Source organism: Lygodium microphyllum, chromosome 13, assembly GCF_053477565.2.
Source record: "Lygodium microphyllum isolate KBCC chromosome 13, Lygodium_microphyllum_v1.1.10, whole genome shotgun sequence".
Taxonomy (NCBI): Eukaryota; Viridiplantae; Streptophyta; class Polypodiopsida; order Schizaeales; family Lygodiaceae; genus Lygodium; species Lygodium microphyllum.
Window position 1 is genome coordinate 76,660,798 of NC_141147.1, and position 72,089 is coordinate 76,732,886.

A 72,089-nucleotide genomic window follows, 5' to 3' on the forward strand; every position below is an offset into this window, starting at 1 on the left:
TACTGCCAAGATTTTCCCCCACTATCTGGGTTATGTTGTCAGTCCTCTCTGCATTAGCCATGTTGTACCAGACACTATTTAGTCACTGCCTGACTTCCTGCAAGCCAACAAGTATGACTATCAATCCTCAACTGTTTATGACAGTTTTTTGCAATTAATTGCAATAAGAAACTAGGGTATTTCAGCCCAATGATAGCTCAAAACAGTCCACAAACCAGTGGTCTAACTCGTAAGTATAACAGTCAATAGATACGCTATGGAGTTGCTTCAGCTTAAACTCCTGCAACCTCACTGCTAGGGTAAATACATACAGTCTGAAAACTGTAAACTGTGAGTAACCAGCAGCAATTTCAAGGCCAAAATCAATGTGTATACATGTCATACATGTTCCAAACCCTCCAGAATATCTGCTGGTACATGTGGCAGTCCAATCATAAGCATACGGGTACAAAACAGTGCATATCCATCAAGTACAAGTGACATAAATCTACTCACACATTGTATACAGCCAATAGACTGTCAAACCAAAATGTATTTCAGCCCAAGAGAACCTCAAACCACTTCATACATATGCCACTGTGTGTACAGGTCAATACATGACCAAACAAGCATCCGTAGGCACTCTATCTATAAGAGGCAATGTCATATAATGCATTCACTGTTTATGACCAGCCAATACCCTGTGAATACATTTGTTTCTAGATTCAGACTTCAGTTTTTAAGAGCTTTCAATGCTCATATCAATGCTTATAACATTCAACAGTCATATCCTGTACCATACAACTCCCTATAGGTAACAAAAGGCATGTACTTCTTCAAGGCACTGACTATATGATGATGACAGTTTTATGACAGTTTTCAGTCTGTCATTGACTTCCCAAAACTGAGCATTTCAGTCAATAACTTCAGTCCTCAACCATGTCAGTCAATGAATATGGTTCCCAGAGCATGTATATGCTTCAACAAGTTCTCCTGAGCATGCCAAGAAGCTCAAAGCTCTTGAGTAGAATCAAGTGTATGCTGTATACACCTTGATTATAGCAGGTCTTCACTGTTTTCAGATCTGTGGTCAACTATCACAGCTCATAGATGAGCTCTACATCAAGGGTTAGCATTCTAGGACAATAAACCATCCTCCAATGATGATTTAGCAAGCATTTAAGTGCTCCATTCCCTTCCAATGTGCTTATCCAGCCAACATATGCATATCAACAACCTGGCGCAGTTTGTGTGGACAGATCTGGGCTTCTCCTTCTTCACGCTGATGATCACTTTGATGTATATCCACTCAATGATGATCAACCAAGCCTTTACAAGGCTCCAAACAAGTCACAGGTCCTCCTTCAAGCAATGACAAGCCACAATGATAATGCCTACCTTGTAGCATAGGAAAATGACAGTTAGTCCTTTGTTCTCTTCAACCCTATCAGTTCAATCTTCAGGTCTTCTTCGTGTATGCACTCCACAGAGCCCAGTCATGGATGCTCTGATACCATGTTACGATTCAAAGACAGAGACAAGAGTGAAGAGCAGAGTGCTCTCTCTTTTTTTCTTATCTAATAGACCACACACATAACATAAGTGTATACAATAGTACTAAGGTCCGTAGGACCATTCACACTGGGTCTAAGACCACTGACTTATTTAATGTCCCACATTTCTGATACAGCTGGACACAGCTAATGTCGGTCATACATACTGACAGAAGAATAATAGGAGCTTGATATTCTAACAGTCAGTTGAGCAAAGCTTTGGAGGACTTGGTATCTGAAAAAGCTACCCTCAATGATATCCATAGACACATGACTAATGCTACTGCTTTGATGGATTCGCAACAAGCCCAAATTAGAGAGCTAGAAACTAAACTAGCTACCTTGGAAGCTGAGAATGTGTCTTTAACTCAAGGAAAGAATGCATCTCTTGAGGACATGATAGAGTCAGCTCATAAGTTGGGTACTTGTGAGGGTCAATTGCAACATTTCCAAGACACTATTGAATCCTAGAAGAAGCTTATTGAAGAGCTTAACCAACAAATTACTGTTCTCTCTATTCCTTCTCTAGCTCCGATAGTTTCTTTTGTCTTATCTTCTAAAGAGGAGCTTGATCGGTTGCAGTAGAAGGCTAAGCTGTGTGATGGGTTTTGTGCTAAGGTGTAGATGCTTGAAGAGATGGATGAACAAGTCAAAACCATCAAGCAAGGTATACAAGCTGCCAAGGATCGATAGAAATCCTATGTTGACCTAGGGTAAAAAGAGCGAATCTTCCAAGAAGGGGACAAGCTTTTTATCCGTGTATGCCCAAAAAGGAATTCTTTATCCTTGGGAAAATTCAGGAAACTAAGCCCAAGATACAATGGACCTTACAAAGTCATAAAGGCTCTTATATCTAATGCTTATAGGTTGCAACTTCCTGAAACCCTAAATGTTTATGATGTATTCCATGTCAATCTCTTGAAGCCCTATGTACCTAATCCTGATCATATTCTTGATTATCAACAAGTTGTAATGCCGAGCCAAGATTTACTTGAACTTCAACCTGATAGAATCTTGGATGTAAAAGAAAGAATCCTTAGGAATAGGACCCTTAGAGAATATCTCATCCAGTGGAAGGATTATCGTGAAGAGGATGCCACTTGGGTTGATGAGGTAACCCTTATGAAAGAATACCACCAGTTTCTCTCGAGATGAAAACATCTCGATTTCTCTAAGGAAGAACGTAATGTCCCCATTACTTAGTTTATTTTAATGTGCATACACATTCCAAAGAAAATTGATTTATGAAACTGACTCTCATTATGAAGATAATTATTATTATTATTATTATTATTGAGGTATTATATGCTAGTTCATGGAAGAAAGAATTGGGAGACCCTTCCCAAGACTAGCGTATTAAAACTATATTTGTAGTATACAACAACAAAAAGAACTAGCCTAGTGGATAGTCACTTGGAAGTTAAGTGCACTTGGGTGATGGCACTATCGGGATGGGTAACCTCTTGGAAAGATTTTCCTACAAGCTAGTGGGAGCTTCTCGCATGTAGCCAACTGTGCCAACGAAGCCTTCATAGCCCTTGCCAAGTATGCCAAGGCCAAGATGCCATGGTCTATGCCTTGGTCACTACCTTGGTCGTAAGCCTTGGAGTGACGGCCGCCCGACAACACGCCATACGGTGCTCCACATAGATTCATAAATTTTTATCTTTGCGCTACAAAAATGGGGTTCCCTCTCTGACATCATCAATGATGTCATCAGAAACACTAAAAGAAAGCGTTCTCTCTTTGTCATCAATGATGTCATCAAAAAACGCTAAAAAGCAAGCAACCTCTCTTTTACCCCTCCCTACAAAACTATAAATTGAGGACTTGGGGATGACCAAGAAGGGCAATCTTGACGAGGACGAGACATTGATCACAAAGGAGGAGACTCTATTCTGCAAGACGAAGAGACATCATTCCATTCAACCCAAGGGGATACGCAAAAGGTCTCTCATCCTCTTCTGCTCTAATCCGAGAAGAGAAGACACTCAAGAACTTTATCATATTCTATCAATCTGATTAGAAGTCATACCTCTACTCTTGTCCCTGTTCTCTCTACTAGAGAGAGAGAAGTATTACTCTCTACGAGGCAAGAAGAACCATCCGCGAGGCCTACATCATTGAATTCTGCAATTACCATCATCATCATCGAGAGTCTTGCACCCTTGCCAACTGGTATTACTGTCGTGTTCTTCTTCTTCTACAAATCATATTTTCTGTCAGGGCCCCGAAGAAGAAGAATTCAAAATTGGAAATTGCAAATGACCCTACTAAGGTGGAAGCAACAGTTGGACTTGCCAGCACGGGAGTCACTAACGAATTCACAGGCACGGAGAATAACCCTTTACCAATTGCAATACCATAGGTTTTTCATATATAGATATATATATATATATATATATATATGAATTCAATAGAAATAAGATAAGTCTCTTAAGAAATACTACAATCTTAGAGTATTCACTTGGTAAATTATTAGAACATCTTATAGGCTAGAAACCGTTATGAAAACTACAAAATTCTAGAACTCGAGAGAAATCATGAGGAATTTTTCAAGATGGATTTATTAAGAATGAACCCCTAAGAAATTATTCAAGGATATATTTTAATTTAGAAGCTTTGATAGAAGACTTTAAGACCGAAAATATCTCTAAGTTAAAGAAATTGACTTAAGGCCAAGAAACTTGGTTACAAGAATAAGCCTTAAACTAGGAAGTTAGAGACCCCAAAATCTAGATACCCTTAGTTAAATTCCAAGGAGAAGAGTTCATTATGTGAAATTCAAGTATCGATTGCTACTAGATTAATCATCACTTGAAAGTTGCATGATTGATTGAAGTCAGAACTACTTTAAAACATCAATTTTGTTTGTGATTTTCTAGATTAAATCCTCATTGAATTAAGTATTGGAATAGATAAAATTTGAGGAGCCCTATACCTCCCCCAAGGATAGGTGATGAATCCCCATACCAAGAAGGGATTTTTTTTACTGCCGTAGAAGCATGGACCGACTCTGATGGTGAGAGGTCTCCCAGTAGTAGGGATCGCATTAAGTAGGAGGTGGTTAGGGTGCTAGGGGGCTCTGGCTAGTAAATCCTTTACGCACCTAGGAACTACTTGGTTCCCTGTATGGCCCAAGTTCTACTTGGGACACCTAAAAAAGCTAGCTATAGGTGGATTTGATCTTGGTGACGTGCAGATGCATCAAATAAGGTAGCACATGAAATTGTAATTTTTCTCTTGTATGGGCAGGAGAGCACACCTTATGGAACACAATCAATTCTGATTGTATGTCCGTGAGTAAATTATGCAAACGAACAATTGTGCATAAAAGGATTCTTTTTAATTAGTGAATTTATTTTTATATGTTTCACGTAATGTGGTAGGTAATTAGATAACTAAGAACTTTCATAGAGGGAAGCGGGTGGATGGATTCCTAATGAATACGGTCCTATGGCAAGGTGGCCTCGATTAGCCGAGAGGTTTCCCCAAAAACAAACTCTAGGAAGAAACGCTGGGAAGGGGCAATTCGCTAACTTACTTAGGGTTTGGTCTCAAAACCCGAACTATAAATTATCTTAGGGGAAAGATACAGCGGTTGTGCCAGAGCACTACGGGGGATTTCATAAATCCTTAGTCTGCTAATGGAGAAAAGCGTTGTACTCCATGAACCAAGGTAATGGCAATCACTCCTTCCGCACAAGAAGCCTCTCGAAGGACACCTTTGGATGTGAGCTAGTTGTTGATAAGTGACTGTTAGGTCAATTAGGAACCTTCAGGTTTGGTCCTCTATGGGTAACGGCAAGACACTTCCCCTGCGGGGCAGACTTAGGGTTACAGAGCCAGACAAAGTCATTCTAGTTAGAGTACGGATAGCGACAAATGGAAGATAAACTCTGAGTGACTACTAGAACGTTACTCATCACGTAATAAAGGCGGGTACATTACATTATTTGAGCATTCAATCTCATGTGAGGACTCATTGTGTGCCTTGTTATCGAATTCAGTATCCTACCCTTGTAGGATAATATCTTCTTGGGAATAATGGGAGCCGTGTAAACCAAAATGTGTGGTAAGACTCTCAAATCTCTCCTCAATTTTTTGGTGTCGTATATAAGTTGAAGGAGGGACCAAGCATCCACCACAGTATGTTCTACACCTACACCATAAAGCTCTATGCCTAGGTGGTAATGATTGAGGTGATACCTGACTTCCAATTAGGTTTCCATCACTCGTAGTATCATTACTAGTCAAAAACTCCTCATTCCTTTGATAAGCCATACCTAATGGAGGCACATTTGCATCCATGTTTTGATGACTATGTGCATAATAAGTTTGTCTTGTAGCATCTTGATAACCATGAAGTGAATGTCTACACTTATAATTGCACTAACATCTCATGATGTAATTCATTATATCTACCTAAAACATAGACATGACTCAATTATAAGCAGTCCATATAGCCATACTATTAAGAAAAGAAGCTAATGATCAAATATTGAAGATAGAAACACAATTTTCAACCTCTAACATAAAATCACATCCATTACTATTTGTCACATTCATTGACTTTAAATTCGAAAGTGAATCACAAGAAGAACACAAAGTGCTACTTAAATCTTGAGAAAAAGTGTTGTTTCTTAGGATAATCCTAGACCAGATCATAGGACTCCATCAACTATCTTGCCCCATCCCATTGTGGTGGTGGATGGGTTTCAAAAAGTGAGTAACTACGACACAAAGGTTGTGCGGGATGACATGACACCTTTCCCCACCTTCTACCCACGAACCATGAGTACTAGCCAAATGATGATTAGATTATGATATTATGCTTTGTCCTAGCCCATCGCCATTGAAGCTCACACTCAAGTGGCTGCTATGATTTCTCGAGATAGATCTACTTCTATACTCAATAGGGATATTTAGTAGCCATTTAGGACTTTGACTAGTTCAAGAGCTTTAGGAATATGACTCACCTCAATACATAGAGATGCGAAACCAAACGCAAATAAGAAGGTCGCATCCTTGGGACTCATCAATCCACCACGATAGTTATCCTCTATAAGTGGGTTTTTGATCTCCCAGTATGTTTTATTGAGGATGCACATGGAATCAAACTACACGACCATTTAAGACATGGACTAGCATAAGAGCAACATAAATATAATTCACCACAATAGGTCAAGATGCTAAACCAAATGCAAATAGGAAGATCATGTCCCTGGGACTTATTAGTCCGTCACAACGATTTTCCTTTTTGAGTGTGATCTAAAGTCTCCATGTATGTTTTATTGAGTATGCTATTAGAATCAAACTACCGATCCATTTAAGACCTAGACTCATATAAGAGCTACACAAATATAACTCACCTCAATACCTAGAGATGCCAAACCCAACGCAAATAGGAAGGCCATGGCCCTAGGACTTATCATTCCATCACAATAGTTATCCTTTCTGAGTGTAGTCTAATGCATCCATGTATGATCATAATATAATATGTATTGAATGATTAAAATTGCACATTAGCATGCACATGGAATCAAACTACATTGAACGATTCATTATATTTACTTAAAATATAGATATGACTCAATTATAAGAATCCCATATATCCATACCATTAATCGTATAGAGATTAAGAAAAGAAGACATGATGAAATATTAAAGATAGAGACACAATTTTCAACCTCTAACATAAAATCACATCCATTACTAATTGTCACAATCAGTGACTTTAAATTCAAAAGTGAGTCATAAGAAGAACACAAAGGGCTACTTAAATCTTGAGAAAAAGTGTTGTGTCCTAGGATAATCCTAGACCAGTTCGTAGGACTCCATCAATTGTCTTTCCCCATTCTGACATAATCAATGTGTTTCAACAATTGGGTAACTACAACACAAAGATCGCACAGCATGGCATGACACATTTCCCCACCTTCTACCCACAAACCATAAGCACTAGCCAAATGATGATTAGACTAGGACATTGTGTTTTGTCCTAGCCTGTCGGCATTGAAGCTCACACTCAAGTGGCTACTATGATTTCTCAAGATAGATCTACTTCTAGATTCAATAAGGATATTCAGTAGCCATTTCGGACGTAGACTAGTTCAAGATCTATAGGAATATAACTCATCTCAATACGTAGAGATGCCAAACCAAACGTAAATAAGAAGGTCGTGTCCCTAGGACTTATCACTTTATCACAATAGTTATCCTCTCTGAGTGTGGTTTATCATCTCCCCAATATGTTTTATTGAGGACACACATGGAATCAAACTACATTTCCCTTTAGGACCTAGACTAGTGTAAGAGCTACATAAATATAACTCATCTCAATATGTGGACATGCCAAACCCAATGCAAATAGGAAGGTTGTGTCCCTGGGACTTATTAGTTTGTCACAACAGTTTTCATTTCTGAGTGTAGCCTAACATCTCCCCTTATATTTTATTGAGTATGCTATGTGAATAAAACGACTTAGGCATTTAGGACCTAGACTAGTTTAAGAGCTACATAAATATGACTCAATAAAATTGTATTGCTAAGTTATATGGAATATTACACACACACACACATGCACATGTGTAGCTAGTGAGCTACTATGAGCATTTGATTGTACACAAGGTCCATATGTCGTCTAGTGTCCAAGGCCATAAAGGAAAGGTCACATGGTGATATCCACATAAGCATAGCCCATAAGCATCACAACCTATCCTAATGGTTCAAATTGTACACAAATTAATTGAAAAGTACAATAATGGATGTTTACATTTTGCAAATTTTCATAGAATAAAGATACATAAAGTAAGTACAAAAAATTTATGTTCTATTATATGTCAAAGCTATGGTCAAGTGGGTGGACTACTTGTAGATCTCCTCATCATCTAAGTTTCTCTCTTTCTCACTCTCAAATAGATTGTATCAAATAGCCTTCAGGGTTTTAAGTTAGGACATAGTAGATTGTAGAAACTAGTTTGTATTCAATGAATCGAGTTCATGTGAAGAAAATGTACTTACAAATGGTGGTGTGGAAGAATTCATGCTCTATATAGCACTATGACCGAAGTGCATGCTTATCTATATCTCCGAATAAGTGGGTGACCATAGCTTTAGTTTAGTTAAAAGAAAATAATTTACTTGTGTTGAAAATGTTACCCAATATGTTTGTTTTGGATACGGTAGCATTAAGGTTGGGGACGGCAGCTCTCACCCTAATTCAACTACTGCTCCACACCCGACCCAACATTGTATTGGCCATAGAGAAGTCAATCTTCAAATACATTAGATGTGTTTAGAGAGAGGCTAGAGCACTAGCTATTGTAACCATTGATTGGCATGCAACGATTGAAGACTATACTTACTATTATATCAGGCTAGATACTACAATGCCATATTATTGGGAATGTCGCCTATATTAAGTTGCATAATAGATAGGACTTAATATAAATTACACCTTAATGTGATAGAAAATTAGCCTTAGATTGGCACAAAAGCAATTCATCTTTGAATACTCCAAGCCCTCACCTTAGTGCAGTCCATGCACACCTGGCTTTGTATTGGCTTGGAGATGGATGGGGCAAAGCAATACTTAGCGGAGGTAGTCCGTGCACTACTGGTGTTATATTGGCACAGAGGCAGTCCATGCATGCCTGGTATTATATTGGCGCAAAGATAGTTGGTGCACTATCAGTGTTATATTGGCGCAGAGGCAGTCCATGCACACTTAGCATTATATTGGCGCAGAGAGAGACAGGCCAGAGCTGCAGTACCTAGCAGCTAACTGTGAATGATCAAAGCCCACTGAATATCAGGCCTGATACTCAATGTATCTTTACAATACCTACGGACGTACTCATGTTTCTAGATGGCAGTATGAGATATTTTAGTAGCCTTTAAAAAATCCAAATACCTTGAAGAAATCAAAAACCTTTCTTATTTATGCATCAAAGACAAAGAAGTGTAGTATGTACCTAAACAAATTGATTACACTTGCATCACTCAATCCATACTTCGCTTGTATACTTAGGAGCACAAGAAGCAACTTTAGGCGCAATACCTAGCACCCATCACATAATGATATGAATGGCTCCTCTCTCAATGGATTAAATGACTCAACATAATGCATCGATCATTGTCTCCATCTCAAGCTCCAAGATTTGAGGAAGGTCTGAAAGGTCCCCAATATCTTTTGGTATCGAGGGTGCACTAGATAGAGTGCCCTCCAATGGGTTTATGAACTTGCTAGGGTGCTGCTTCAATCGTAAGCCCGTGAACTCTTCTCACATGCCACAATAGATGTATTGCTTGGAATGGACTGGCACCTCTTTGTGGTTTTTTTTTGTACATTTAATATTAGTAAAATTTATTTCAATTAGAGTTTAATTTACAAAGCATGATCAATACACACTTTTCTTACCATTAACTCAAAACCTAAGACTGTTTGTCTAATGATTTTCAGTTGAAACTCACCAAAGCGTCGCACATAGCCTATAGATAAGCAACGTTTTCATCAAATTGCAAGCTTATATTGAGTGCAAGGACATGATATCATGGCCCTCATCATTTTCCATTTCTTCTAAGTCATAGTGGACAATACACTTCTTTCTCTCAATTCATCGCTCCCTCTCCCTCCTCCCCTTCCTTTGTATTTCTATTTAGTTCTCTTGTTGCCTCTCCCTCTCTATCTACATATATCCCTTTCCTGCTCTACTTCTCTTTTTTCCCTATCCATTTCACTCTTTCTCCCTCTCTCTCATTACGCGCTCCATGCCTCCCTCTCCCCTCTCTATTTCTCTCTCCCTATCTCCATGTCTTTCTCTCTCTTTCATGTCTCCTTCTTCCTCTCACTTCCTCTATCCCTTTCTCTCTATTTATCTCTCACTATCTCGACGTCTCTCTCTCTCCCTTCCTATCTCCTTCCCCTCACTTCATCCCTTTTCCTCTTTCTACCTCTTCGTATTCCTCTTTCTTCTTGACCATCTATTTGTATCTCACTATATTCTCCATGTCTTTCTCTCTCCCTTCATCTCCATTTCTCTCTCTATCTCTCACTCCTTTCCTCCCTCCCTCTCTATCTCTATTTCTCTCTCCCTTCCTCTCCCTCTATTTATTTTTCTCTCCCTTCCTAGCCTCTCTCTCTCTCTCTCTCTCTCTCTCTCTCTCTCTCTCTCTCTCTCTCTCTCTCTCTCTCTCTCTCTCTCTCTCTCTCTCTCTCTCTCTCTCTCTCTCTCTCTCTCTCTCTCTCTCTCTCTCTCTCTCTCTCTCTCTCTCTCTCTCTCTATTTACTTATTTATTTATTTATCTCTCCCTCCCTAGCATATCTCTATCTCTATCTCCCTCTATCTCTCTCTCTTCAAATCTCTCTCTCCCTCCCCCTTTCTCTCTCCATTTTCCTCTCTCCCTCCCTCTCTATTTTCCCTTTCTCCTCTCTATCTCTCTATTTATTTTTCTCTCTCCATTCCTTTGTATTTCTCTCTCTTCCCCCTCCCTCTCTGTATTTTCCCCTAGATCTCTCTATCCCTCTCTTTGTTTCTCTCTCTTTATGTATTTTTCTCTCTCCCTCCCTCTCTTCATTTTCCCTCCTTTTCATTTATTCCTCCCTCTCTCTATTTATCTCTCCCTTCCTTCTCTTTATCTCTATCCCTTCCTCCCTCTCTCTTTTTTCTTCTCTCTCTCTATTTCTCTCTCTTTTTATTTCCCTCCCTCTCTTTATTTTCCTCCATTTTTTTGTTTTTCCCTCCCTCTATTTCTATCTCCTTCCTTCCTCCTTATGTACACACACACATATCTCCCTTCCTCTCTCTATCTCCTTCTTGCTTTTTATCTATATCCCTCCCTCTCTTTCTCTTTTTTCCGTTCTCTCACTCTCTCTATTTTCTCTCTTTTTATTTCCCTCATTTTCTTTATTTTTCCATCAATGCTCTATTTCTCTCTCATTCCCTCCCTCTATATATGTACACACACACGCACACATATCTTTTTATTTCCCTCCCTCTCTTTATTTCCCTCTCTTTCTTTATTTTTCTTTGTGTGTGTGTGTGTGTGTGTGTGTGTCCCTTCCTCTCTTTGTCTTCCCTTCTTTTCTTTATTTCTCTCTCTCTCTTTATTTTTCTATGTGTGTGTGTCCCTCCCTCTCTCTGTCTTCCCTTCTTTTCTTTATTTCTCTCTCTCCACAAAATAAGTCATGGTTAAGTTTTCAGATTCCTCTTAATGCAAATATTTGTTATCTTATAAATATGCTAATATGCTCAACTCTTATACTAATTGATATTTCAATGATACGGAGTTGTTAAATGATCAAAATTATTGCCAAGAGATGATTTGGGCCATACCTTCACATGAAACCCCTCCACTAATAGCATGAAGCACAATATGTTAACAATATCCTTGTGCAAGTTTAGTTTGAAAAATGAAGATGATGTTTTTGTTGGGAAAAATGTTATACATTGAGACATATTGTTTTGAAGGAATCTATCTAGTTATAAAAAGGTAGTTGTGGATCATATGGGAAGATAGTTTTTTGTTCAACATATATTACCATTTTAAGAGTGGAGAGGGGGGAGGATTATTTAGGGAGTTTCTTGTAGATTTCATAGAGGCTACATTTATGTTGCATTTGATCACTCCATTCTTTCACTTGAGAGAAACATATGTCAAAGTACATATAGGTAATGACATAGTTTCTTTATAAATAATCTCCCAAAGGTATTCATGTGATTGTATACAATATCCAAATCTTTTATAACCTCACCTTACTTATGTATAGCTCATGTAATTTAATAACCTCTCTAACCAAAGAAATTACTTGGTTTGGTATCATATATCATATTCTTGACATTTTGTATTTATCACATAATTATGTATGTCAAATGCAATATGTAAACCTTCTATTCTTTTATATACTTTTTTAATAGTATATATTTCAAAAATATTGATTTATTTTATGATGAAACATGAAAACTAAAAAAAGTAAACACAAATTAACTTGGTTTAATGTTTAGTTTTCTACCACATGCATGCATTATTTTCTCTAGAATATAATGGATTGATAGATATTTAGGAAGAATGCAAGTTTTTGTGATGCATTGGATTGTCACATATGATCATTTGTTTTCCTAATGCATATATGTATTGCTAGCACTTCAATGCAATATAGGGAATTGGTATGAAAAACATACAAAATTAGGTATGTTATTCATTGCAATCAGATGCATTTCACTGGACTACACTAAGATATTTTTGAGAACATGTATATTTTCCAATGCAATATAATGTAGTGCATTTGATTTGTTGCTAGGCATATGTGTGAGTTTTTGGAACCCTCACACCTCAGCATCCTTTGTTTGTAAACATGCTAACTCTACATTAAACACGTGTTCCAAGGTGGCCATATTACATACTCTATGGAATGCAAAAAAATTGAAAGCTAAAATCTCATTTTAAAAAACAACTTCACATGATCTAATGCTCTCCTAAAAGTTGTACATTAGCATTATAGAGGGAAATCAATTTTTTCAATCTCTTTTAAGTAAGGTGTGCTATGTTAATAAAGGTAACGCTATCATGGACAAATCTTATATGGCATTTTGACTCTCACCATCACTTACCTTTATGATACAATTGATTTAACATAAAAGGTAAATGATATAATGATAATGGGCATATGATCTTACTAACTAGATTCAACGGACCCAATGTCTATTAATAGGTAGAAATATTATTAATATTTCCCTTCATAGGGTGATAAACACATTAAATGTTGTACTGAGTAGTTGGGAATGAGCGATTACTATCCAGCTTCATTTACTTTTCTCCTTGATCATGAAAAAAGGTTATAAACAATAATTCTATTCTAGCATATATAAAATATTTGCAAGTAATGTTTTCTAAGTGGATATCATGAATTCATAATTATCCAAGGGTTCTTGCATGACATTTTAAAGAAAAATTGTCCTCAAAATTGTGATACATTTACAAACCAATATATTTTTTCCATATGATTCTATGTTTTTTTAATTTCTTACTATTTAAAAATATCTTTAAAATCACCTACTAAAGTTATAGGTTTTATTAAAATAATACAAACATATAAATTCACTACTTTTGAACTATAAAACTATCAAAGTCATTAAAAAACATTGTGTTTTGTGGTATTTTTGAAAGCATAACTCAAATATGTACACATTTTGAAATTGATTTTTTTGGAAATATTTTAAAATATTCCAAATGATTCTTATTCTAGGATGAAATAGTACCAAAATGGTTTACAATTGCATTGTTGATTGAAAATTTAGCAAAGTTTCTAAGAAATGCACTCCATCAAGTGAGACCAAAAATAAATATAAAATTTGAGGGAGCTTGATGCATTACATGAAGTAGACAAAAATATTAACTAAGATTTTAGGCAACTTGATGCTAGTTGACATTTTAATAAAATTTTTAGGGAACTTGATGTAGTGTGTCAAGTAAGACCAAGAAATGGTACAAAATTCGAGTGAACTTGATGAATTACATCAAGTCAATAGAAATATTAACAAAATCTCCACGTGACTTGATGCACTATATCAAGTTGTTTAGAAAATTTCTATGAAACATGATGCATTATATCAAGTAAAAACTAATCCAAATTTAGAGTGAGCTTGATGTGCTCCATCAAATCAATAGAACTATTAACAATAATTACAACCAAGTTCATGCACTTGTTAAGTAGTCCAAAATGTTAATAGAGTTTCCAAGAAACTCAATGCATTCCATCAAGTTGACTAAAAGTTGTAACAAAATTCTATTTGAACTTGATGCACATCATAAATTTGAAAAAACATCACTATGTATAAATCCTATATATCATGTGCATTCATGGCATGTTCTATGCATCCCTATATAACCTATTTTGTGGCATTTTCCTAACCCTTTCATGACTTTTTACCATAATTTATAAATCCCTTACTATAAGTTTATTCTTTTCATAGAAGAATTTAACATATCCTTATGTAGTAGATACAAGACATTAGTTTTATCATAGAATTAATCACACAAACTAGCTCTTAAGCTCTCAAAAAAAAGATCAAAGGGCTTAGAACCACCATGTCTCAAAGATTGGGGTTAAGATGGCTAAAGGTGTTGATGTCAAAGTATATTGTACTCAAATATATCTCAAAATCCAACAATAATAATTTGGATTTGTTTGATGATTTCTAAGTGATCTAGCAATGGTGTAGGCAATAGATCAGCCACATACAATTTGATAATGCCAATACTCATATGTCCTCCAACAAGCAAATGACTAGTGGGGTAGCATATCCCAACAAAAACCACAAGTGCAACAACTCCAAGCTAACCTCCATCAAATAAAAACGTAGACTTGGAGTGTAGGTGACAATAAAGGGGGTCTTTAGAGAGGGACTAGGTGGCCCGTTGAAGCAATAAATTTAAATAATGAGTGTTAGAGGTAATATGCAGACCACAAATTTGTGAGAGTGTGCAATGGAAGAGGAACATGAACACAGAGAGAAAAGGAGAAGAGAAAAGACAACAAGAATGAAAGAGAAATCTGTGTTGAATCTAGAAAGAATAATGGATTGATTAGTACTTGCACGTAGCCCAAAGTGTCAATGAGGTCACCAGATCAGAGTGAAAAATGATGGCAGCATTGGAGACTGTGATATAGATGGAGATAAAGTGTGCAACAAGAGTAGCCCCTTTAAGAAACATGTAGCAAAAAATGTAGCAAACTAGCTAACTATTGCAATAAGTGTAGTTGGTTGCATCAAAATTTGCTGAAAATGCTTACATGGCAAGAAATAAATGTCGACAATTGTAGAAAAGGCCAATCGCATCAGAAGGCTAATGGCAATCTGAAGGGGTTGCACAAGCTAATAGGCACTTGCCAAAACCAAGACATGAACATCTAAATTGACTGAGAAAAGAAATACATGCTCTAAATATAGTTGCCTTCTCCATCAAAGTACGTGACAAACATGTCAAAGCTTCTAATGTCCCCATAGATTGAGGCTCACGAGCAAGAGATGATAGTTCATAAAAAACATGACTACTAACGCCCACTCTCAGAACTTGGATATGGCTACAGGCCAAAGAAGATGTGGATCCAAGGGTGACAAGAAGAATGCCAATGCTAATTAAGGCCATCCATGTGGACTACCAAAATGAAGAAGCTCCTTGTAATCCTAGGAATCCCTTTCTAAAATATTAGGGACCGAGAAGTCCACAACTGCATCACCAATATCATCCCCCCCAAAAAGGGGAGGGAGGAATGAGAGAACCACCAAAGAAGTGGATGGGAGATGGGATGGAACCTATGGAATAGATGGTGCACAAGTTGAAATGGGTGCAACAAAGAGACAAGTTTCTCAAAGGACCCTACACCAAGAAAGGGGAATGGAGCCTGTAAAGCCCTCACTTCTACTAACCTATCGCTAGAATAGCTCATGTAGAAAAATCCTCCAACAAAAACGGCCTACTCAATGAAGACAACATGGGACCAAGTCAAGGCCATGAACAAACATGAATGAAATGCCCAAGCATAAAACATGTAGAACTTCTAAAATGGAGCTCAATGAATGGGTTGCTAATAATGGCAGTGCCAATACTAACTAATGGGCACCAGACAAAAGTCACAAATAGTGACAAGACCCTTAGATGGATGAAGATCCTATAACAAATCTCCTCGTGGAGTCATATGACTCGAAGCACCCCCATTAATAAGCCAATGCCTCTCGAAAGATGAGGCATTCACTAAAGAAGGATCCTAGGTAGCAACTAGTATAGAGTAGAGGAAGGCTCAGAGGATTTAACTCCATTCATCACTCTTGGATGAAGATGGAAATAGTTCTTCCAACATTTCTCCTTGTGATGTGTCCTCTTCCCACAATGTGGGCATTGAGGCTTCTCAGAATCTGTGTCAAAGCAAGCCTGAAGGACTCTCTTGTTTCTTGTTGATGTGCTTGGCCTTGGATTTTCCTTCTTCTTCTTCTTACCCCTTCCTATACATCTACCATGAAATCCTTCATAGAACTAGATCCACTAGTTCCAACCTCTATGAGATGCTCATCATGCTCCAAGACAAGTGGGGCTAAATCCTCTCATAGAAGAGTCTCTCAGGTTCTCGACATAAGAAGGCTGATGCAAAAGACATCATACTTCAAAGATGGCAGTTCAAAGATGGCAATTGAGTCGAGAGAATCATGCCCATATCCTTTAAAGACAACATCCTACCAAGGGATGAAATCTCATCCCTCATGTCCTCCAAGTTGTTGTTGTGATCCTTCATAGAATAAGAGTCATCAATATTGAGCATCCCTAGTTTCTTTTCCAAGGTGATCTTGTGGGGAAATGTCTTCTAATGATACAAAGAAGCAAGCTTTGTCCATGCTTCCATTTTTGTCTACACACCATGTTGTCTACATGTAGGACAAAATCCTATGAGTTCATGAAGAGGAAGGGCCAAGTTCTAGGGTTGAGCCAATCCCATAGAGCTACATGATGCATCATTGCTCCCACATTGGGATCCACCATGGGATGGGGAATAGGGTGGGTGACAAACTCCTAAAGATCAAAGGTGTCGAGAATGCACTCCTTGCATGACCAAAGCAAATTATTTGATCCATCTAGCAGCCTAAAGATCAAATAATTTGCTCCCACATTGGGATCTGCCATGGGATGGGGAATAGGGGTGGGGGTGACAAACTCCTAAAGATCAAAGGTGTCAAGAATGCACTCCTTACAAGACCAAAGCAAATTATTTGAACTATCTTCTTTGGGAAAAAGAAAGGAGAACATGAAAATACACTAATGGTGCCATCATAGGCATCCTAGGGCCCGAAGAAAAGACCCTATCAGAGACATAAAGAGAGGAGGGAGGTAGAATAGGACTCTAGCCTCCAATCTTCACGACAATCGTGCTACCTCTTAGAGAAAGTATGAATAGACTCCTCATCTGAGTCATCAAAGCCTTGGAGCCAATGATATTCCATGCCTCTAGACTTGCAAACACCCTAAATCTGTTGCATTTGGTTGTTCAAGAGCTTGAATGGAGAGAATAATTAGCTACATCTATGAGAAAACAATTGTAGGTGTCCAGTCTTTGTCAAAAAAAATGCACAAAGCGTTTTCTATAGTAAAAAGCAAGCTAAAAGTTTATGGTTTTAGTAGTAGGATCATCTTCTTTGAAGAAAACCTTTGTGTCCTCACCTGAACAATGATGCCATGTGAGAGTGCACAATGAAAGAGGAACATGAACATGAAGAGAAAAGGAGAAGAGAAAAGATGACATGAATGAAAGAGAAATCTCCATTGAGTCTAGAAAGAATGTTGAGTACAATGATGGGCTGATCAATCTATGCACTTAGCCCAAAGTGTAAGTGAGGGCTCCAAATCAAGTTGGAAAATGATAACACTGGAGATGGTGATGGAGAGGAGACAAAGTGTGAAGCTAGCAACCCCTACAAGAGAGGAAGAAGAACGCCAAAGTTAGAGTGTGCACCTTAGGAAGAGGAAGACAAATGATTTTCCCTAGCCAACCCATCTGCTATATATAATAAAAAATGTAGCAAATTGGCTAACTACTACAATAAATGCACTCCTAAAACTAGCCAAGATATTGACACGGCATGCAATAAATGTCAACAAGGGCAGATAGGACCAATTGTAGCCTGGGAAAGCTGATCATAGCCTAAAGGGGCTACACAGTCTAACAAGTCCTTGGCAAAACTAAGAAATGCACATCTAAACTGACTAAGAAAAGAAATGCATGCTCTAAATAAGGAGGCCTCCTATGTCAAAGCACATGACAAATATATCAGAGCTCCTAATAATGCCCCCGTCTGCTCACATGCAGGAGATGATAGTGGATGACAAACATGACTACTAACACAATTAGCCAGACATCAATCAAATAAGTGTGGTCATAGCTAAGGAGTATTCCAAATGAGCCAAGCAAGAGGTGTATACTGAGAGCATAAGAGTAGAATGGATGTTATACAAAGGGCATACCAATATGATGGCTGGTAATTAGGTCACCAGCACTCTGTAATAGTTGTGGGCAACATGGTAGCAATTCAACAAGGCTCCACGAACTAGCAATGTCCTCTAAAAGAGCTGAGGGCAATAGTGGGCATCACAAGGTTGAATGATGATGACTGGCTACAAAAATGTATGGTCATTCCTTAAGCTTGAACTCTTTAAATAGTGCAAAAGTGCATGCGACAATTTGAAACCAACAATGCTCGCAATCATTAAATTTCTATAAAATAAAAGTGAGCAAAGCTTGGACTTACTATTAATAACACATTGAATCCTTTTTTCCATATTGACAACCCATTTCTCGAAACCACAAGTTCATACTTGAGTACCATCTACTCTTACTTTATTCTCATTGATGCCTCACACTAAAATTGATATGATCGATCCCTTTATACTAGAAAATCCAATTAAAAATAGAAAAAAATAGGTCTAAGTTTAATTAAAAATCAAGCGAAAGCACAAATGCTATTTGAAATTGATGCAAACTTAACTAAACATGAAGAGAAGTAATGAAAATGTACAGTCTACATTTGGGTTTCATGAAGTAAATAGAAACGAACATACCTACTTGAAATGGAGTAGCGAAGTGGAACAGTAAGACAATGGCCAAAGTGTGGTAAAGTGTAGCAACCTAGTGGGGAAGGCATTGAGCTAGTGCTCAAGTTTTTGAACCCAAGGACAAAATGTACTCCCTTGTGCACCAACCATAACCTACTTGGCACTTAGAGAAGTGGGTTCAAGTAGTGAACCATTAATCCCCACATGAAGAGAGAAATAAAGTATGCCAATTAGTTCATTAAGTCCATCTTGCCATGTGCTCTTGTACAACCTCTGCTTGAGCATAGCCCTCAAATCTACCACTAGCAAAACATCCATCTAAGATGAAGTTATGGTTTTGAATGGAGCTAGCAAGAGCTAAATATAGCCAACATAAGGGGTAAGAGCGCCAAAATCTAATGTATGATATGTTGATTAAGCAATTGATTAGTTTCAAAACTCTATTTTTCCAATATGTCTATTACTTCCAACTAAAAATTAGTTTCAAAACAACAAACTCAAAACCAAGAGCAACAAATTCATTGACTTGAGCACCATGTGCATCATACCCTGATCAATTTTGTGCATGGTTGTCCAGCTCAATAGAATGTGTCACATCAACATGGTCACAAGTCTCACCTACATTAGAACTTGCACAAATAGCAATAGTTGGATGATTTGCAACACATACATGACGATCAACATCAATCTCAATCTTCTCAAGAACCACATTTCCATCTTTGTAAAGGAGCACAATTATCATACTATTGTTCATCATCATGATTTGGGTTGAAAACATAAAACTCTAACACCAACATGTATGCCAACTATAGGCTAACCCCTAACATTATAATTATTGAGGTGAAGTTTCAGAACATTTGTGTGAATAGATCATGTCTATCCAACTTTTTAAGGAGGATGGTGGTATTTATACATTGTTGCAAACTTACGGATGCATATTCTTAGATACTACGATTGTTAGAATTTCCATATCATGCCCCACAGTTCCATGGTACATGATTTGTTGTATCAATTGTACATTGAATTGTAGTCTTGTTGTGTCCATTATTGGAAGCTTCCACATTAAAAAAGGTTAAGGAGGGAAAACATCTTCATAATCACTAATTTCATGTAAAGAACTTGCCAAATCAATTGGATATTTCCAATTACTTTCATGCCACTAGGTCATCAAAGGTATTGGAATATCCAGTTATACTAGAGATTCATGAGCATCAATATCTCTATAAGTATTGTTAGAAGCAACACTACCATCGATAGCATCACCAGCTTGTGAAGTGCCTATATAAGTTCTGTCCCTATTCTAATGATTACCCCAACATTGAAATAGCTCCACCATTCATAACAAATTCAAAACCAACAACATCATAGTCACCATCATTTTCAATTTTGTCTTCTACAACATATAGTGTTTTCCTTCTAGAAGTTCCTTTATTAATAATGCTTATCTTCACAGTTTGGCAAGTATGTCTACAAGACCAATCTTCCCTAGTTTCAATGATAAGGACATTGAATGAAAGCTTTCAACGATACTCTAATCCTTCATGCATTGAAATTTGGGGGTGATGCTATGACACATATAACATTATTATATCCTTGACTACTTGTTGTCCCTAAAGATGTACACTTCCATCCTTATGGTATGGCCAAACCTTGCCCCTCCCTAATTTTTAATTATGTATTACTACCCTTTTTAGAGGATGTCCTGGGTCCATTGTTGCTATTTATAGGTCTGCTCTATGGTGTCTTTAGCTTGGAGTAAATCAGGCCTTTCTAGAAATGATGATGGAGCTCATGCAGTAATTGGATGCCCATAGGACTAAGATTCAAAACTAAATTCATTGCTATGTATGGGTTATCTAAAAACCCTTCATACTTGTGTTTATTTGAATCACTTTGGATTGCTTCAAATTCCTAAACAAATCATACCCTATTTTGATGAGATGATTCTTTCAATCCATGTTAGCGCAACAACAAGGACTATGTTTATTTATTGCTAGCTCATGAGTTATTTGGCATTCCCATGATGATTAAGATGTAGGGTATATCTCTAATATGCCTCAATTACTATTGACTATGGTTTTCCCTTTATCATGGATACTTTTTGAAATGAAGGTATTATTGTTAATATGAGGGACCAAGATACTCCTTCAAATTAATGCATTTTTGACTACTTGGACTGCCTTAAGCTTCCCAAAGATGGCCTCTCCTAATCAAATGATTAACACCCTTCATGCCACTCATATTTATCCATGCTTATACATGGCACATCAACCACTCTAAGCTTCAAATAAAGTAGCAATTTTCTTTCATGGAAGCATTGCATGCAAACTAGCTAACAAACAAGGGGAGAGGGTGAGAGGAGATGCACCTCCATTTATCCCTTTTTGTATTGCAATTGAAAGTTGTTGATTCCTAGCTAAACCAAAGTAGTACCATCCTACAATCACACAAGTATGCTCTCAGTTTGGTAATTAGCATTTAAGAATGAAAATACATTTGTTTAGCCAAAAAGAAAATGCATCATCATCTTACTACCATAAGGTGTATTAGAATTTCCTCATCCAATCCAACATCTTATGTATGCAAGAATTGTTATCCATCAATTTTCATGAACTAGAGTTGGGTCTTATGTTCGTTTTCTCAAACGTTCTCAAGGGTCCTAATGCACCCTAGGGTCAAGTTTCATTGCATGAAAATGTATGGTAGTTAGACATCTCACCTTTTCTAGCTCATCCTGTATCTTCATTTCTAGCTCATCTTCTATCTTCATTTCCTCGTGGTGTCAACTAGGCATGGCACCACTCTAGGTAAACAAATCCACAAATTCCTTGGTAAAAAGCTAGGGTCTTGGTCCAAAACACATCATATTGTAGTACTTCCCACCATCAGGTACAAGGTAATCTTCCTCAGCCATCATAATCTGCTCTTGCACTACTATGATAGCACTCACTTTATGTAAGCTTGTGGCATCATATCTTCTAGCCTCCTCTACCATCATCAAATGCACATCCATGCAATCATAATCAATGAGGTCTTCCATCGAATACCTAACTAGGATAGAAAACAATTCTACTTCCTTCAAATCCAAGTATTGCATCACATCTGATAGAAGCCTAGAGGGATCACTATGTATAAAACTATACATCACATGAGTTCAAAAAAAGGAATATTAAAAAAGATAAGCTTAAAGATATGCATTCATATAAGAGAAAATATTTTTAAATTTATAAATTCACTTATAGAAGGGATTTTTATATTTTATATGTAGATTTTTTAGAAAGAGTATCATTAATTTCTAAATTTGGTCTAAATTTTGTATAGGAGGCTATGGTCAAAATAAAGGCACTTAAACATCTATGCAATGTTCAACTTGATTATGTCAATGTACGTAGGGTGATCTAGCCACATTCTATTCACATGATGCATAGAGAATGTGATTGCTCATGTAAGAACAAAAGGTCATTTTTTGGGTGGGGGGCATAGTTTTAGATTTTTGAGATTAAAGAGGACTCAGGGATTCATTCAAGGAAATGCAAGTGTAGTATGAGAGTTCATAAATGAGGGGAATTTTTACTCCTCACACTTATAGAAACATATTTACGAGATGGATGTTGTTACTCGATATTTTAAATTTCATATGTGGGGTATATTTATTCCAAAGGTCTTATAAGTTCAAGCTGAATGCTTAATAAGGTTTCCCTAATTCATTCATTTCATACCAAGGCAATCACTTCATAAACAAGTGACACCATGGTTCTCTCTCTCTCTCTCTCTCTCTCTCTCTCTCTCTCTCTCTCTCTCTCTCTCTCTCTCTCTCTCTCTCTCTCTCTCTCTCTCTCTCTCTCTCTCTCTCTCTCTCTCTCTCTCTCTCTCTCTCTCTCTCTCTCTCTCTCTCTCTCTCTCTCTCTCTCTCTCTCTCTCTCTCTCATCAATTAGGGGGTTTAGGAAGTGCCATGCCATTTCTCTTTCATTGTATTCCACATACAAAGACATTTCTAATCTTTTCTTGTGTTATCTACTCATTTTGATCCAATGCAAAGAGCCTTCTGTCTTTTTTTTTTGAAAAACAAACATTCAAATAAATAAAACAAAATATACATAGGGCAAATGGGCCATGGTGGAACACTTAACTTTTCACATGTTGTTAGCCCCCCTAAAGCCATAAATTGGCCCTACTAACTTTATGAGCAGTTGTGGCACATTGCTTTTACCTTGTTGAAAAAGGGTTCACATGATATAATATGATTTTTTGACATTTTAGAAAAACCCTTTTTTTTGTGCATGGGCATGCCACCCAAGGGGATAGCTAAAGCACTCTTTGTGTTGGTAGGATTTGAACCTATGCACTTATGACACCTACACACTCCACTTATAACCATCACAATGAAAGTCATATAGATATTCAAAATTATCTTAATCTATTTTAAAACCAACAAACCCTTTTTCAAAAAAGGTTATCTAGTATATAGAAATGTGTGTGCATTGAGCTACCGTCCTACATGTCTGTTTTTGCATCTACCAATAGTGGAATACAATAGGACTGCCCTTGATAGCCCGCATAAATGACAAACTAAAGTCTATGGATCTAGTTAAATTAACCTTCAACTCAGATAGGATAACTCTCTAAAGTGACGCACATGAAGGGTTGGTTTGACCATCCCAAAACATCTATTCTTGGATGGCTTTTTTTAAACACTAAATTAAAGGTCTCTTTTGTGTTTTAACCATGCATGCTACTATAAACACAATTTTTCCCCATGGTTATTGGAGGGACCTCCGTTCAAGTTGTAAAGCAAGTGCCACATTAGTAAAGTGATTGACATGGTGATCCTTTTCTACTCACAATAGCTTATGTGTGAGGGCCTTGAGCAATCTCCCCCTGTTTAGAAGTTGATTCAACTAGGAGTGGAGTAGATTACAACTATCAAATGCATGGATTACAGGTGGCAATGAAATGCGCATAACTAAGACTATACAACACTACTCAAGATGAGGAAAATGATGACCAACATGCTCTTAGTGGCCTACTAAAGGGTGTCTTTTTGTGAAGATATTTGCAACAGCTTGTGCCATAAGAGAACTATTATAGGAGCATAATAATTACATGTAGGCACCGAGGGTAGATCGCAAGCGTGTGGCTATCATGTTGGCAATGGCTTTGTCTTGGACCTTTCAAATAAGCAAGCATAACGGAGAAAAAAATGATAATAAGTAGGCTTCAAGACACAGTGTATGCATTGAGCAAGCTAAACAAAAGGCATTGATCCATAAAGCAAGGTATTAGAACTAATCATGGTTGCACGTTAGTCCAGAGCACATGCAAACCTCTAGTTATTGGTAGAGGCAACTATCAACTACCAAGTGGGTCCTCAATTAACAGATACTCTCCAATGGAAGTTTACATCCAACATGTCGACAACCTAGCTTGTGCAAAACTTTTGAGAAAATGAATGCAAGACCCAACTCTAATTCATGAAAATGAATTGATAACACTCCTTGCATGCACGAGATGTCACTAGATTGGATGAGGAAGTTCTAATACAACTTGTGGTAATAAGATAATGATGTATTATCCTTCTGGCTCAACAAATGTATTTTTGTTCTTGAATGTTCATTGCCATACTAGAGTGATTGCATGATGGTACTACTATGGCTTAGCTAGAAACCAACAACTTTCAATTACAATACAAAGGGGTAACACAAGTGCATCTCCTCTCACCCTTCCCCCTGTTTCGGAGCTAGTTTCCATGCAATGCTTCCATGAAAACAAATTGTTGCTTTATTTGAACATAGAGTGCTTGATGTGTTGCATCATTAGGAGAGGCCATCTTTGGGAAGTTTGAGGTAGTCCAAGGAGTCAAAAATGCATTGGTTTGCAAGATTATCATGGTCCCTCATATTGACAATAGTGCCTTCATTTCAAAGATATCCATAATAAAGGGAAAACAATATTCAATAGTAATTGAGGCATATTAATACTTCCTCCATTCATGAAGTGAGGTTCCAACTTTAACATAACTCTTTCTCAACCATAAGAAGAGGTTTTGTCAATTCAAACACTCACCTTTCTTTAGGATATCTATTATATTGAATATTTAATGTACACAATGGGACCAAATTAAAAGGATGTTTTTTTCATACATCAAGCACTTTGGGATCATGTCAATGCATTATCAGTGTGGCATTCCATTTGGGTCATGAAAGGCAAGCTATTGCATTGCCATCATCAACGTAATTTTCTATGATGAGTACCTCCTACCATTGGCCTTGGACCTATTCATGGAACTTCTAGGCATCGACTTTGCAATACATACATGAGTATCTAACAAGAACTCCCATTTATTTTACAAGTACTTTAGTAATAGAGGCTGATGCACTAAAAACTATCATATCCTCTTGAACCAAATGTTATAATTCCTATTGCCAATCAACATCCATGAGAAACAGTGCTCCAAATAGAATGTCATCATATGAGCAAGAGAAACTACATCTAAGAAAACCCCAAGCTATCTAAACAAGGGCATGTGCAATGGATATATTTGTTTCTTCCTCCAAATCCAAACAAGCAGCTAACCACTCATCCCTTTAGTCTTTGAAAATTTCAAGAGCTAGAAAGCAACAAGCACCTCCCTTTCTTGAGAGAGGTTAGTAGCACCAAATGTGTAACACATGGAAGAGACCAACAGTTTTTATCTAAACCTTAGACTACATTTTCCTTGACAAAGAAAATCAAGGAAAGAAAGTATCTACCATCCCCCATATGCAAATAAAACCAAAGAGCTGCTTGCAGACATCGAGTTAACCATAATGCTAGACCTGTCAGGTGTGGCAACAATATCTTAGAAGACTGAATTCTCGTACTTTAATTTTCAAAGGTGTTTTATGTTACCTTGGGTTAAACTTGAATGTTTGAAACAGCAATTTAATAATTTTGAGATAGCTCACATCACATTTGAAGGGTTTCTTATTATGCTATTCCTTTAATGTGATTGTATTTAACAGGTTGTGATGCTGTGGGTTATTTTGTTCTCTAATTTGCTTTCAAGCTCTTTGATATGGAGGTACATAATTACCTTGAAAAATCTGGCCTTGCCTGGCTCTCATTTTGCATGTCACATGCTCGTTTTTTATCATGAGCTTTCATTGCTTCTGTCATTTCCATATTGCACTAGCTGACGCACTGTTTTTTCCTACAAGCAAAATGGCCACATTCTAGTTTGTGCTGAGCTTAAACAGAGCTGACAAAAAGTCGACATAGAATGTAGACATAAGCAAATTTAGTAGGGCCGATGTCATATCAAGTGTGGGTGCACATTTAATGCTTACATGAAAGTTGGCTTCACATCCAGCTGGCATTATGTTGTACATATAGTTGGTCCATTGATGAATATGCAAAAGGGTTATCCGAGTCTGTACAATGAACATACAATCACTGTCTAATTCCCCAAATTCACTTCCTCATGTAAGAAGCCTGAACCACGTTTGCCTGTCAAAATCTAAGTTCTGAATGAGTATACAAAGGATGCTTTCAAGTCAAAATGAGTTGTTGCATAGGCTAAAGGCCACCTCGCATGTGTGCATTGAGCTCTCCAAACTGATCATCATCATTGTTATCAGTAAGTTGCACAGCATCTAGCTTCATCTTCAATATTTCTATAGCATTCAGGAACATTTCAGATGCCTTTAAAGCTCCCGTAGACTCAATGGTAAATATAAAACTGTCCTCCTTGCTAATTATATTAACTAAGCCTGGTTTACCCATAGCCTCAGCTTTCTTGATGACCTCATCATCGTATGCATACGCCTCCGCATCAACAACCACAACCTACCAATGACAGTGATTAGATTAAAGGAGCAGGCCTATATATCATGTGTTGGGAATGGATAATTAACCTATAATACCTGGTGTGTATTTGGATCAATATCAAACACTTTGGTGGGACAGCTGTCCACCCACTCCCTCTTCTCTTCCATAGTGAGAGTTTCCATTAACGCTTCATTGATGTGTATTTCAGGTTCATACTGGAATGTGATTGTTGAAGCAGGAGACCATTTTGCATGATCCTTGCCAATGCCCTTCCTAGCAATGGCTCGCAACTTCAGCTCCTGCCCTCGTCTCAGCTTCACTATCAGGATCCCTCTGCAAAAATACTCTTATTCTGAACAGATTATCCAGAAGGCCCAAAATGAAAAACTTTAGACAGCATCATAAAACGCAAAGCATCAGATTCCTGCATCATCTAACTATTTTCATGCATTCCAACATGCCAACTGCTGTGTCTGAACCAGAATTTGAAGAGGCCAGGGATCATGTTTTCATGCGAACCTTGATATCAACTTCATCAGCAAACCCATAAGGTCTGCCGTCTTCCTAAACCAACTCACCAAAGGGACTAAGCACTTACCAACACACCTAAGACACAGTGACTTTCATTTCTCGCTCAAATGATGCATGGTCAGAGGTGCGACTTTAATGAGGTTAATAATCACTGAGGGTCAAATACATATTTTTGGGTCTAGGCTGTAGTCAAGTGCAGGCATAAGCAGAAAGTCAAATAAAAGAAGCGTATCTGAGTGACAAACAGAGAAAGTTGCCAGATAAGTATATGTGACAGCAACATCAAATCCCAGCAGCAGCAGATAAAGAGCACAACAGAGCCGCATAAGAAAACAGATTTACTATTTTATACAAAGGAAGAAGAAAAGAAAAAGAAACATATTCCACCATAAGCCAAGCTACAGAGAGGTATTTAAAGGTCTGTGGAATGACAAATAGCTATTTTAAAGAACTGGAACCTCACCTCTGATCAGGATTTTCATCAAAGCCACCATAATCACGCTCATGAAAATCTACTGGTACCACAGGGATGTGAGAATTCTTGGGCTGCAGATCATGACTTGTCACATCAAGGGTTTGGTCAGAAGTGCACTTGACATGAAGATTGAACTCCACAGAGCAGTAGTCACACCTAAACAAAAAAAATAGCAATCGCATCATATATCTACCCTTCCACAAATCTACGACAGCAATGAGCAAGATGAAACAAGAATAAACATACATGAGAAACTCCAAACACATTGACACTTGAAGTAACATTAACTTGCATGTACATTGCATTCTAGCAGGCACACATATTTGATCAGTGAATCCTTTTCCCCCTTTGACAATATTTAAGAGCATTGAAGTAAAGTATGAAACTCTGTCAAAGAAAACTTGAAAAGAGCAGACATAACAGGTTTGCAAAGGTTGCAGTTTCTGAAAGGACCATTAAACCTTTGTTAACTAAATTACAGATTTGAAAATGGCAGTGAGATTTTGAGCTACAAGATACCACAATACCATACAGGGCTTTTGGAACTGCACACATTTATGAATACTCATTTTAGCCTCTTGATTGGAGACACGAGCATTGCTTGGGTCTTCAGTCTGTGAAAGTCCGATTTTGCAGCACACCTAACACTTTGAATATTGGAAGTATTGTGCATTCAGTTATCTGCAATTTAATTCCACAGACAAAATAGATGAAAGTTTCCACCCACACTACCTAAGTAATGCATTGTGACCTTGCATCTGAGTGTTGGGCGCATCTAGTCAACCACTATGCGGCTCGCAATCCCACCCAATGTATCAACCTCAAACACCAACTCCAACATCTCCTTAAAAAAAGGAGATCGTGCCACATTAAATGGAATTCCACATATGTAAAAAAAAACGTGCGACAACTGCATCTACTTGAGCCTTCCTTTGTGGGTGCCATGCAGTGAACAAATTGCCTTGTTTTCCACGAGGAATGGATGTACCTTGTGTTCCGCTGCTTGTCGCAGTCGTAGGAAAAGTGGCAAACTGATTTGCTCTGCTCTCACGAGCTCAACTTCCACTAGTGGCAGTTGTAGTTGAAGGCATTGATGCTCGAATGACGTAAGTGTCCTTTGGGGGCCTAGTTTCAGGATACATCTTGACATCCCTTGCCATGCGAGCACAATCCTCTTGTGGTATCTTGTCGCAACCTTTGATACCATGGCCGGGGACATTAAGGAGATGCGTCATCACTCGATCAACACATCCACCTCTTTTGATGCCACAAAAGCGACACTCAGCGTCTTGCTCCACCCACCTTGCTATTGTAGGACCCAACGATGCTAACTTGTTGCCACCAATAGTCACTTTGGGTCATCTCTTTCTCTCTCGGGGTTTCATTTAGTTGGGCTTCCATGGTTTGAGGCCTCATTATGAGGTAACAAGGGGGGGAGAAAGAGAAAGAGAGAGAGAGAGAGAGAGAGAGAGAGAGATTATAGGATAAGAGATTGTGTTGAGATTTCACTTTTGGGAAAGAGAGAGGGAGGGAGGGAGAAAGGGAGAGAGTGTGTTGAACTTGGAGGCTTGCTGAAGTGTGCTGAAGCTTGAGCTGAATGTGTGTGCGAGATGTGAATATTTGAGGCTTAGGCTGAATTGAAGTGACTTGTGGTTTGGTCCTTGAGCGAGATGAGTTCACTTGATGCTTAGTGCACATATTTATAGGTATAGCAATCAAGATAAGGTTCAAGGTATAGGTCCCTGAGAGGCTTGAGATTAGAGAGAGAGAGAGAGAGAGTTTTGTGACCTGTCATATACATGACTCAACATTCATGAGTAATCAGACCTAACATAAGAATAAGGCTAGAGAGAGAGTGTTTGGTGGTTCATATCAAAGAGAGAGAGAGAGATGTTATATGTTATTAAAATGTTATCTGTAACCTGTTATTAAAATCATTATAACAAAGAGTGAGTGTCCACTGTCAAGTATTACTGAGAGAGAGAGAGAGAGAGGATTCTCTATTGCACCCTCTGCACTGTGTGGGCCACTGGGCTGGGGTCATTTATTGGATCTGGTTACAGCACAATGCAAAGACATCATTCAATTCACTGCTGATAAGGTAGGTGAGAAATCAGAGAGAAACACAAAGAGAGAGGGTCATTTTTCCATGTTTGGCATCAGCGACTTGAAAGAGGGAGATTCGAATCTGTTTCTCTAGAGTCCGTTACATCGATCGACTTCATGGCAAGCATGGAGTATGCGTGGCGCAATTGTCTTCATACGGGAAGAATAATACAAAACGAAAAAAAAAGCTTTTTTTTTAAGTTAAGACATTAACATTAAAGGTCAGAACGAAACATTTCGTTAGTGACATATAACGCTATGTAAAACGATCCAGCCGTCAAATTTAACGAAGAAAAAATGTATTGCCCAAAGTTGACCATCTTGTCCCAAAACATCTCGCGAAAAGTTTTGGACCCTGCCTGAAACGCCACGTGGCGCTGAAAAGGGAAGGCTGAAACGTTTCATTTGTCGAAACGTGTTTTGCCAGGATCATCAAACGTTTCACGGTTCCTGAATAGGGGCTATTTCGGGCCATTTTGCGTAACTATGTCTGCCATACTACTACCTTTCCCACTAGTAGGGCTAGCCTTAGAGGGCCTTCACGTTACACTAACATCTTAGGCTTTCCTCCTATTTGGGAGCACGGAACCTTCCTAAAACCACAACACCACACTTTGATCAAAGCACCTAACACCACTTTCATTGCAATTGAGGTATGCCTATTCTATGGTCTCATATGGTACTTATGGTCCTAACTTGTGTGTTCAATTTGGAACTAATCCCTACAAGGCGTACCATTTTGATTCAAGCAAAACCCAGCATAGTTAGGCACTTTCTATCTCGGCTATCCTTGTTTGGTTGGCCTTCACATTTCGGTTTTTCTCCTACGGCCAAGTTACAGTCTTCCTTCATGCTACCAACAAGCCCTACATTGCATAGATTTTCAGCCACATATGCGAATTGCTCTTCTTCTTGGGTGCTTCTCCTCCCCCCCTTGGCATTGTTGTGTTGGGGTTTGATGGGGTGCTTACTTCTCCTTCCACTGTCTAGTGGTGAGATGGGGTTGTATCATTCTCTTGGTGCTTACAAGATCTTTGACACATTGTATGAATTTATTTATACCTTTATATCATCATACATTTGCATCTTGATGATTCATACTTGTAAATGGAGGCTTGTGCAAGAGAACAATTCCCCTATGAGGGCACTACTCAAATGGTACCATTGTATTGTGCATAGCATTCTGTTTGGACACAAGACTTTGTATAGCCCTTGCATCACCCATACATTGGCATTGTGTTAATGTAAAATGGCACACTTTGGATAAGGAAAAAACATGTATTTGCAGGCACCCATCCAAGGACAAAAACTCCTCACATTATGTAGCATGTTCCCCTCTTACCTCATGAAAGGAGTGATCAGCTTGGATCCAACACATTCGCAATGTCTCATATTGAGGCAATCTATTATGACAAACATTTAAGCTAGTTATTCCCTAGGCTATACCTCATCACCCTAGCCTTGTACTTACACAAATTCTGTTTATGGAGGATGTTCACTTTCCCCTTGTTGAGAAACCCATTCATTAAGTTCATTTCTTTTCCTTAATTTCTTTGGTTTCACACTTATACTCCCAAAAAGGGCTAGGTGCCCACATTCTAGGGTGCCACCCAAGATTGCCCTGTGCATAAATAGGGCACAAACTCTCACACCTTTACCAACACACACATTCATTCTCTCATCATCCATATTCCTCTCTTCACTCCTCAGTCTCTCCACTACTATTACACCCCAACTCAAAGAACATTACAATTCATGGAGTATTTTTCCTTCTTGTCTACTACCAGGCACATTGTCTCTTCATCTGCACACTGCATTTTGCAGCAGAACAGGTCACCTAGCTGTCCACATCCTTTGTGCTGGCTGGCAATAGATTTCCCCCTACTAGTGACTAGATTCTATGTACATTTGACTTGTGTTTTTTGCAATTGATCCCATCTATGGCAACACACTTGGCTTCTAGCTAAGAGCTGACCTGCGTTTTGCAGCTGATCATTGTCTTGAGGCTGTGTTTCTGCTTACTGCAGGCTGCCTTGCTGTTCTTCATCCCTTGGAGCGTGGTTGTTGCTGCTCATCGACTTCCTCTACTCTGACAGCACCTAAGGACCACATTCCAATCCCTCTACAACTGACCTTCACCATTCAGCATTTACTTCAATACCCTACTGCCTAGAGGATTGCATCTTGCTCCCTTAATTGTGCAGATTCCTTTCAGGTGCTGCCACCTAATCAGGTAGGACAGTGCAGTCATCTCAAAGCTTTGCTTCATTGTATCAGCATGATTCAGTGTTCATCATTCTTTACTCTTCTTCTGAGTTTACTTCTCTTAGTGTTTGTCATACACTATGTTTCTCCCCGTAGACCCAACTGTCTCTCTGATATGGTATGAGTGCATACCATCTGGTAACATTTCTTGACATGGTATCAGGCCAAAGGTGCTCAGAGAGCTAAAGATTCTCTTCACCAATGAAGATAAAGATTGCAGGATCCGCAACCTTCTCAGATTCCCTCCTATTTCCACCATGCCATCAAAAGGACACCGTTATCTTCTCCCTCCCAACCTCCCTTTATAGGTTTGACACACCGATGCTATGGCTTCTCCAAAGACAAAAGGATAAACCACTAGGTGCTCCTCCTACAGCAAAAATGATCATACCACCAAAGATTGTTGTCATCGACCTTTGATGCCTACCCCATCGAAGTAATGCATCTTCTCCTTGACACACCTTGTGCCATCTCACCATTCTAGGCCACACATATCATTCCGCATTGGCTATCAAATTTTTATGCTCACGGTGATAAGATGCACACAATATGCAATAAGCGCTTGTGAGCAAAAGAAGGCTCTAAGACCCCATGATGTCGTAAACCCTCCTGGAGACCATTGCAATATGCTGTGGAGGTTTCTCCCACTCATTTTCAAGTTCAATGGCTTCCTTGGCCCATGGTTTTCAATCCACTCCACCAGGAGATGGTGGTTGTTGGGTACCATCTCCTCTTTAGACTGCTCTTGAGAGAGAGAGAGAGAGAGAGAGAGAGAGAGAGAGTGGTTGTTCGGCTCCTTCGGCTCCACAGTCCGTTCCACCAAGAGACGAGGGTTGTTCCCCACCTATGGCTCCACAAGAGCTTCCCATTTCCCCTCCTCCCTTGTACAGCTCCACTAACAATCACTTCAATGCAAGCATCGAGGAATTTATGTGTAATAGCCCTCCCTCCCATCCCTCTTCAACTCAATTTCAAGATGCCACTTCTGGGAGCTGTTTGGTCTCTTTTCCCTTATAGCCTCAAATACCTTCTCCGACACTCCCGGCAGCCCACCCTTCATCAATAAACAATCCACAGGCTATGATCCACAAGTTTTTCGATTCCCTCTCTCTTAGACGGGGATTCAAAGTGGGGATTATCCTTCTTCGACTTCAAAGAGTAACCCATACTTCTAACTTCAAAGAGGGACCCTACTCATCATGCGGTTCTTCACACTCCCAATTGAAAATCCTTTACCTTCTTGGGATGGTTGACATCGTGGTACCATCTCACCTATTAATACCTAGGATCTACAAGTTCTACCTAGTTCGGGGCCTTGGATATTTCAACCATGACTTGGTGGTTAGGCCTTCGTATTCCTTTCAACATGGAGACATGGAATTTGTGGTTCTCTCTCGAGATTGTGTTTCAAGCCCTCTCATCTCATCCTATCCATTGTTCTTCACCACACATCTCCTGTCGAGTGGAATACTTGGATTATAGGGTGGATCTTCTCTCACATACATCTCTTTGGGCACCTTTTTGGGCCTCAGAGGGGGTGTTAAGAGATGCATTCATTAAGTTCATTTTTGCCTTAATTCTTTTTAATTTCATACTTACATCCCCAAAAAGCATTGGGCAGCCACATTCTAGGACACCACACAAGATTACCCATTGCCTATAAATAGGGCACATTAACCGACACACATATTCACTCTCTCATCATCCATCATTCTTCTCTTTACTCCTCCACCTCTCTACTACTATTCACCCCTTAACTCGGAGAACATTATAGTTCATGGAGTTTTCTTCCTCCTTGTGTTGAGTTGAGGCAGAAGCAAATAGAGAAAGAGAGCTGAGAGCAGGCGCATTAATCAAGGATCTCAATGACCCAAAACCGAACAGTATTGAACAATGAGATAGAGTGAGAGTGAGTCGACCGATAGATGTGTACCAGTGTGGTATACACAAAGAATAAAAGAATGTATTTATACTTAGGGTACGGTACACTTACACCCGCTAGGGTGAGTTCACATCCAATGTGACATCTTAGAAGCTATGAAATACTAATTGAGTATGCTGACTCAGTAAGCTAAATCTGGCGTAGTATGAATTAACCAAAGAAGTTTTCCTACAGCAGAGCAATAGGTATGTGCATCGAAGGGTTGTCCTAGGATATCCTTCGACAAGTGAACAGTAGGATCAAGAGGCATAGCCATTGGTGTGTTTGATCCAAGGTGTACGGTTCCACTAGCTGAAGTGCGTACTTCTGCTATGACACAAAAATGCATCCCCTAGAGCGACACCCAAAGACTTTGAAGTGCGAAATGACAGGCCAAGAGCCAAAAAAATGCCTCATACGGGGTCTTCTTAAGAAGAGCCGCAATCGAGCACTGGTTGAGGATGTACACCGAAGTGTTAACAGCCTCGACCCAAAGGCGCTCAAGAAGCTCTGTTGCAAACAGCATAGAGCGTATCATTTCCATGACTACCTGGTTCCTACGCTCTACGACTCCATTCTAAGAGGGGGAGTTAGCAGAGGTGAGCTAGCGAGTAATGCCATGCTTCAGTAGAAACTCAGAAAACTCGTGGGAGATAAACTCACCACCACTATCACTCCTTATGCAACCAACACGACGACTAGTCTGGTTATGAACCAATAGCACCCAAGCAGAAAAATAGGTAAAAGCATCGGACTTATGCTTGAGGAAGTACACCCACATGTATCCAGAGATGATCGTCCACTATCAAAAAGAAGTATAGTGCACCATTTAAGGCGGCAATGCATGTTGGCCCATAAAGATCAACATGAATCAATTTAAAAGGCTCCTCAACACAAAGTGTGGATTGCTAAGGATATGGAATACTGTGCTACTTTCCGAGCTGACAAGCTTTACAGATTAGTTTTAGGTGGAGAAGGCCCTCAACCAGCTGTCGGTGGGATAACTCATAAAGAGATTCATAACCAATATGCCCTAAGCGAAAGTTCCGAAGACACTCATTGTTCGTAGGCTCCCGAGATGTGGCTAATGCATGGAAGCTATGGAACACAGAGCCCTCGACTGTCAGTGCGGTCAGAAAGTGTCATGGGGTAAAGGCCATTAGGATGTGCCTCACCGCGAGCAATAACTAAACCAATCTGAGAGTCAAGGATCTCAACTGTGGTCATTGTAAAGAAAATTGCTCGCCCCAACTGGCAAAGCTGCTGAACAGATAACAAGTTCACCCCAAGCTGGGAGACATGGTATACATTGTCCAGCGAAGCCAAATCCAAATCCTTGTCAGTGCGAAACTGACACTACCTTGAGCCTGAATCTTGACCGAAGAGTTATTTCCTACGTGGACTCGCCCAACAACAGGGGCTCGAAAACAGAAAAAGTCCACTATAGAAGTCATATGATGTATAGCTTCATTGTCCACTATTAAACTGAAGCTAAAGTGCTCAATTGTGACAAGGGGGCCTCTGCGATAACCTCATCGTGAGGCAACTCACAGATGTGGACGAGACTCGTATCTGATATCTCTATGGAGACGATGTGGACCTCCGCATACCAATCAAACAATCCCTTTGGAGATGAGAATGTTGTCGATCGAGATGGTTGAGCTGTGGCAGTATGAGTCTAACCTTTAACCTGCCCCTTGCCATCACCCTGCCTCCCTTGCTGGGGGTTGCCCAGCTGATTTGGATGTTGTGCCTCTGGCCTTTGATCGACACTCGTCATCAAAATGACCAACCTTTTGACAATGTTGACAATACCTATTCTTTTCAGGTACATTCTGCCACCCTTGTTTGAGTTGTGACTAGGAGTTTCCTTGTGATTCCCTGGATTGATTTTGTTTTGGATTTTGAGTGGAGGTTTGATTTTGTTTGCCCTTCCCTTGATGCCCCTTCTAAAATGAGCAACAAGAGCCCTCTCTAAGGAAGAGTTCATATGAAATTGATCGAATAACCGTACGTAACACAACAACTGACACTCAAATTCATAGAAAGTAAGCATGGTAGGCTTGGAAACTATACCTTCCACAAAATTGAAGTATTTCTTGGGGAGTTTGTTCAGAAACGATGTGACTTGATCGTCAGAGGACTTGGGAGTCCCCATAGTGGAGAATTCGCCAAGAAGTCCCCGATACTCAATCAACTTGACTTTCAAGTCATCCCCATCAGTGATTTTAAAGAGTTGGAGCTCATGGTCAAGATTTATACGACAATTCCTATCCCAACGAGCCACATAGCGGTCAGTCAAGTGTGCACATTGTTCAGACGCTAAGTCAAAATGTTGAAGCTAAGAATGAAACTCAGAGAATAAGCCCTACATCAGCTCATCAATAGCAAAGGCATTCCTAGCCTTCCATGAGCGGACAACCTCGTATGGAACAAGTGCGGGATCGAGTTGGGGTTCCAACCCCTGTACAAGATCCCATAGGTTTTAGGAGTCAAGGGCATGTCTCATCAAGTTCGACCAAGTGGTAAAGTTTGACCCGTTAAAACAAGTCTTATCATTAAAAGCATACTTTGCAGAAGATGAGGTGGAACCATGAGGTGTCGAGAAAGTGGGATAAGATGGAGGTGGAGAGTAAGATGGTGGTGGTCAATGTGTCTAATAGAAAGAATGAGGGAAAAAAGGTGGGTAGGCAGAAATAGGCTGGGAGTGTCCAGTGAGCCTCATTCTTAGGAGCAGTAAGGGAAGGGTGAACCAAATCAAACTTCACATCAAAATCAAAATCGAAATCAAAATTGAAATCAAGCTAGGGAATCACAAGCAAACTCCTACTCTCAACTCAAACTTGGGTGGTAGAATATATCTAAGAAAAATATGTATAAGTATTGTCAACATTATCAAAAGAGTGGCCATTTTGACGACGAGTGTCGATCAAAGGCAAGAGGCACAACACAAAACCCAGGTGTCATGGGGATATGTATTTTTGAAATCTCACTTAACATGTGGATTAATTTTTAGTCACATGATTAAGTAAATGTTATACATGTGAGGCGCAATTGGGATTAGAGTAAATTTACGAGCCCGGGACCCTAGAAAATCACGGGATATCAAAGACATAAGCTGCTATAAATTATGCTGCACAAGTACTTAGTGGTATCTGGCGTCAATTGTTAGCTTAGGTCATTCATTTGGCCATAAGTGACAGTTCCTGACACTAGAGATGTAGCGTTTAATGGTACCTAACGCTGATTTAATGACCAAAGATTGGATAGAGAAACTCGAGAGTGGAATATGCCTAGTCAATTTAATTATTGGCTAGTTAGATTATTTTTCTAGGCATCGAAATAATTATTAAATTAATTTTCAGTGATTAAAGATTGAAAATTAATATTTAATGACGGATAATGTTGGAAAAACCATTTGGAAAGGCTACCACTTGGCATTTTTTTGGACATCGAAATAATTATTAGATTAATTTTCAATGATTAAAGACTGAAAATTAATATTTAATTATGGATAATGTTGGAAAAACCGTTTGAAAAGGCTGCCACTTGGCATTTTTCTGGGTATCAAAATAATTATTGGATTAATTTTCAATGATTAAAGACTGAAAATTAATATTTAGTGATAGATAATGTTGGAAAAACCATTTGGGAAGGCTGTCACTTGGCAAACTTGCCTATACAGGTTGGTAAAAGGCTGAACAAGAGGAAAAATGAGATGATTCTTGCTATAGCAAATGTGAGAGAGCTGTGAGCAGCCATGGTCAGCCTATTTTTAGCCATTGCAGCAAGCCACGAGTGAGTTTTGAGGCATGCAAATTTGGACCCTCCATAGCTAGGCGATTGCATCCACGTACAAGGTGATAGTTGATTTGGATATCTCAACTGTAGGCGACAGCATTTAATACTATTGTGGTAGGGCAGCAGCTGCATTTAACTGATTTTCAGTCATTTTTCGTGACAAAACTCTAAATTTTCTCTCTACAGCTTTCTCTCTCATCTCCCAACCATTTCATAGTCTTGCTTCGAAGATCTCAACATTTGGACCCTTGGAGGCTGAGAAATTGCAAAATTCTCTACTGTAAGCCCTAATTTACAACATAAATTAGGGTTTCACAACAGCCTCAGGAAGCGTGCCAAAAATTGGAAGCTGCAAGACTTGGATTTTTTAGGGTTCAAGGTGAATTTCAGTTAAATTCAGGTAGAGAACTAGTCAACCATTGAATTTGGGCATTTCCATTGTCTATGAAGTGGATGAAGGCCAATTAAGTGCCAGAATCAAGGGGCAAATCAGATTGAAGATTCACTGGTTACTTTGGACAGCAAGGGGAGTTTGGATAGCGAAGGGGATCGGGAGAATCCCATTGAAAATCAACTTTTTCTTCAATAAAGCTAAAGAAATACCGAAAGGGGTGCCAATTTTGGGGCCAATCGGGTGTGCATTGTCCAAGATCAGTAGGTAAATTTGTATTTTCAGATTTGCATTTATTGTTTGCTACTGTAATTAAGTTGTAATCAAGGATTTACCACCCATCCACGGAAGGAAGCTGGTTTCATGGTTCCATTGCCGGGATACCATCAAATCCTTTGAATTGGTGAGCCCGTGGTACTTGATTGCAACTTGGGACTATTGCATTATTGCTGAAATTGTTCTCAATAGTGAATTACAGCAAGCATGCCTTCACATGGTGATACGGGATCAAGTGGAGAGGATGCATCACTCCTTGGTCAATCACATGGTGAAGGGGGAAATGCAATGACTGATATTGGGCATGGTTGTCAACATGGATAGCATGCTGAAAATGTGGGAAATGACCCAAATGTTGCATAAAGAGGCTGATGACTAGCAAGGGGCTGAAGAATTTGATGATAGCTTCAAGGATCAAATGCGTACAACAGTAAATTTTTTTGTTGAATTGGCAAAGGATCCCCAGTTTACTCTTTTCTTGAATGCCCCAAAGAAGGACAGCAAAGGCAAAGAGAAGGAGACACCTTCTACAGCTTCGGGACAGCCACAAGAACTGAAGGAAACGCCTAAGCCTTCTTTAGGAGAGCCCAAAATGCCTAATGAGCACAAACAGTTGGTATCCGTGGGGCAGCAAGTGAAAATGCATGGCCAACTTGGTAGTGCCAATCCATGGGAACATGGGCAGCAAGGCAATTATGCACATGCAAGCATGGGGCAGCAAGGATACTTTGGTGGCGGTACCATTTTTCATGCTATGATTGGGCAAGCACTGCATACAGGAATGTATGGCACAAATCCCTATGGCATGCAAGAGCCAATGCATGCCTCACAACACCCAATATATCCGGGTAATGCAAGTGGAATGCCTAATCCCATGTATGGCAGCATAGGCATGATGCCTAGGACACAAAGCGGGCCATATGGATATGTATCGGCACCCCAAGGGACTGTTGGAGCACAAGGATTTAGTGCTGGTCATGTAGGTGCTTCAGATAGTGCTAGTTTCTATGCAAATACAGTCAATGCATCTTTTTTGAAGCAGCCCATTTATGATAGCTCGACTCTTATAGATCCGCCAAAGGACTATGATGAAGGTGGCAAAAGCGTGAAGTTTGAGCCTTTTAGTGGTGCACAAGATAGGCTGAAAGCACTTGTTTTTATTCAACAGTTTGATGCAACCTATTTTGGAGGCAACTTCGCGGAGACATCTAATATACACAAGGCAGCCACATTTTTGAAGGGAAATGCATTGCAGTGGTGGTCTGCACTTCTTATTCAAAGGAAGTCACCTACCACTTGGGTCTAGTTCAAGAAAATGTTTCCTTCAAATTGGCTGACAAGTACCTTTGAAGTAGACATTATGACAGCTTGCTGCCAATTACTTCTTATCGCACAATACCCCTCCATGAGCAGGTGGAGATATCAAAAATAACAAGTATGCTCTAATACCATGTCAAAATAAGCGATAGTGCAAAGAGATAGTAGGGTTTGCAAGGAGTAACACAAAGTGTGTACAACAAATATTGAGAGATAAGAGAAACTCATAAACACAAGAAGGACATGGTGATGATGCATTGAATCATATGCTATGAGGAGAAAAGCTGATACAGTGGAGTCGAAGCTCAGAAGATAACTACATTGTCCTATTTGAATCAAGCGGCAGCACCTGTGGAGAATTTGCACAATGAAGGGAGTGAAACACATTCCTCTGAGTAGCGAGCTATCGAAGTAATCATTGGAAGGTAAAGGATAGCTATCGAGGGAGCGAACAACAATTCTCTAATGCGTTGAGGGAGTGAACGCAATCCTTTGATACTGGGGCCCTCTGAGGGATTATTCATGTGGAACTGATCGAATAGTTGTGCATAACACAATAGCTGACCGGTAGGTCATTAGGCAGCCGACGTGAATCTTTTGCCCGATGCCTTGGCTGCTTTGGGGTGGGACATCTTGGAAAAAAGAAAATACACACAAGGGCATATTTTTTATGGCTCATTTTTTGGCCTGATAGGGAATCTGAAACGCCTTATTATTATTTTTTAAAATGCGATCCTAAAGAGTTATTATGCCCACACACCAAACCCTAATTTGGATGCTCTAAACTTTTGATAAATAGGCATGTAGCCCACCACTCTCTCTTAATTTTATTTTCGTAGGTTTCATGAGCCATATCTCTACTACCCACATCCCATTCACGGAGGACATCGCGTCAGACCTTCCTCTTGTTGTATACTATCATTTAGTGCCTAATTCCAACCTTCGTCTCCACCTGTGAGCTATCACCTGCTTCTTAGAGTTATCATTTACATCTAGGAGCTATTGCTTGGTACCCTAGAGTTATGGCCTATAATCAAAACCTCATGTTTGTTACTACGTCATCATTTGGAGCTATGCCATCAACCAAACACACTTACCATCATCTAATTCATGCGTTTGCTAAGTTTTTCTCTCCTCCAGTTGTCACCTATACTTTGTGCACTATCATCTATTGTCTTCACCTCTCACTCAGATTTTCTCTCTCCTCAAATACCTGTATTTTTTATCTTTCTAACTACATTTACTAGTGTTCAAAACAAAGAGGCTGCCTTGTTGTGTTTCAAGATCCATTTCACAATGCAACACTTTCTCCAACTCATTATCTCTGCCTTAATCCCAAAGATACAAGAGTTTGAGATTCAATATTCTCTGCAATGTGTTTGTTGCATGAGCATTGTATATTCAGTAGTCATTCACTTCATTATTCATTGTATTCACTGTCTCTAAGTTACCCTAACCCTAATTGTGCTGTGTTGTCAGTTTATGCTTTATCATACGAATGGTTTTGTGTTTTCTGTATTTAGAGCATTTCTTCACAACTCCAACATCACCTAAGAATTGTGTTCTACTTCCTTTATAGTTGACCTTTACCATTCAACTTTTACCTCGTTACCCTACTGCCCAAAGAATTGCATTTCGCTTCGTAGATTCCTTCAAATGCTATCAGTTGATTAACTAGGAGAGTCCAATCATCTCAAAGCTTTGCTCCATTGTATTTATTCAGCATGATACAATATTCATCATTCTTCACTATTCCTATGAGCTTTTTATCACACACAGTGTTTCTTCCTGTAAACCCTATTGTCTCTTTGATATGCTATGAGTGCATATTATCCCATCACATTTCTTAACGACCCCTTATTCCCATTAGGACCCATGAAAAAAAAATTAGGAGAAGGAGAGAAAGGGTTGGATGGATGCCACTCTCCAACTACTCCCATTGCTCTGCCTTCGAGCACTTTGTGCATTCTCTTATTCATTTATCGCATTGATTCATTCACTTTAGAGTTCTCTTTCTTCTCTCTTTCAGGTGTGTATTTTGACATATATTGAAGTTTTATCTGAGTTCTTGTGTTTTAGTCATATTCATACACTTTGCGTTTTCTCATTGCAAACCCTAGCCTCACTTCACACACACCATCCGGTTCATGGAGCTTCTCGAGTATTGTTTAGAGGCCCTATTGCTCCTCATTGCTAGTTCTACTAGTCATCTAGCTGCCCACAAGCACTCTGCATACCAGTCAACTATCTCAAAGCCAATCAACTGCTATCTTCAACAAACTCATCTACATTTTGTTACTTTTCAAGCTGCCCTGCGTCTCAGCCATCTCCTACAACAATCACCTAACAACAATCTTTGTGTATCTACTGCTTGATGTCGTCAATCAACTAAAACAACTATGTTTCACTATCCAGCAAGCCATCTTATTGTTCACCAATTTGCTGCTTCATCCCATAGAGTTGGGCATCTACATTTTACTGCTCTTCGACTAGGTACACTGCTATTTGCATCTTTCTATCATCATTAATGATACTGCTACTGCATTTTAACGATCCATTCGAGTACGACACACTTTGACACTCCTTCAACCATCTCTAAGACTTGTGGATGGTATACAATGAAAGTAATAGAGAGGAGATTGAGGGTTGAACATGGGCAACTCTCCCTCCCCCCAAGGAATTTATTTTTACTTAATCCAAGTCCTTTTGAGAAAAGCTCAATTACAATCAACCAAAGAATGAGAAGAAGTGGTTATCACTCTCACGAGATCATGAAAAGATGTACATACATACATACATCATTAAACAACTCATTTCTTTATACAACAAGGGTAGGAAGAGAAAAAATTAGCCCTTCTCCATCATTGATCGGCAATACATTGATAGCACGCACTTCTTTTTCTTGAAATGGAAAAAAGAGCTATATTTAATTTATAGATTTGGTCCTATAAAATAGCAACAAAAGAAGAGGGAATATGGAGGTATTTGATCACAAAGGAGTAAAGGATGATGATGTTGAGAAACCCTTCACCCGCAGTTTGCGTTTTTGCATTTCTGCGTTTTGCATTAAGGCTTTGCAGCCCCAAAAAGGGGCGCCATCCTAGACTGACTATGCCTATTTATAGGCCACTCTCTCATTCATTCCTCACGGCTGATTCATTCAGTCCGTCACCTCTTCTCTCCAGCCTCTCCACTACCCTCACACCCCTTCAGGAGGACATTGCGGTTCGTGGTTCGTGGCTGTCTTCATCATCTTCCCTAAGCTACAACACCCTTGTTCCCTTGTATCACATTCATTCCATGATTCAGAACTTCATCATTCCATTCATTAGAGTTTCTTCTCTCTTCTCCATGTTTGCCGAGTTCACTCCGTGTTCCTCCCTGCAAACCCTACTGTCTCACTGGTGCATCATCTTTTGACGTGGTATCAGAGTTGGATCTACTCAAACAGCGGCAAAGATCCTCCACTCTAGTGAAGGCAAAGACTGGTGGCGGGTTCGGCATCCACTTCTCTTCTTCTTCCGCTGCATCAACATCTCGTTTTTGCAGATTTCAACTGTTTCAACTTGTTGCCCACACCCCGTTTGTGGAGGACATCTCAACCAAAGTTGTCCATTGCTGTTTCCATCAGTAAGCGCCTGATTTCCAACCCTCTTCATACAGTTTGGAGCTGATTTCAATCAAGCGATTGTTGTTTCTATGCAGACCTGCTGCCGTACAGCCTGCCACGTCATCACAATCTTGCTGCTTGCGTTTTTAGTCTTTCTCTCACCTGCTACCTACGTTTTTAGTATTTCTCTCTCCTCACTGGTGTTTTTCTACGGGTTGCAACTGTTAGCAATCATGTTTGTCATGCCTTGTCATCTCCTTCCTGTGAGCCTCAGTCTCAGTCAGACGAGGACATTAGGAGCTCTGACATATCTGTCATGTGTTATGATGGGGGAGGCTAGTCACTCTCGACTGGCTGTCTTAGGATGTGCATTTCTTTTTGGCCTCTTTTAGTGGGCAGCCACTGGCTGCCCGACCACTTTTTTGGTCATTGATGTGGGGCGTCCATTTTAGGGCATTTTTAGGGTTTGGGGCTGGTCCCCCATTTGGCTGTCCTTTTGCCTATTTATAGGCAGCCCCCCTCCCCACTTGATCGCTTGTCTTCTTACAGATTCCGACACTCCTCCCCCGTGGTAGTGCTACCATCATCATCAGCCTGATCTGGTGCCCTCACTGACGCTGTGGGCTGCGTGCAGGGACTGATTAGTCTCCTTCCGCCTTCCCGTTTGTATTCAGCATTCATTTCAGTCAGTGCAGATTTCTCTTCCTTATTTTCTGCTTTCTCTCTCTCTCTCCCTCTATGTTCATATTCCTTCTTCCGCAGCGCACTCTCACATGGTATCAAAGCCAAAGGAGAGTACAGGAGTACACGGAGCTGAGATCTACGCGGGAGAACGCCCACAACCTTGCATTTGCTGGTCAAGACATCTCCAACAGCTAAGGCGTCACCTTCTACACCATCTCCTTGATCAAGGCGGCCTGTTTTGGTGTCAACCTACTTGCGTTTGCTGCTGGCGTCATCCCCAAATTTGCATTTTCAGCCTGGGCGGCCCTCCTCTAGCTGGGCGACACTCCACCAAACTGCGTTTTCAGCTTCTGTGGCTGCGTTCAACCTCTGGCGGCACTCCTCCAAGCTGGCGACCTCATTTCTACTTGCGTTTTGAGGCAAGAGGTTGTTTTTTGTGGTGATTGCATCGTTAGCACTTGCGTTTGACATCATCCTTGCATTCTGTGCAAGGCGGCCAGCTCAGGAGCTTCAGGTATTTGTGTTTCGACACCGGCAACCTTCCCTTGTTGTGTTTTGGTGTTTGCAGATATCGAAGATGTCTTATCATCAGTTTACGGGCTTTGATGACTTAGATGACGAGCTTTTGTCTCGACACTCATCTGAATGGAGGCGTGATTTCTATCACGAGGACCGTCGTCCGGAGTCTATTCCTCTTTCCCGTCCCCCTTCTATTCATGTGTCTTGGCGAGCCCCTTCCAGTGGGCCGAAGATGCAGCCTTTGGTACCCCCTGTACAGGTACCCATACTTCCTCAGCTGCACAAAGAGGACCGGTTGGATGGCTCCAACTTTTCTCTATGGTCCTGCAAGGTGGAGTGTATCTTGGACTCCTTCGATCTTTGGGAGCTTGTTTCTGTTCCTATTCCCCGGCCTAAGGTGGATCCCGCAGATGCGACATCTATGGATCGTGTAGCCTTATGGGATCGGCTCAATTCTAGAGCCAGATCTTTCCTCTTTCTGAGTTTGCAAGATTCTGTCCTTGTTCATGTTCACAGGTTGAAGACTACAACAGACGTGTGGAGAAAGCTCACGTCTCTCTATCAACAGAAGACGTTTGCCCACCGGATATCCCTCGAAAAGAAGCTGTAGATGCTCGCTATTGATGATAGTCCTTCCATGAAGGACCACATCAACAGATTACAGGATATGAGGGATGAGCTTGCATCCCTCGGTCGGACGATATCTTCTGAAGTCATGGCTATGATTCTCTTGACTCAACTGTCATCGCCTCGGTTTGATGTCTTCTACACCAGCCTTCTTACTTGGAGGACCCGTGCCAAGCTTCTATGGGAGGAGCTATCCCCGCTTGTCTTGGAGCATGACGAGCGACTTAGAGAGGTCAGTGCTAGTGGATCTGACTCCACTGGAGCCTTTGTTGCAGGTTCGGGAGGACAGAAGAAGAAGAAGTCAAAGGCTAAGAAGAAGGACAGTTCTTCAGCATCTGACTCAGATTCAGAGAGACCGAAGTGCCCACACTGTGGGAAAGGGACACATCCCGAGGAGAAATGCAGGAAGAAGTACCCTCACCTTCATCCGGGAGCGAAGGGTGGATCTACATCGGAACCTTCTTCTACCTCTACACCAGCTGTTACCCATGAGTCAGTGTTCCTTCATATCCATGCTTTGGAGGAGGATCCTTCTTCTGTGGCTGCAGTGTCTTCTGCGCAGCCTTGGTTAGTGGACAGTGGTGCTTCGAGTCATACGACTCCCCGAGGTGATTTGTTACAAGATCTCCGTCCATCAAAGGGTTCAGTCACTGTTGGTGACATTTTATCGGTGCTTATTAGTGGTGTTGGCACATTGCCTTTGTTTACCGACTGACCTTCGAGCTCCTTTTCATAGGCCCTACATGTTCCGGATTTGGGCCTTCCCCTCCTCTCAGTTTATGGCCTTACAAGGCTTGGTACACGAGTGATCTTCACCGAGCATGCCATTGTTATTGAGGATTCTTTTACAGGAGCTGTCTTATCTACAGGTTGGCAGGAGAGCGGGCTTTAAAGGCTCCATTCCTCTTCTTTGATGCAGGGTCCTCCGAGGCAGTCTATTGCTACACCCGTTCCCGCTTGTGCACCTTCGATTCCACAGGTTCCTTCCCATCCCCCACCTTCTCCTTCGGTGGTTCCCTCGTATCCCTTTTAGCGGGGGACGATCTCGGTGATGCGGCTGTGGATTCCCTAGCCCCCTAGTGTTTCAGAGGGAGATTCCCAGGATCGTGAGGAGCTCCTTCAGCGGCAGTCTACATCGACGGACTTCATCGACATTGGCATTCCTCTTGCCACCCCAGGATCTATTTCTTCTTCGGCCTTCAGTCACATCCAGGATCTAAGAGGGGGTGTTAGCAGTCATGCTTGTCATGCCTTGTCATCTCCTGCTGCCTATGAGCCTCAGTCTGAGTCAGACGAGGACATTAGGAGCTCTGACATGTCTGTCATGTGTTATGATGGGGGAGGCTAGTCACTCTCAACTGGCTATCTTAGGATGTGCATTTCTTTTTGGCCTCTTTTAGTGGGCAGCCACTGGCTGCCCGGTCACTTTTTTGGTCACTGATGTGGGGCGCCCGTTTTAGGGCATTTTTAGGGTTTGGGGCTGGTCCCCCATTTGGCTGTCCTTTTGCCTATTTATAGGCAGTCCCCCCTCCCCACTTGATCACTTGTCTTCTTGCAGATTCCAACACTCCTCCCCCGTGGTGGTGCTGCCATCATCATCAGCCTAATCTGGTGCCCTCACTGATGCTGTGGGCTGCGTGCAGGGATTGATCAGTCTCCTTCCGCCTTCCCGTTTGTATTCAGCATTCATTTCAGTCAATGCAGATTTCTCTTCCTTATTTTCTGCTCTCTCTCTCTCCCCCTCCGTGTTCGTATTCCTTCTTCCACATCACACTCTTGCAGCAACCTCTTACTGCTGGCCGCATCATCCTCCCACTAGCAGCTCACTTCCAACCCTTCCACTGCCCTCCCACCCCTTGAGGCGGACATTGTGGTTCGTGCTTCACATTGCCCTCACACCCCTTGAGACGGACATTGCGGTTCATGGTTCATGGTGGCTAACCTCTTCCTTCTTTAGCAAGGCACATTCGTATCCATGGCTTCTTTACCAACAGATGACCAGACTACTGGGTGCTCCTATTGTGGCATCACCGGACACACCACCGATGCTTGCCGATTTCGACCTTTGCTCCCCACCCCCCCGGAGTATATGCATCTTCCACCGGGCACTCCTTGTGCCACCTCTTGTTTCTGGGCCACAGAGAGCCTTCTACATCGGCTATCAGAGTACTATGCTCAAGGCAATAAGACGCATCCGACGCACACTAAGTCCTTTCGAGCACATGGAGGATCGATTGGCGCTACGACCTCCTAGAGATCGTCGCAATGCCAGCAGCAGTCTTCTCCCACTTATTTTCAGGTACAGTGGCTTTCATGACCTATGGATCTGCAGCCCGCTCCATCGAGAGACAATTATTGTTTGATACCGTCTCCTCGTCAATCTCCTTCGCGAGACAGTGGCTGCTCAACTCCTTCCTCTTCTTCGGCTACCCAATCTGCTCCACAGAGAGACAGCAACTGTTGCCCATCTCTTGCTCATTCTGAGCCCCACCCTTCCCCACCCTCGACTACTCAGGTTCGAGAGGCTACCTCTGGGAGATCTTTGGCACCCCAAATACCTTCTTCGGCACGACCGGCGGCACTTCCTTCATCATCAGACATTTCGGAGTCCATCATCCATGAGTTTTTGGATTCCCTATCTACTTCAGAGAGGGATTTAGAGGGGGATGTTATTTCTTTGCCCTCAGAGGGGGCATCTACTTCTTCAACTTCAGCAGGGGCCCCAGATCTTTGACACCCCAGATCCCTTCTTTAGCACGACCGGCGGCACTTCCTTCGTCATCAGACATTTCAGAGTCTGTGATCCATGAGCTTTTGGATTCCCTATCTACTTCAGAAGGGGAATTAGAGGGGAATGTTATTTCTTTGCCCTTAGAGGGGGCATCTACTTCTTCTTCAACTTCAATGGGGGCCCCTCCACCTCTCACCTTAAAGGAGGAACCTACTCCACATGAAGTTCTTCACCCATCCTCTACTTTCTTGGGGTGGCTGTCTTCGACCAATCATCTCTTCTTCTAATACCCAAGATCTTCAGGTACACCCTAGATCGGGATCTCGGCGGTTCAACCACGACTTGGTGACGAGGCCTTCGTATTCCTTCGAGCGTGGATGCGCGGAGCTAGTGGCTTCTCTCCCGAGGTTGTGTTTCAGGTTCTCTAGTTCACTCTGTCTACTGGTCTTTACTGCAGGTTCCCTTTTTGATGGAAATCTTGGATCTTAGGGATCCTCTACATCTTCTTCCTCCTCTTCTTCTTGCCTTCATCCCTTGGTCAGCATGAAGCCACCTCCCGAGATCGAGTACGGGCATATCCTTATGGTTCTCGGCACTACACAAAGTCCAACATTCCTCCCATGCATTGCATGTTTTCATCATCTTTGTATTAGGACGCTTGAGCAAGTGAACAATTTCTTCACGAGAGACACTGTCCAAGTGACACCTGCTGCATGAGCATTCTTCAACATGTAGCATTGCATCTTCTCTCTTCTCCATGTTTGCCGAGTTCACTCCATGTTCCTCCCCACAAACCCTACTATCGCGTTGGTGCGTCATCTTTTGACAGATGATGTAGATGGATGGGACCAACTATAGGCTATCTTCAACCTACTGTACAAGAGTTTACAACCAAGAAAACGCATGTAGAGTTAAAAAAACAAGCTCGCTTTATAGGGAAAAAGGAAAGAGAAGTGGAGTAGCACAAGACAACTATCCCACCATATGTCATGAAGTGTGACAAATGATATGAAACTTGGAAGCTTATGTAACAAGTGTCCCCACACTTGTCTTTTCTCTGTGGTCTTCCTCTTTGGACTAAGTAATGCCAAGAATAGGAACAACAAATTTAGTAAACACTGTCAAAACACGACTTAATATTATTTGAATGTCATCCCTCTTTTTTAGAACTAGCATTTTTAGACCAATCTCAAGCTTCTAAATTTTATGAATCTCCTAAAACTTAGAGCCTGGATGTCATGTGAAAGTTCTTTACGAGTACATTACAAAAACAATACTGAAATTTTTATACGAGTTTTCAATGCAAAAATATGTGCATTTTAAGCTTTTAACCTATACATGCACAAAGTATAGACATTTCATGATCATTCCAGCTTGCTAATTGTAACTACTTGTTCTAGCATATCTAGCCCACTCTTCAAAACATTAATTCTTTCTGTGCGAGTTGACCTTGATATGCTTAAGTTCTAGTCACATGCGCCTAATTGGGTCATACAGGTGAAAGTATGTACTATCTTTTCTTTAACCCACTACATGGGTCCACTATATCCTGTGACCACCACTCATCAATGGCCGACAACTAGCAATAGGAGGCGAGAAGAATTGTTGGTTTTCACAGATGGCTATTTGGATGAGCCTACATGGTTTGGATATTGACCGTCTTCCACCTTTGGATTATAGCCTTGACTGCCTTACACTTTCTCTCAGCCGATCAGAGTTAAACCAGGTGATCAAAGCTGATATCTTGAGGATTGAGACGGCAAGGACATGGATCCACCAACCACTCCCTAAACAGACATAGGGTCCTCTTGGCCTAAACAAATCAAACATCAAAACCTTAAAAACAACTGGCCCTCTTAGCATAAAGAAATCAAACAAACCAGCTCATATAGATCCCTCCTTGGAAGAAGGCAGATATACGAAAATACGCTCTATTCCAAGGGGAAAATAGGGCTCTTAGCCCTAAACTAGATGCATCAAGCTATGACCCATACCTCCTGCATATACAGCAAGAGACCTACACATAACATGTCATCTAACCAATCTATGGGTCCAGGATAATAGTGGTAGATGGGTCTTGACTACTCTTTGCACTACCCATATCAACCATCGCCTGCCATATAACGCGTGGTCTGATAACATTTCCCACAAGCGACTAGGTCCTGTCTCATTATCAAGAACAACATCCGGACCAGGACCACAGTTGAAGAAGAGGTCCTCTTCATAAGAAAAATTGGCTAGTAAATCTGCAAACCGATTGCAAGAACGTAGAATCAGCTGAAGAGATATGCTCTCAAATTCATCAAGTAGGGTTATAGCAGTTCAATGATACATACGAAGGATAGGATTCTGGAATGTATATGTCTCATTGAGTTGATTTAAGATCAGTTGTTTGGGAATCCCCTTTTACTAATAACTGTCGAATACCACCTTTCTTGGCAACATTCAATCCCATAATCAAGGCTTTATACTCCGCCATGTTGTTAGTCAATCCTACCCCGAGATAAGCAACTAATTTCATATTAACTCTATGTCGGGAATCTCGAATAACTACTCCAACACTCCCTTTTTTATTGGGGCCCTTGGATGCCCCATCAATGCACTTATCTTTATATCTAGTAAGTGCAAAGGAGACAAATCTAATAAACTATTAAATATACAAAATAATGGAATGATACAAATTCTTTTTATCATGTTACGACAAATCAAGTTTACCACATGCAAGAGCAAGGTAGTCACCAAACACAAAATTAACAAGGTATAATATAAGCAGACAACAAAAATATGGGACTATACAAAACAAAAGCAGCATAAACAAATGTTTAAAGACAGAAAATGTCACAAGGATGTGAAATTTTATTGTTTTACTTAGCATTTGATTAAAAGTTAATCAAATGTGCTGATGTGACTTGCACATATGAGATCCAAGTCAATTCTTTCACAATGTGGAATCTAGAACCCCAAGATATTAGTCGGTGTCAAAGATAAAAGTTGTAATAAGTTATGTGTCACAGGTACTAAGTGGTATCTGTTGTCAAATTTTGACCTAGACCAATTTATTGGCTACTAATGTCAGTGGTGACATTAAAAACTAAGCATTAATTAAGCCAGCCAGTCTAAGGGTCAATAACTGCTTAAGGATACTTGAGAGACAAACTGGCCTAGCCAATTTAATTATTGGTTTGTGAAGTAATTTTTTAACACTAGAGTAATTATTAAATTTTAATTTTTAAAATTAATATTCTGAAAATTAATTTAATAAGCTAGATAATGCTAAAAAATGGGATTAGAAGGCTGCCACTTGGCAAAACTTGTCCATGTAGGTGGAAAAAACGTTTTTAGAGACTAGTGGAGTCTATTCCAGTCATTGTGAGGGAGAGAAGCTATCAGAGAGTAAGGATAAGCTACTCATGTGATTTGCAACCACCATGGATCAATCCTGCAATATGTGATAGCAATATGGATCCCTCCAGGAGCAAGTGACGGCAACCCAAGGTCTTTCTGGTGCAGATGTAAGCATACAAGAGGGAACAGTAATCTTTCTAACAGCTTCTTGGGCTAGTTGAGCAGGATAGCAACAGTTTTTCAGCATTGAAACTCTGAAATTTCTCTCTCTACAATATTCTCTCTCATTCTCGAGCCATCTCTCAAGTTATCTCAACATTTTCCAACAGTTTGAACCATCAAAAAAAGAAATTTTAATCAATCTCTACTGTAAACACTAATTCACATCAAAATTTTGGGTTTTGACAACCGCCTCGAGATACATGCTCAAAATTGAGGACTTAAGACTCGAATTCCAACACCTGAAATTGAGGACTTTCGGGAGATTCAAAATGCCAATCTACCAATATCAAATTTGGGGTTGAATATGTCTTTCAAGAAGGAAGGTGAAGACCAATTCCCAAGCAAACCAAGGAGGAAATTGGTTTGGAGCTTTGTTGGTCAATTTTAATAGCAAGAGGCACGGGGATTAGTACAAGAGGTCAAAAGATCTCTATTGTCCTCCATCCATTTGCAATAAAAGTTAAAGAAATACCACAAGGGGTGCCAGTTTTGGGGCCAACAATCTATCCAATGTCCAAGATTGTATAGTAAAGTATGCATTTCAATTTTGTAAATTTGTTAATTGTTGTAATTAAGTGCTTAATGAGGTTTCACCACCCTCTTCGAGAAGGAAGGCTTGTTTTAGAAAACATAGGGAACCACCATGTAGAGATGGAGAAAACAAGTCATTGAGCCTCTAAATGAGGTTGTCCAACTTGAAAAAAAGATCGCCCAACACAGTCAGTTCATGGTTGAGTCTGTACATGTGGTACAACAACTGGGCACAAAGATATTTTAGGCATTTTATTTGCCAACATTTATTGTGTTTTGGCATTATTTGCAACCAGTCGAGCAGCATTTAATGTTGGCTGACCAATCATATTTTTGGTATTTATTTGGCATATATATTCTCAGGCTCCCTCCTCCACATTCATTCATCACCTAACAGTTCTTGGAGAGAGAGAGCATGTGCAAGTGCCTCCACAACCGGTGACTCACATTGCTTTTGTACTGTCTCATGTCTTGGTATATGGATTCCATTTCCTGAGCATACATTTGAGTTCTTATCTATATTGTGTTCTTTCTTTCCCTTTCTCTTTTGTCTTGTGTTTCCACAGTTTATTACAGCTTATGATTACGCTTCCATTACTGCACCACTTCTAACATGATATCAGATTTCAAGATTTATGTTCATGCTGTGTTTTCTTGCTGATTTCAGGATTGTTTTCACCTTGCTGATCAGGCAGCTACTGCTCCAACCAGGTAACCTGTTTTACTTGCATTTTTTGCTGACGTTAGCATTTGTACAACTTGTGCATCAGTTTCAGCCTATGTTTTGGTGCCTCAGCATCTCCTTCTGACTGGGCGCTTGCATTATCCAACCGTTTTTGCTGTTTTTGGCAGTTTTTGACTGATTTCTTGACTTTTTACAGAAACCTTTGTCTTATTTTGGTTAGATTTTGGGTTATATTGTATGTGAACTCTTGCTTTTTGTAGTCTATGCTCGTGTTTTGGCTGTGTTCCCTCTCCAAATCCCTTCTTTTCTCTACTTCTTTTCTCAATCCTCTATAGATAGCTCCTCCATGCAATATCCACTGATGACAAGCTCCATGGACCTGATTATTACACGTGGATTGTGGTGATGAAGGCTTGGTTTATCCACAAGCGGTTATGGTACATGGTTGCCGGAGCTATGGCACGTCCTCAACAGCCTTCTCATGTTCCATCTGATTTTGATGAAGACAACCATGAGGAGACACTACTTACGTGGGATTCGGATGATGCCCGTGCTTATTTGACCTTACTTTGGTGTATTTTTAAAGAAGTCCTACCAACGGTCACCTCCTGGAAGATAGCTTCAGACGTATAGTCGAAGTTGTACTTGATGTACAAGGCTCCTTCCACCATGAGGGCCATTACTCTCTATGGCCAGCTCCAGCAACTGAAGTTTGAACCCAAAGATACGATTCAATCATTCCTACTTAGAGTTATGCAACTCTAGGACCAGCTTCGCATTATACAGTCTATCCTATCAGAGACACATCTTGTTGGTACGATACTCTACAAGTTTCCTCCAGAGTTTGATGGAGTGGTGAATACTTTAAGGGCGCACACATCTACGACTCTTGTCAATTTTCTTCATATGTCCTCGATGCTACTTGAGCACGAGACGACTTTGCGACTACAAGGAGGCTTTTGTCACTCTTGTAGCTTCAGAGAGGGATTTGAAGATAAAGAAGTCGAAAGCCCAATGTTACCACTGCGGCAAGAAGGGTCATTTACGGAAGGACTGCAACGAGTTAGCGGCTTCCAAGAAGAATGAGGAGCAAAAAACGAAGCGGGATACAGACTCCTCCGACGAGTCATCATCTGCCTTATATTCCGACTTAGCTCCTCCAGCCAAGGCGAAGTCCAAGGTATGGAAGGGATCCTCTTCTTCAGATTGTGGGAAGGGCTTGGTGGCCCTTTCCTCAGCTACTTTCTAATGGTGGTGATACAATCATCCCTCACGACTCTCCATGCCAAAGAGAGAGTGTGAGAGTGGTGAGATGGAGTGGCCATGCCTCATCTATATTTCTATATAGATGCACAAGATCCAGCGAGAGACGTCCCTAACGCATCGACCGAAGTCTGGCAGGTTCAAATCTTGGAGCTAGGATTGACATCCAGGTTCATGATGGGCTAGTTACCTGACAGAGCGGGTGGCTTTCGCCTAGAGCTCACATGAGGGACACTTTGGCGGTCTGGCCAAAGAAGGGGAATTCATGGTCATTTCTGTGTTGCAGCATTGGTGACAGGATGGTCACATATGCTACATCAGAGGCATTGTTGACAGACATTGAGAGCTGCTATGATCTTCTCTATCTTCAGGAGCTAGTACGATCAACATCAACATCAGGTTCTCTCCAAGGCACCTTGGTGGTGGCTTGCGCGCCCACTACTTGGGTATACATGGTTCTACTATGATGGGCATTGTTGTATCTAGTCTTATGCGACATTATCATTGTATATTGTATTGTATCAGATCACCCATGATCTGAGAGAAGGTATTAGCAGATTAGTCAATTCATGGTTGAGTCTGTACATGTGGTATAGCAAGCTGGGCACATAGATATTTTAGGCATTTTATTTGCCAGCATTTATTGTGTTTTGGCATTATTTGCAACCAATCGGTCAGCATTTAATGCTGGCTGACCAGTCATATTTTTGCCATTTATTTGGCCTATATATTCTCATGCTCCCTCCTCCACATTCATTCATCCCCTGACAGTTCTTGGAGAGAGGGAGCATGTGCTAGTGCCTCCACAGCCGGTGACTCACATTGCTTCTGTACAGTCTCATGTCTTGGTATATGGATTCCATTTCCCGAGCATACATCTGAGTTCTCATCTGTATTGTGTTCTTTTTTTCCCTTTCTCTTTTGTCTTGTGTTTCAGCAATTTATTACAACTTATGTTTACGCTTCCATTGCTGCACCACCTCTAACAATATAAAGGTTGGCAATGGTAAAATGTTATTAGCGAATATTGTCAATTCATGTGTGACTCTGTGAATGATTCAATGGGTTGGGCACATTTCTTTTCAATGATTATGTGGTTGTCCATCTTTGATGCCTATCGTATGGTTGACTAATCATCATTATGCTGGCCAAAATTTATTATACCAAATTGCTAGTCAACCTAATCATACTAAGGGCCTACTTATAGGCCATGCACTCCCTCCTCCAATCATTCAATTCAACATTCACCGACATGCGGATTTTGGCAGAGGAACGAAGCCAATGCCAATGACTCATTGTTATATCCAATTGTCTCATGTCTTGATATATGAAGACCATTTCCCAAGCATTCATTTGAGTTCTCATTTCAATGCTCTTCTTTTTCTTTGTACTCTCTCACTCTCTTTCTCCTCTCATGTTGTGCACTCTATTACAGCAAGTTTACACACTTCCATCGCTACACCTGCTTCTGACATGGTATCAAATGTCTGTGTTTGTAATATTGGTCTTGTTTACTACTGTTACATATCTGCATTTTCATCTCTCTACTGCTGTTCAGACCTATATTGATTACCATGACTGCTGATTCAGCATGCTACAGAATTTTGATCAATATACAGCCCCAGAATCCTATATTTTACTAGCATTGAGCAGCCCTTTGCATTTTGCTTATCTGCTTCCTCTGCAAGCTGGATGGCTGCATTTAATACCGGTACTACCTGCATTTTGCCTGTCTACCTCCTGCAGGGTAGGAAGCAACCTGTTTTCTCCAGTTTTACTGCAGATATTACTTAATCGACCTGTGTTTTTATGAGTTGACCCTGTGTTTTCTGCTTTTATTGTGTGTGCAGGCTGGGCCATCGTGTTTCCAAGTCTTTTCTCCTATCGGTTGGTTGTGCTTGATCCACTTTTGTAGCACTCTTCTTTTTTTTATGAATTTTTGTGATTCATTGCTCAGCTTTAGAGAGGGGTCTTGTGTATTGGTTTCATGTTTTCAAACACTATTGCTGCACTCACTTCTGATAAATGCGTTGGCAGCTCCTGAAGCAAGAAACACGGTCTATAGCAAACACAAATCAGCAGAGATTCAAAGATCACTCGACGGCCCTCTTACACACCCATCCAAAGACCCTAAAACCATCCCATAAAACCCATGAAATGACTAATGCTGGCAATAGCAGGGTTAGGATGCAAACCAGAAGAACATAGCAGCAGGGATGTCTCTAGGGCAATCACCAAGTCTCATCATCGTCTTGCATTTGGAGCAGCACGGTTTCTGCTGGACAGATGAGCTGTGTTGTGAGCTTGTGAAACATCTCAGCAGGACAATTACAACTCCCATGACAACACTGATCTATGCCTCACAGAGTCCACCAGAGATTGGTGCTTAAGGCATGTTCATTTTCTTTTTCTGCTTCTGAAAACTCTCGTGCATTATGGTGGATGGAGGTGTCTAGGAAACCAGTTCCTGTTTCTGAAAAGTCTCGTGCATATGTGGTGGAGGCGTCTAGGAAAGAAGTTCTGATTCGGAAAACTCTCGTGCATGTGCACAAGGGAAGCAAATGTATATAACGGTGATGAATGCACTTGTAAAACAGTTCATCAAAGAATGCTAACGTATTTTATGATGCATGCAACATTGGCAAGAAACATAAGCCATAGTCACAAGTGAAGGTCATTTTGAGACTTGACAATTGCAAGGATGGTAGCTTCTTTCAATCCCATGTCCCATTCCATGTGACTATATAATCACAAGTGATGGCAATTCCTTCCCATCCTCCTCCCGTGTTGCATCATTTGTGACTATGATGTCATAAGCATATGGAGCAATAAAATTTAGCGGAGGAAGAGAATAACAATTATGTCACATCCAGTAAGAAAGTTGGGCAGAGGAAGCAAATAACATTGACAAGAAACATAAGCAAATGCAGAAAAGGAAACACAGTGCGGGCTTACGGTCCATCTCCATCGCATGCGTCGCAGTCACGGGAGAACTTCATCTGCATGGCTCGGGAGCTGGTGAGGGGTATGAGGCCGAGGCGGTGGGCGATGAACTCGTCATTGAGGACGGAGGAGTTCATCTCAATCTCCACAAGGTCGATGGCGATGGTGGGGACCTCCGCCAGGACAATGCGGCGGAGGGCGTTGGCCATGCTGGCGTCCGTGTCACGCAGCTCGAACTTGAGGAAGTCGTCCTTCATCTCGCGGATGCGCACGCTTGGAAAGCGCTGGTTGCTCACGCCATCGTCCTCCATCTCCTTCTGTCACGAGCAAACCCTGCTTGCGCTCTCTCTCTCTGTCTTTCTCTCTCTATGTGTCTGTGTCTGCCTTCCTCTCGTAGCAAGCCTCCCAAGTTTTTTCAAATGGTATATGCGCTCACATATGCGGATCTCCGCGTAGATACAGATATATAAGCATACGTATAGACAAATACATGTCTAACCACGTATATATTATTATATGTACTACACGTAAAGCACAAGACCAAGCCAATACTTTGCTCTGGTGTTGCTAACAATTAGGGCACCTAGGTTGTGCATCACAAAAACAAAGTGCACTTCATACCATAAGCCACACTTTACATGGTAAGAATGTTTTATGTATCCATGAAAGTATGTAACTTTGTCTCATTAAAAGAGTTGCATGACCCCTCTAACAACCCTCTAAGAGTGCTGGGTTGTAGCAAACATGCAATTGTGTGTGTACATGCATAAATGGTGTGTATTTGGGTATGTATATGTGTTTGTGCACATGTATGAGGACGTGCAATGTGGAGGTAAATTTGAGCACTTTTTTAGGGGCTAAGAATATAAGTGGCCACATTCAAATGTGTAGATCCTAGTGCTTCTTGTGTGTGCACATATTTGAGCATATTTAGACATTTGATGAGGTTAAATGTGAGTGATAAGAGAGCAATAAGTTGTGTGTGGACTTAGAAGCCAAAACGATGTCAATGCATGTCAATGGGGAGGAGAGAGAATGTGTGTGCGTGCACGTGTGTGCGCATGCATGTACACATATACCCATACACGTGTGTCTGCATGTGTGTGTGTGTGTGTGTGTGTGTGTGTGTGCTTGCATATATCTATACTTATAAATAGGTGTATACCATTGAAGGATTGTGTTGGTATAGAAAGAAATGAATAATATATTTACGATAGTGTGAATTTGTACATTGGTTCAGTTTTCTCTTTTTATTCTTATTTCTAGATGACAACACACAATGGAGGAATTGAACTCAAGTCCACTTGGTCACATGCATTCATCTACCAATTGAGCTACAATCATTGCTCTCTCTCTCTCTCTCTCTCTCTCTCTCTCTCTCTCTCTCTCTCTCTCTCTCTCTCTCTCTCTCTCTCTCTCTCTCTCTCTCTCTCTCTCTCTCTCTCTCTCTCTCTCTCTCTCTCTCTCTCTCTCTCTCTCTCTCTCTCTCTCTCTCTCTCTCTCTCTCTCTCTCTCTGTGTACTAAGTGCTTTGCATCTAGGCTACACAAAGAATAGCACCAGCCCGATGCTTCACTCTAGCATTACTAACACATAGGGCACCTATGCCACACATCACAAAAACAAACTGTAGTTTGCACCCTAAGCCACACTTCACATGGCTATGATCTTATATGTATATATGAATATATGGCTCTCTCTTCCACATAAAAAGAGTCACACAACCCCTCCAACAAGCCTCTAAGAGTGATGGGTCATAACAAACATGGAGTTGTGTGTGTATATGCATAGATGGTGTGTATTTGGTATGTGTATCATCCGTATGATCTTGACAAGCCCAAAGTGCTTGTCCTCTTCAAGAATCTTCCTAATGAAATGTTACTTTACATCAATGTGCTTTGTCTTTGCATGAAATACAAGGTTCCCTACCAACAAATTGAATGGCACTTTGACTATCACACTGTAATGTAGGCATCTCTCATACAATGCCCAAGTCTTCCACTAGATAAGTAAGCCATATAACTTTCTTACAAGCTTGACTGGCTACAATGTACTCTACCTCAGTGGTAAATAAAGCCATATATGGTGGCAATTAAGAGACCCAAGAGACCACACCACCTATGAAAGTGAAGACTAAACCTATAGTAGACCTCCTAAGGTCTACACTCCTTGACAAATTAGCATCTTATCCAAGAATAGATGCATCTTTCCTTCTAAAGCATGTGCACATAGATCTTGTGCCTTTCAAGTATCTCATGGTACTCTTTATTGTTTACCAATGCTTCTTACCACAAATTTCCATAGACTTGCTAATAATTCCCACTGCATAGGCAATGTCTAGATGTGTAGCAACCATATATATCAAGCAACCAACAGTGGATGCATATGGAACCTTGGCCATTTCAGCATTCTCCTCATCTAACTTGGGGTTGTCCTCTAGCTAAGCTTCAAATATAGAGGGAATGGAACACTAATAGTCTTTCTCCTCTCCATATTGAAATGTTCCATTACCTTCCCAATGTATTGATTTTAAAATAAATAGAATATCTTTTTGTCTCGATCTCGCATAATGCACATACATAGAATATGACATGCATTTCCCAAGCCCTTCACGTCAAAGATTCCATCCAACCTTTTCTTTCAAGCATCCACATCCGTGATTGATTTCCCAGTAATTAGCTATCATCCACATAAAGAATCTAGATCATAAGGCTACCAATCCTAGCCTTGCTCGTGTACAAGCAATAATCGATCTTACTCCTATTATACCCTTGAGACCACACAAAGGCATTGAACTTATGATACCATTCCCCTTTAGTCTATTTCAAACCATATATACTCATTGTATTCCATGACAAACCCCTCATGCTATTGCATGTAAAAATCTTCATGTAAGCCAGTCATTACATCCGTCTGAACCAACTCCATATCCTCTCTAGCAACTAAAGCAAGAACCGTATGAAGGGTAGTCATCTTGAGTACTAGTGAGAATATCTCATTAAAGTCAATCTCCTTCTCCTACTCAAATCATTTGGCCACCAATCTTGACTTGTACCTAGGCAATGCATTAGCTGAAGGTACCTTCAACTTTTAGATTCACTTACATGGCAATACATGTTTGCCCTTAGGCAAAGAAACTAACTCCCATGGAGCATTCTTTTCTAAAGACTCCATATCTCACTGCATACCCCTCTACCACTTATGATGATAATCTCTAGTCATAGCATTAGTATAACAAAAGACTTGCCACAATTTATGGCCATGATATAGTCTAAAGACGGAGTGTATCTATCTAGTGGTCTAAACAACCTCGTAAACCTGCATATAGATGGCTCAACAAGAGTCTTTGGTTGTTCCACTTATCTATCTTATAAGACATGAGGCTCACCATGCCATGGCACTCCTACATCAACATTAGTAGGTTGTCCAAGCTCTACATCACGTGGAATAGATCATACAATTTGCTTTTATGCTACCTGCCCATCCTCCTAAAATACGACTCTATATATTTCAACTGTTTTGATATCCTTTTTATGTTGCTTGCCTTCACCATAAAATAGAACAAAATTGAGAATAAAATAGTGAGTGAATACATAGCATGAGAGAAGAAGACACCACGAGCTTGGATGACACAAGATTGGGTGTGATTTCTCTCCATGCATGGGTGAGCACCTCCCCTATGCATATATTTATAATATTAGAATAAGCTTTTATGCCCAAAATACATTCAAAGCATCCTTTTCGTGTTCCTTGTTTTTGCTCACTTTGCATGATGTACTTTTGGTGCATATAAATCAAAACATACTCTATTCTAAAAGGTTTACGAAAATAGTATTTTTTCTTATCTAATAAATACATCAAATAAATAAATAAATATAAATAAATAAATGTGTGTGTGTGTGGGGGGGGGGGGGGGGGGTGTGTGTGTGTGTGTAGTACATGTGCATATATGAAGTCATTGTGCTAATAAGCACATACAAAATATAATGCTTCCAATAACATTCCAATAATATTTTTCCACACTAAAGAGTGAATCATTTCCATGTACAAATTTATGTATTTTAAAAATAAAATGCTTCCAATAAAATTTTCCACGCTAAAGAGCGCATAAATTCCACGCACAAAATTATGGACTCCAAAAATAATAATTCCACTCACTCCACCTAATTATCTGATCGCCACAACACATAATGCTTCCAATAATATATTTCCACACTAAAGAGTGCATAAATTCCACGCACAAATTTATGTATTCTAAAAATAAAATGCTTCCAATAATATTTTTCCACGCTAAAGAGCTCATAAATTCCACACACAAAATTGTGTACTCCAAAAATAACAATTCCACTCACTTCATCTAATTATCTAATTGCCACAACACAACACACATTAATAACCTTCCATTTATATGCCTTGCATAATGTGACCAATATCATATGCGTATATTTGCACGATAAGCCACAAATTATGCGAAAAATAAATAAAATTCACAATAAATTTTAACAAAATACCATGATAATTCTATAATTTTGATTTTACTCATGATAAACATGCATTCATAATTGTGATAAAATACAATGATAAACATAATTCCATAACATCTCTTAGGGGCTAAAAAGTAATTGTCCCTAATTGATAACTCAAAGAAAAATATACAAGGGTGGCCAACCACATGTAAGTGCTACCTCTTGTTGCAGTGAATCTGTACTACAAAATTCTATGGATTTGACATTGGAACAATACCTTGTGTGGAAAAATTGTGCATGTGGAATTTTTAATGGGATCGTGAGTGGTAGGCATTAATTAGATTATCATATTGCAAATTTAGCACTAATTTTTGTATCAATTGTGTTTTTTTTAATGAGTGATCTCTATACTTAACCAAATACCTATGGTATTGATTTCCTATTCAGGTAGTAGTATGCTCATGATCAAGGATTACTTCAAGAATTAAAATTTCAGTATTAGAATCCTCTAACAAAGATGGATCTTCAACTACAAGAGTAATTAGAGGTGTTTCCTTGAATGGTTTTAACAAATTTATATGAAAAGATTGATGTATTTCCAGTGAGGAGGAATACCCAGTCTAGATGCATTCCCATTAATTTTGCGGTGGAAAATCTTGAATGAACCATAATATCTAGGTGCTAACTTGATTTTTGGGTGCTTCTCAATAGATTGAAGTATCCTCTTTTCAATTCCTAACTAGACAAGATCATTTTCTTGAAATTTAATAGCCTTGTTGCATCTTTTCTTAGCTTGTGATGTGTACCTTAATTGAGCTTGTTTAATCTTTTCTATGACTTATTCTCAGATTTTTCTATGATCAATATAGCTAAAGAGTCAACTATTGTGACATCACTAGCTATAGTGGACATAGGAACATGTAATTTCTTTCATAAACTACTATGAAAGGAGCTTTACCAGTTGCAAAATATGGAGTATTATGTAAGCAAATTGAAGAATAGATATATGCTAGTCCCAATTACTAAGTCGATCAATTGTATAAGATCTAAGAAGATCAAGAATGGTACTATTGGTTGCTTGGATTTGTCCATTACAAGATAAAAACCTGAAGTGAAATCCATATTTGAACCTAAATTCTTAAAGAGAACTATCCAAAAATGATTGCAAAATTGGCCATCTCAATCAAAAAGGATAACCTTATGGAACTTATGATGAGGAGATATGGTATTAACGAGCAACTTGGCAACTTGAGAAGCAAATAAAGTCCTATTACATGGAGTTAAGTAGGCCTATTTACTAAATTGGTCAACAATGGTCCAAATCATGTCATGATGAGAAGATGTAGTTGGAAGGCCAATGATATGGTCCATAGAGATTTGCTCCCTTGGGCCATTAGGGATTAACAAAGGCATGTGCAAAAACCATATGTTTTTCCATGGTGATGCTTAATTTTTTGGCATATAATGCATTCAAAAACAAACTTTGTGTGTCATGCTTCATGGCAAGCCAATAAAAAGATTCCTTACGTGTAGCTATTGTGGATTGCACACCTTTATGTCCCATGTATGCAAGCTGATGCATCTCAATCATAGCAACATGTCTAAAAGGCATGATAGCACATAACTTGCATTGATAATATAGAAATCCATTCACATTAGAGTAATTATCAAACACAATGGTGTTAGTATTGTAATTTTTTTGCCAAATAAAAGAGAAATCTAAATCAGTAATATATGTAGGAATCATTGCATCAAAGGTTTAAATTTCTACAATAGAAATACGATTTAAGTTCATGCTTTTGATTTTATCAAATCCAAGTAAATGATGTGATGCAATACTTTCATATGGCCTATGAGTTAATGCATATGCAATAACTTTGACATTATCTGGTTGATATTGGATCATAGGGTAAAATTTTTGAATGAAAGAGGTCCATTTAATGTGACGGTCAAAAATTAAAGATTGATTCAGTAATGCTTTTTATGATTTGTTGATCAGTCTTAATAAGAACTCCAAACCCCATGAGATAATGTTTATGGATATCTAAAGCACTTTTAAGTTTATCAAGTAGATCATCAACTTTAGGAATTGGATGTCAACTTTCACTATGACTTTATTTAAAGCTTGATAATCAATACACATTTTGAAAGTTTTATTTTTTCTTTTCAACCAGTAAAATAGGTGCACTAAAAGGAGAAGAACTAGTACAAATTAAACCTTTTTTTAGTAATTCAATCACTTCTCTTTGAATTTCTTATTGATACAAAGGACTATGCCTACATGGAGCTTTTTATAGTGGAGTGACACCAGGAAACAATTCAATTTTGTGATCTGATTCTTCTCGTGATGGTGGCAACTCAAGTGAGTAGTCATTGGCAAAATAATGTTTACATGAATTTATAAATTTTTTCTATGTTGTTTCTTAAGTGCTCGCTTAGCCTATGCATGACTAATTAGTGGAACCAATTCAATCTCTGAATCACTAGTCAAAGAAATAGGTTGACCTTGAAATTTAAACGCTATTGTGTGAGTATGATAGTTAATATTGGGATTAAATTGATGTCCGAAAGGCATACCAAGGGTATTGTTTGATGATTGTAGAGATACAACTAAGAAATCACGTTTCTCTTTATATTTTTCCATAGAAATTTCTAACCCCTTAATTTCTTTTGTACCATTGTACATAATTCCTTATAATGCAGATTCAACCTTGTACAATGAAGGACTAGTTTAACTCTTAAGTAAATTTTTTGAAATAAAATCATGAGAGCTTCCATCATCATGTAAAATAGTCATATCTGAATTATGCATAGAACCTTTCATCTTTAATAAAGAATGTAAAAGCATAAATGTGCCTGATTTTTTGTCAATAGTTGCTTCTTGCTATGAAGGGTATTGGTAGTCCAATCAGGAGTGTAATCATGTCCTTCGATGTTATGCAATTGAGCAATGTTTTGGTTTTTGTTAGGGGGTAATGGAGCATGACAATCCAATTGGAAGTGTCTAATTTTTCCACACAGATGACAAATCAATTTGGTCTTTATTTTGCACATTCAAATTTGTAGTTTGACGGTTTATATTGTTCTTCAAATTGTTGTTGGGCTAGCTTTGGATGTTGCCACTTCATGATTGGAAATTAGAAGACATATTGGATGGAAAGGGATTAAGATGGTAAGGAACAAACAATCTTTTTAGTTTGTGGTTGTTGTTGAAGGAATGGGGTGGTTGAGATTATTGGATATGAAGCATTTGGGCAATAGATTGAAATTCTTTCGCAACATCATGGGCATAAGATATAGCTTTCTAAAGAGAAGTGGGTTTAAGAGAATTCAATTTAGCTTAAATGCTGGATTGAAGACCATCTTCATATTATATAGCATTCTCTCTAGAACTTTCTCAAGCATGCGCAACAACAAAAGTCTTGGCCAAAATCTTTCAATATAAATAGAGACAGTATCACCTTCTTGCCAATATAAGTTGGACCAATTTTGCCTAGCTTCAAGATGAAACTGGGGTGGAAGAAAATATTCTTTAAATTTTTCTTGAAAAATAACCCATGTTTTTCAAGGATAGTTGATGCTATGGCATAAGACATTCCATGAAAGCAAAGCTTTATTTGCTAGATTATTGGTTTATCCTCCTCGAGAAAAGCTTTTTCGTTGAAATAATCATCAAATTGGCTCAACCAAGACAAAACGATTTTTCCATCCTTTTTTCATCAAATTTAAAAAACTAGAAAGACTTATGGCTTATTTTTTGATCCTTTTGATTTGTTGAGTGTTGAAAATATCCTTCAAGATCCAAGTAATTTGGTCATCTTCATCTTAAGCCGTAGGATTTGGTTGTCATTTGTACTCTTGAAGTGCCCATGTGACCGCATTTAAATTATGTTGAAGAATATCAAATTGTTGTTGCAAAGTGATTTCTAGTAATGGGGATTCCATACTTTCCATGTTTACTTTGTTAGTGTTAGAGTAACTCAACATGATGGAAATAATTGATGGTGTAAGAAATATATTCGAATTTAAAAAATCCACTACAAATGAACATGTCTTAAAGATCTCGCAAGATAGATAAAATACTTAGTGTGGAAATAGCTGCTTGTAAAATCCATAAGAGAAACACCTACGTGTGAAAGACCTCATATATGTCCCACATAATTATCTTAATGCATACAAATAGAAAATAGTTCAATGCTTCTCCACATAGAAATATTGATGTGTTTAAAGTTTTCATGTAGAAACAGCCTCTATGCTCTCTTGGAGAAATAAGAGAAGTTGTGTGTGAATGGGGCTTTAGTATTACACCCCTCCCCCTCTTGGAATATAATAGAATGTGGCTGCCCAATGTTAAGTGCTTAAGCTTTATGATTTAAAGCTCAAGAAGCTTTTAAGATTTTGTAAAGCTCAACAATAATGTGGAAGCACGATGGCCTTTTGACACGTGACAACCATTAATTTAATGGAGTGGCCTCATCTATAGATTTTGATGGATTTGATGGCAATTTTGAGGTAGCCTAGATTGTGCAAGTTGATCAATGGTGGCCGATTCTTCTCTTCCTCTTTCTATAGTAAAACCAATTAGAAAGAAAAACCACTAACAGGAGTGGCTTCTGTGCAAAATACATGGTTTCAAGAATAAAGAAGGGGAGAAGACCCTCAATAATACCTTTGAAATGTCTTTTTCCAATAGGTTACCTTGATGCACCCTACTAGGCTTAAGAATAAAAACCATTGGTCAAGCATTATGTCCAATAGATAATAGAGGGATTCTTGATGTTGATGGTGAAGATGTCTTCAAGGATGGATGTGTGAGTTCCTTCTTTGATGTTGACATGTCCTCCAATAAGTTAAGTCGAACACCAATGTTGCTTGCCTTCACCATAGAATAGAACAAAATTGAGAATAAAATAGAGAGTTAATAAATAGCATGAAAGAAGAAAACACCATGAGTTTGCATGACACAAGATTGGGTACAATCATTTATGCATCTTATCCTCATTAAAGATGGCTCGGTTGCATACTACCTTCTTTGATTCAAGATCCCACTAGCTATAATAGTCCATTTAACTTGCCTCTCCATAGCCAAGAAAGGTACATTTCTTAGACTTAGGATCAATCTTGCTTTGCTTGTCTCTAGTTATATGCATAAATGCCTCATAGCCAAAAAACAAGCAAGTGATTATAACTAGGTCTCTTACGAGACCATAACTCCTTTGGTATCTCACCATCCAATGGCTTGCTAAGAGATGTATTGATCAAATACACTATTGTCTTTACATCTTCAGCCCAAAATCCATTAATGAGACTATCATTAGAGAGTATACTATGAACCCTTTCCTAAATTGCTATTCATATTCTTACCACACCGTTTTGAGCAGGATATTCAAAAGCTTTCAACTCTCTCTTGATACAATGGCTTGTACAAAAGTTCATAAAGGAATGCATGATGTACTTTCCTACCAATCCTTAAGCACTTAAGCTTCTTGCCTAATTTATTCTTTGCAAATGCAAAGAACTTTTGAAATGCATCTAACACCATATTCCTTTTGCAAAGAGGACAAACCTAAACCTTCCTTGTGGTGTCGTCTATAAAAGTAACAAAGTATGATGCTCTCCTCAATGGAACCGTGCGCATTGTCCCCCACAAATCACTATGAATCAAATATGTACATCCTAATCTTCTATTTCCATTACCTCTCTTATGTGGTATTTTAGTTTGCTTTCTACAGAGACAATGCTCACAAAAATCAAGATGAAAATTTTTTAGAGAGAAAAGATAATGCAAATGACATAAAGCTTTCATTCCAATGATGAACATATATCCCAAATGACGATGCCATAAAGAAATTGATGGGTGCTTAGTAACAAATATAACATGCTCTTTAGCATGCATGATACAAAGTACCAAATTTTGGCCCTTTGACTATAACAAGAAATTCCTTGTAAATCTCCCACACATGATCATCAAAGATCACTCTATACCCACAATCATCAAGCTACCCTATATTGATCAAACTTTTTCTCAAGTATGGATCATGGCTTACATTTTGTAAAACAAAAGGAGAACCATTTAGCAATGACATGTATACATTCCTAATGCCAATAATGTTGCACGCATTGTTATTACCAAGGCAAATACATCCTCTCTTTCTAGGATCATAAGTAGAGAACCACTCCCTATGTGGGGTAACATGAAACAATACTCTAGAATCCTAAAGCTTGTTCTAAGACATGTCATTATCCATGGCAACCAAGAATGCATCACCCAAAGAGGATACATATAACACATCACCATAATCAATACTGCATACATTTATCTCCTCTATCTTTGCCTTGCTTTTCTATTTCTTTTTGCCATCATCCTCATTTGGCATTTTTCCCTTTTGCTTGCTCTTCCACTTGTAGCAATTCTTTTTTATGTGTCCCTTCTTGTTACAAAAGAAGTATTTTACATTCTTTTTGCTAGATTACCTCTCTCATGAAAGTTCCCCCTAGTATTCTCACCATAAGTCCATAGATCTCTTTGACCTTGGATTATTCTTTCTATTCACTTCTCAATGAGCAAGTTACTCTCTACATTAACACTCGTAAAACCACTTGTGGGTGTAAAGTTACCAATGGCAGTCTTGAAAGTATCCCAACTTTTACGCAAGGTGACTAATAGAAACATAGCCTTAATCGAGTAATGAAATGTGACCTTTTGAGGTGTCACATGGTTGAAAATAGTATTGAACTCATTTAGATAGTTGAACAATGAAGTCCCCTCCTCCATGCAAAGATTAATGAGTTCTTCAATGAGTATACTTGTAAAGCTGTACTTTTTTTCTCATAAAGTTTACCAAGCTCTTTCCATATGCCACATGCACCTTTTATCTCTTTTACATATATTGAGAGTTCAACATAATATTGGAGCATGCTAGCTCATCCAATACATTTAGATCCATGTCCTCAAACTTAATCTTATGATAGTTAATTAGCTTCACCTACTTCTTTTGAACCAATATATTATATATTGCTATTTCCAATACATATTTTTTTTTCATCAAGCCTTTCAACATTAAGCACTATAAGCTCAAAATAGACCAATGGACTGTAAACAGAGTGCCCCACAAAGCCAAGGAATGGCTATCCAAATATCAAACTAGCATTAAACTAGTATACAAATGATATTTTAGCACTCCCAAATGCATATCAATTTTATGTAAGTTGTCCTAAGTATTCCGGTTATCTTTTAAGCATAAAACAACCACATCAAAGACCAAATACATGAACATTGCATTCACACATCAATTTCAACGCATGTCATCTCTACAAAGGAAGTATAAACTAGCATGGAAAATCCTTCGATATGCTAAAACCATCAAAATATGTGTACAATGTGAAGCTAAAAGTAATCTAGGAGCCTTTGAGTGTGAACTAGTCATTGTTGACTAATGTTTGAACCTTACAAAAAGTTTTTGTGATAAAACAAAAACTACGAGTAATCTAGGAGCCTTTGAGTGTGAAATAGTGAGATTGCCGACTAATGTTTAAACCTTAAAAAAAGTTTTCAGATAGAATAAATAATATATAGCTTTCAAAATGATTTAAAAAAATGGAAAAATAGGCCAACTAACCAAAATGCATAAACATAGGTTGTTTTTAGCATGAACAACCTCATGGTGTATGTGGATCAGTAGTATAATCCATAAACATCACAAGCTTAGCAAATCAACAACTCTCTCTCTCTCTCTCTCTCTCTCTCTCTCTCTCTCTCTCTCTCTCTCTCTCTCTCTCTCTCTCTCTCTCTCTCTCTCTCTCTCTCTCCTTTTCTTTGTTATAGAAACAAGTAGATTCTTTGCTTAAGACCCCAACTTGATTCCTTTTCTTAAACACTCTACTTGCAACAAGTAGGCCCCTTGCTTCTAAGAGAGAAGTTTCCCCCTTGCTTAATAGGCCTCACACTTTTATACATCAAAACCATGTACCAAGATCTCTTTCTGAGCATCCAAAACCAAGCTATTTTGCTTCAATCCTAGCTAGTAAAGTCTACCCAAATTAATGCCAAAATGGGCTATTGCAACCCCCAACTTGAGCCTCAATAGGTTAAGCACTTTGACTCAAATCTAGATCTTGGTGATGACAATAATACCTCTACAACCCCAACTTGAGCCTCATGAGGTCAAGTACTTTGACTTAAATCTAGATCTTGGCAATGAGAATAATACATCTACAAGATGTAGGTAACAAGCATCAATGTCAAAGAAGAAGCTTAAATCCTCGATCTTCACAACGAAATTTTACTCCTTGTGCTCCTTGCTCCAAGCACAAGCTTCCACACGAACACCACTCTAATACTAATTGAGAGGGAAACAATGGTGGGATATGAGGTAGAAGTTATGGAGTGCAAGAGGGTTGAGAGAGGAAGTACATAAAAGAGTTATGTGGTATAAAATGAATGGTGCCCTTATTCTTTATTATCTTCACTTATAAATGATTGGAAAGTGTGTACATATACAAGGGGTGCCCGCCTGGCTATAGGCCATTGGCCCTTACCCCAACAATTAAAACTCTATTAAAGTACACTAGGAGATGGGTAGAGGAGTGGACTAGTATCTATGAATCAAGCAAACCCATGTATTAGTAAGATAAATAGATTTGTGTCACATGTGTCAACATTCGCATACCTGGATTCCATTCCCTTTAACCCATATACTAGTTTACAATAATAGAGTCCATAACACATTATTGTTTGAGCCATGATATGCTGATCTATATGATGACATAAGATTAGCATCTTATGGTTAGGGATATATACGATGTATATGAGTAGTTGTAATTGTGAGTAATATCAATAAAAGATATAGATATAGATGCATGGATAGGGGTGTATGAATTCAAGCTCGAAAGGGTCCATAAGAATTATTTTCTAACTCTTCTAAAGTCATACTAATTATATAGGCAAATACTATAGCATCAACATGTAAGCCATACAAGCACGGAGCATTATTTCAATGTGACAATGTAGCACCAACATGGGACATCTATTATCATGCAAAAAACATTTATATTATGTGAACATAGGAGGCTCAATACTATTGCATCACAATATTTTGTGGTAGCAAGTGTTGTATCCTCAAGAATTATGGTAGTCAAGTAATACCCCATGAATCATAATATATTCTAGAGAGATAGCCTACACTAAGTATTGATATGTTGTGTCCTTGGGAAGCTACAATTGCCATGAAATAAGCTTTGTGGGCCTAGGCTTCAAGGTAGCAATATGGACATGATAGTATCTACAAGATGCCACAAGAAGAAGGCATTGGTGGCCATTGCTTAGGGAGAGAGCTAGCTAGTTCTAATAGCATCAAGCGCAGGTGGCAATGTCTGCATTACAATGAGCATGGGTAGGTATAGAGGATAAGGCAAAAACTATCATGGTTAGAGATAGTCCATATCCTGTGGAAAGGAAAGGCCACACAACCCATGGCCATAATTAGTAGGTTGTGGGGAGAAAAGGGAGGGAAAGAGCTAGATAGATTCCAAGGTTCTCAAAAAAGGAGACATTTGCAATTGTATTTCATATGGCAGTATATCAATGATGGTCAGAGAGAAGAAGAATCCAAGGCTAGATGTCAAGGTGGTGTAATGTTAAGAAAGGAGATGTAAGAATATGAGAACAGTAAGGGAGTATCTGGTTAGTTAACGACTTAGAATGGTGAGAATACACTACATGCAAATGGAAAGAAAAAAAGTAAGGTATTTAGATATGGTGTAAATATTAACCAAAAGTGGATGAATAATTTGGAAAGGAGAAAAGATTACATGATAGTGTAAATATTTTCTAATAGAAAAAGAAGTTAGGAAGAGATGAGGAATTGAATGGGAGATGAAGAAAACATTCCAATAATATCATAAAAAATGTTAGAGCTAGCAAAGGGAAGGAAGGATATATGAAGACCAAGGGTCATGGATATTACTATTCATATAGTGTGCCAAATAAAAATTGAGATGTCCCAAACAAAGCTTTGATTACCAAGTGAGTGTGAGTGCCCAATCAAATACATACTACACCATGATTGGTACAGATGGCCTACCCACATGTCATGGTATAGATCTTATAGTACACACCTTCAAATTAATCATGGTAGGAAGCTTTAGAGTTTGTCAAGCTTGATTAGAGGGAAATCTTTGGATAAGGTATCCCCAAAACCAGCTTCCAAAGTTTAGATTTGCAAAAGCCATTTGTTGGCGAAACTCTTCACAATTGCATGACTATTGTCAAGCTCACTTTGCATGGTTGTTCGAGTAGAGAATAGGCCCTATTTATGAAATAAGGACCTTGTGGGCCCAACCACTTGCTTGCTCATTGGATATACCTCACCAAACCAAAGGGGAGTTTCTTCTTTGTATCATAGGACTTCACAATTGTGTTACCATATTCACATGATAGTTC

At 39.5% G+C, this 72,089-nt stretch overlaps 1 protein-coding gene across 1 annotated transcript; it reads right to left on the reverse strand.

Moving 5' to 3' along the window:
* Positions 1-26,345: 26,345 nt before the first annotated feature.
* On the reverse strand, positions 26,346-57,614 carry LOC148026796 (DNA-directed RNA polymerases II, IV and V subunit 3-like). Its single transcript, XM_087691324.1, has 4 exons — positions 57,196-57,614; positions 27,935-28,102; positions 27,036-27,273; positions 26,346-26,958 (listed from the first exon to the last, which is right to left on the reverse strand). Exons 1-4 carry the CDS (start codon positions 57,492-57,494, stop codon positions 26,689-26,691), a joined length of 975 nt encoding a protein of 324 aa, XP_087547450.1. The 5' UTR covers positions 57,495-57,614; the 3' UTR covers positions 26,346-26,688.
* Between the last annotated feature and the right edge of the window lie 14,475 nt (positions 57,615-72,089).

What these genes read in the sequence shown, in the direction of transcription:
- LOC148026796 (XM_087691324.1), bottom strand. Translation starts at nt 57,494, where the DNA reads ATGGAGGACGATGGCGTGAGCAACCAGCGCTTTCCAAGCGTGCGCATC. An exon ending in GCATGCGATGGAGATGGACC is followed by an intron (nt 28,103 to 57,195) that starts GTAAGCCCGCAC and finishes TTTTTTGTTTAG; the next exon opens with GTGTGACTACTGCTCTGTGG. An exon ending in TTGATCCAAATACACACCAG is followed by an intron (nt 26,959 to 27,035) that starts GTATTATAGGTT and finishes TGTCATTGGTAG; the next exon opens with GTTGTGGTTGTTGATGCGGA.